Here is a 72,089-nt window from a genome sequence, read left to right as displayed (position 1 = left end):
CTCTAACGGAGAGATAGGTGGGCTGTCTCTCCTGGTCTAACTGTGGGAAGAGACTGGGGTGACAATGTAGATAAGGTCTGATAACCCTGTACATCATCGTGGGAGGCTGGGCTCTGTTACACATTGGTGACAATGGCTGCACTGTAAATTAGGTCTGAGGTGAGGCGGAGGGAGGTGTAAGACCCAGATGTGCCTTGGTCTTCAGCTAGTGATTTCAGTTGTGGGACGACTTGGGCAGCGTGCCGACAGGAGGGAGCTGCCCTGTCTCGTTTGTTCCGACATCTAAGGTTGTCGCTGTCTGTGGTCACGGCGTGGTCAGGAGCCCAAGCTGTGATCTTCTCGCTGGAGATCTGTACCCCGCCCGCCCATTCCTGGTACCAGTTTGGACAGCTGTGCCTTCCTGCTCTGGGGGTGCTGCAGACCTGGGCCCCGCTGCCCAGCCCCATGTAGGCAGGAGCCAAGGGTGGACACCACCCTCCCAGGCATCTCCTCCTCTTCCCCCTCCTGGCCTGTTTTGTGCACCGAGCCCGACGGTTCTGGAACCAGACCTGTAAAACAACAAGCGATCATTCAGCTGGCTGCCGAGTTGTGCACGTAATGTGACTGATGTATTGAGCATCTGCCCTATCCCCACATGATGGGAGTGAATGACATGGACAGAGCTGCAGGGGAGGGCTGCAACACTGGATGCTTTACCTCTGTGTGGACAGATTGGGTCAGATGTGATAACTGCCTGCACTCACTGTTTCCAGATCCCCTTGTATGTCAGCTCAGCTGGTAAAACAATCAGATCCACCTGAAGGCACCAGGTGACATTACAACACTGCCAGGAAGAGACTAGTGCCATTGCTTACAACTCTTACGGAAGCAAGGCAGCAATGAATTGAAAAGCAGTAGAAAGCAAACTGAGAAGACGGAAATCAAAAGGGGGCAGGCCTAGGGAATGGAGAAGAGATGGCGAAGGTGATTAGACCCTAACAGCTTTGTGTCTGAATGCATTGAGCATTTGGCTCCTTTTTTTTTAAAAAAGGGATCAGAGTGTTGATTACTGTACTAAGGTCTCACTATAGTACACTCATGAGACCACAACTACAGAAGGATTCTGGTCTTGCTAATTCAAAAAAGATATTATAGAACATAGAATAGAACAGCACAGTACAGGCCCTTCGGCCCACAATGTTGTGCCGACCCTTAAACCCTGCCTCCCATATAACCCCCCACCTTAAATTCCTCCATATACCTGTCTAGTAGTCTCTTAAACTTCACTAGTGTATCTGCCTCCACCACTGACTCAGGCAGTGCATTCCACACACCAACTACTCTCTGAGTAAAGAAACTTTCCTCTAATATCCTCCTTGAACTTCCCACCCCTTACCTTAAAGCCATGTCCTCTTGTACTGAACAGTGGTGCCCTGGGGAAGAGGCACTGGCTGTCCACTCTATCTATTCCTCTTAATATCTTGTATACCTCTATCATGTCTCCTCTCATCCTCCTCCTCTTCAAAGAGTAAAGCCCTAGCTCCCTTAATCTCTGATCATAATCCATACTCTCTAAACCAGGCAGCATTCTGGTAAATCTCCTCTGTACCCTTTCCAATGCTTCCACATCCTTCCTATAGTGAGGTGACCAGAACTGGACACAGTACCCCAAGTGTGGCCTAACCAGAGTTTTATAGAGCTGCATCATTACCTTGCAACTCTTAAACTCTATCCCTCGACTTATGAAAGCTAACACCCCATAAGCTTTCTTAACTACCCTATCTACCTGTGAGGCAACTTTCAGGCATCTGTGGACATGTACCCCCAGATCCCTCTGCTCCTCCACACTACCAAGTATCCTGCCACTTACTTTGTACTCTGCCTTGGAGTCTATCCTTCCAAAGTGTACCACCTCACACTTCTCCAGGTTGAACTCCATCTGCCACTTCTCAGCCCACTTCTGCATCCTATCAATGTCTCTCTGCAATCTTCGACAATCCTCTACACTATCTACAACACCACCAACGTTTGTGTCATCTGCAAACTTGCCAACCCACCCTTCTACCCCCACATCCAGGTCGTTAATAAAAATCATGAAAAGTAGAGGTCCCAGAACAGATCCTTTTGGGACACCACTAGTCACAATCCTCCAATCTGAATGTACTCCCTCCACCACCACCCTCTGCCTTCTGCAGGCAAGCCAATTCTGAATCCACCTGGCCAAACTTCCCTGGATCCCATGCCTTCTGACTTTTTGAATAAGCCTACCATGTGGAACCTTGTCAAATGCCTTACTAAAATCCATGTAGATCACATCCACTGCACTACCCTCATCTATATGCCTGGTCACCTCCTCAAAGAACTCTATCAGGCTTGTTAGACACGATCTGCCCTTCACAAAGCCATGCTGACTGTCCCTGATCAGACCATGATTCTCTAAATGCCTATAGATCCTATCTCTAAGAATCTTTTCCAACAGCTTTCCCACCACAGACGTAAGGCTCACTGGTCTATAATTACCCGGACTAGCCCTACTACCTTTTTTGAACAAGGGGACAACATTCACCTCCCTCCAATCCTCCAGTACCATTCCCGTGGACAACGAGGACATAAAGATCCTAGCCAGAGGCTCAGCAATCTCTTCCCTCGCCTGGTGGAGCAGCCTGGGGAATATTCTTTCATACTTCTGTAGATGTGGTTCTGATAGTCACCAGGATGACCTGAGGTATGGAGGGACTATTCTAGGAGGAGGGGTAAACAAGTTGGGACTTTCCTCACAGGGATTTAGAAGAATGAGAGGTCATCTTACTGAAACAGATAAGGTTCTCAGTAAGAGACGGTAAATGTTAAAAATGCCTTTCCTGTCATGAGGCAGTCAGGAACCAGAGGGCATGGGTGCAGAATAAAGGGGTTCTGTTCTAAGCAGCTCACCCGAGTCCTTTGTCCTGGGCCAGTCTTTCACAGCTCCAGCTGTAGCCCATCCTTGCAGATCCTTCCTCTTCCTCTCCCAGAGATGAGGTCTGTGGAGCTTCTCCCGGTGTTTCTGGGTTTTTACAGGATGGGGTTGCCAGCCTCATGGCCAGCCCTCCTGCTTTCGCAGCTGGGCTTGGGACTGGCCATGGCAGAGTTAGCGTATCAGGGCGCTTCGAGGAATTTTTCTGAGGACTGACAGTGTGGGACATGTTACCACAGAGAGCTGTGGGCCAGAGTCCTTGTGTATATTTAAGACTGAGATGGACTCCAATCAGTGAACAGATCGAGGGTTGCTCAGAGAGAGCAGGGACTAAATGTCAGACCAGCTATGGAGCAGTCTCAGGACAGGCTGACTGGTTTTCCCTGTTTCTACACCCCGTGGTGTGATGGACCAAGAAATAACTAGAAAAATGGAGGTTCGGAGGTAGCAATGGTTCAGTGGGAGAGTGAGGAGGCATTTCTTGCCACACACACAACAGTATTTAACAGAAGTCAACTGCTCACACATTCAACAAGATCACAGCTGAACATTTTTCTCAGTATCACCTCGCATGGCACCCCCACACTCTCAGTTCCATGTAAAAATGTATTAGTTTCTGCCTTGAATATTCTCAGTCAAGTAATCCCCTGAGAATCCCAAAGATTCACTGCCTCTGGCAGAGACATTTCTGATTTCAGTCCAACTTGGCCAACTACTTCTTCCGACACTCTGCCCCGGTTCTAGGCTCCTTGGGGGAATTATCCTTGCACCACCCACCCCTTTACTTGTACTTTTTAATGAGCTCACCTCTGACTTAAATCCTTGACAGCAGATCCTTACCCTCCATCTCCCCCATGTGACCTGCCTGCTATCCCTGTATGTCATCTGAATCTTCACTGTACTCCCTCTACAACAAGCTCATCTTTTTGTAAGATCGTTCGTTCATTATGTGCTGTGCCATATGTTGTAGACGATCATGGTCTTTGACCATGATTGTTCTTGGCAAATTTTTCTGCAGAAGTGGTTTGCCATTGCCTTCTTCTGAACAGTGCCTTTACAAGACGGGTGACCCCAGCCGTTATCAATACTCTGCAGAGATTGTCTGCCTGGTGTCAGTGGTCACGTAACCAGGACTTGTGATATGCACCGGCTGCTCATACGACCATCCACCACCTGCTCCCATGGCCTCATGAGACCCTGATCAGTGGGGGGGGGGGCACGGGCAGCTAAGCAGGTGCTACACCTTGCCAAAGGATGACCTGCAGGTTAGCAGAGGTAAAGAACACCTCAAACTTCCTTTGGTACAGACACATCTCCACCCTGCCATCCATTCTGTAAGATAAGGTGACCAAGTTGTACACAGTAGTCCATGTGCAGTTTCACTGGCCCCTGTACAACTGCAGCATGAGACCTTTCACATTTTCTTTCACCTTCCTGACCTTGTACTGAACCTGCATCAATTTTCAGGGTTTTTGTCCCTTTGAAAATCCCTTGCTGTTTAAGGAAATACCTTGAGATGAAACCTCTTGCCTCTTGTTCCCACCCGCCACCCCTCAGCACGTCCACCTCAACTTCAAGCCTCTTCACAACATTCTCTCGGGTTTTGTGTCATTAGCAAGTCTAATGTTACCTTTGTTTTAGGTGATGACTAGCTGGCCCCAGTGCTAATCACCATGGTCCCTGACCAAATACACCCTGAGAATGATGCATTGAGACTCACTCCTTGTGTTCTGTTGACTAACCAGTTCTCAGATCAGCTCAGCTTGTTTACTGGCTACGTTCTTAAAGATCAGCACATATGATCAAACATGATTTCTGTTTGTGTATTACATTGACTCTGCTCAACTCAGTTAATCTTTGATCACACAGTCCTTGCAATGGATTTCAGCATTTTACCAGCATATGATGTCGGGCAAATTGGGCAGCAGTTCCCCATTCTCCTTCTCTCACACTGTGGCTCTCATTTGCTCTCTAACAATGCACAGGAACATTTCCAGAATCAATTATCGTGGAAGGTGTTCAGTAGTCACAACCTGGTCACCTCTTCACGACTCCCTTCTTGGGGTTTACCAGGATCCATGCTCCTTACCTGCTCTGGGAGGGTTTCTTTGAGTATGGGACCAGAACTGTTTTGCCACCAACCCTTTCTGTTTACTGGCATCTAGACCAGGTAGGTAATTGTGGTGTGTACATCAGATACTGAGTGACTATTGCCTGTTTTATACACCTGCCGTTCCTCCATGGATAATTGAGAGAAGAACAATAATGTGGCCAGGAATGAAGACACAGCCCCAACCCCACGCACAGAAACAAGCACAGGGAAATTGTTTGACTCTGAAAAACATGCATGGCGCCCGGGACAGCCCTCACTGTGCGTGGTACCAGTTTGCAATGCCAGAGCCTACAGTCATATGGCAGAGAAAGGGGCATTTCAGCCCAACTCATCCATGCCCACTGAGTTAGTGGCATCTGCCCATGTTTGGCTCATAGACTTCTGAACTTCTGCTGTTCATAGACTTGTATGGATGAATTTTAAACATTACTGATGTGCTCACATCAATCATTATTCCTGGTAGCTTGTTCCTAACACATGCCACCCTCTGCTTGAAGAAGCTGCCTGTAACGTACCTTTTATATCTCTCAACTCTGATCTTAAACATGTGGGCATGTGGCCAAGTGGTTAAGGCATTGGACTAGCGATCTGAAGGTTGTGAGTTTGATCCCCAGCCGAGGCAGCGTGTTGTGTCCTTGAGCAAGGCACTTAACCGCACATTGCTCTGCGACGACACTGGTGCCAAGCTGTATCGGCCCTCGCCCTTCCCTTGGACAACATCAGTGTCGTGGAGAGGGGACACTTGCAGCATTGGGCAACTGTCAGTCTTCCATACAACCTTGCCCAGACCGGGGAATTATAGACCGGTTAGCCTAACATTGGTGGTGGGGAAACTGCTAGAGTCAGTTATCAAAGATGTGATAACAGCACATTTGGAAAGCGGTGAAATCATCGGACAAAGTCAGCATGGATTTGTGAAAGGAAAATCATGTCTGATGAATCTCATAGAATTTTTTGAGGATGTAACTAGTAGAGTGGATAGGGGAGAACCAGTGGATGTGGTATATTTGGATTTTCAAAAGGCTTTTGACAAGGTCCCACACAGGAGATTAGTGTGCAAACTTAAAGCACACGGTATTGGGGGTATGGTATTGATGTGGATAGAGAATTGGTTAGCAGACAGGAAGCAAAGAGTGGGAATAAACGGGACCTTTTCAGAATGGCAGGCAGTGACTAGTGGGGTACCGCAAGGCTCAGTGCTGGGACCCCAGTTGTTTACATTATATATTAATGACTTGGATGAGGGAATTAAATGCAGCATCTCCAAGTTTGCGGATGACACGAAGCTGGGCGGCAGTGCTAGCTGTGAGGAGGATGCTAAGAGGATGCAGGGTGACTTGGATAGGTTAGGTGAGTGGGCAAATTCATGGCAGATGCAATTTAATGTGGATAAATGTGAAGTTATCCACTTTGGTGTCAAAAACAGGAAAACAGATTATTATCTGAATGGTGGCCGATTAGGAAAAGGGGAGGTGCAACGAGACCTGGGTGTCATTATACACCAGTCATTGAAAGTGGGCATGCAGGTACAGCAGGCAGTGAAAAAAGCGAATGGTATGCTGGCACTTATAGCGAGAGGATTCGAGTACAGGAGCAGGGAGGTACTACTGCAGTTGTACAAGGCCTTGGTGAGACCACACCTGGAGTATTGTGTGCAGTTTTGGTTGCCTAATCTGAGGAAAGACATCCTTGCCAGATTGATTCCTGGGATGGCAGGACTTTCATATGATGAAAGACTGGATCAACTAGGCTTATACTCGTTGGAATTTAGAAGATTGAGGGGGGATCTGATTGAAACGTATAAAATCCTAAAGGGATTGGACAAGCTAGATGCAGGAAGATTGTTCCCGATGTTGGGGAAGTTCAGAACGAGGGGTCACAGTTTGAGGATAAAGGGGAAGCCTTTTAGGACCGAGATTAGGAAAAACTTCTTCACACAGAGAGTGGTGAATCTGTGGAATTCTCTGCCACAGGAAACAGTTGAGGCCAGTTCATTGGCTATATTTAAGAGGGAGTTAGATATGGCCCTTGTGGCTAAAGGGATCAGGGGGTATGGAGGGAAGGCAGGTACAGGGTTCTGAGTTGGATGATCAGCCATGATCATACTGAATGGCGGTGCAGGCTCGAAGGGCCGAATGGCCTACTCCTGCACCTATTTTCTATGTTTCTACAACCTTGACCAGGCCTGTGCCCTGGAGAGTAAAGACTTTCCAGGCGCAGATCCATATTCTCACAAGACTAACAGATCTTAAACCTATACCCTCCTTTTTAGGACCCCCCTCTCCCTAGGAAAAAGAGTGTGTACTTTCATCCTGATCTTGGGTCACTCCTCAGTCTCCTACACTGCAGGGAATAAAGTCCTAGTCTACTCAACCTCTCCTTGTAACTCAGGCACCCAGTTACTGTCAACATCCTGGTAAGCCTTTCCAGCACTCTTCCTAGTTTAATAATATCTTTTCTATAACAGGGTGACAAAACTCCAAGTGTGGTCTCACCAATTCCTTTGTATATCATATACCTTTTCCAAATGCAGGTAATGGGACTGTCTGGATAGGTAACCATGGTCAGCATGGACCGGTCAGGCTAGAAGGCCTGTGTCAATGCCATATAGCTATGATTTCAGTTATAAATGACTAGACCCTCAGTTCGTGAATCTGTCCCCTCGTTTGTGAGTCACCTAATGACTCCTGTCGGACCTCTCCCACCACCCCCGCCCAAGCGAGGTTACGCAGGCAATCTCACTGCCTTTGCTGACTGTACTCACCTGGATTTTGGCCTCGGGCAGCCCGATGGTCTCAGCCAACCTTTCCCTCACACTGATGCCCGGGTAGGGAGTCTCCGCAAATGCCTCCTCCAGCTCCCCCAGCTGCCACTGGCTAAAAATGGTCCTCTTCCTCCTGCGTTGGCCATCACCCACAAGCACTGGCCCTATTGTCTGCGGCAAACACGGGGTCGAGGGCCTGGTATCTGGGGCGGGTAAGGAAGTGGAGGGGGAGGGAGGGTTGGGGGAAAAGGGGGGAGTGAGAGGTGGAGAGAATTGGAAAGACAGAGAGGGAGATATGGCGTCAAAGTGAACCGCCAGCCTGACCTGCCCCATCCAGACCCCTCTCCAGCACTCCTCCACCCCAGCCAACATCCTTTCGCACTCAGACCCCTCACCTCTTTCCCCGAATCCAAGACCCGCCCCCGTCCTCACCTCCAGGTGCTTCCCTGCCCCGTCCGTCCATCGGACGCCGTGGGTTGGCTTTAGTCTCGGAGAGTCCCGAGTGTTCGTTCGCTTCCCAATCCACTTCCCAGCGGCTGTCGCTCCATCCGGATCGGGAGGGGGGTCGCTAGACAGATTCACACCTTCCTCGGACACAGCAAGCAATCCGGGACAGGACTCAAAACTCCACTCGGTGGGGGGGTGGGGGGGTGGGGGGGGTGGAGAGACAGAGTGACACACTGACACACAGAGTGACAGATGCACAGACAGACACACACACACACACACAGTCCGTGACGCCACCGGCAGACCTGGAGGTATAGAGTCACCGCCGGGACGGTGCACGGGTGTGGGGGGAAGCAGTGTTCAGTGGGGTGGACACAGCCGGCCAGCCCCGTTACACTTTATCAGGATACAGGATAGGAGAGAGCGTGTGGTTCTGTGACCGCGACGGCATTTACTCCACAGAACAGGCTGTGCGTGTGTAAGATTACAGAATGATAAAGCCGTTGGGAAACAATTCGGCCCACAAGGTCCTCCTACCGACTTTTTACAGTAACTTATAGGTTCCACCGGCACTTTGTTCATCTCATTTTACTCCAATTCACTCCGCCCCGCAACCCCACCCCCCGAACCTGCCCCGACCACACGACTGTAATGTGTTACCAGTATTCCTTCGGGCCATTGTTCATTGTGTTTTGTGGAACTGCACATACACCCGCCGTTTTATATACCTGTACTTGCCCATATTTCACTAAGTCTATGATGGCTTACAGACTCAGTATCCATAAGACCATAAGACAAAGGAGCAGAAGTCGGCTATTCGGCCCATCGAGTCTGCTCCGCCATTTAAATCATGAGCTAATCCATTCTCCCATTTAGTCCCACTCCCCCGCCTTCTCACCATAACCTTTGATGCCCTGGCTACTCAGATATCTATCAATCTCTGCCTTAAATACGCCCAATGACTTGGCCTCCACTGCCGCCCGTGGCAACAAATTCCACAGATTCACCACCCTCTGGCTAAAAATTTCTTCGCAACTCTTGTTCTGAATGGGCGCCCTTCAATCTTTAAGTCATGCCTTCTCGTACTAGACTCCCCCATCATGGGAAACAACTTTGCCACATCCACTCTGTCCATGCCTTTCAACATTTGAAATGTTACTATGAGATCTCCCCTCATTGTTCTAAACTCCAAGGAATACAGTCCAAGAGTGGTCAAACTTTCCTCATATGTTAACCCTCTCATTCCCAGAATCATTCTAGTGAATCTTCTCTGTACCCTCTCCAAAGTCAGCACATCCTTTCTTACATAAGGAGACCAAAACCGCCCACAATACTCCAAGTGAGGTCTCACCAGCGCCTTATAGAGCCTCAACATCACATCCCTGCTCCTATACTCTATTCCTCTAGAAATGAATGCCAACATTGCATTTGTCTTCTTCACCACTGACTCAACCTGGAGGTTAACCTTAAGGGTATCCTGCACGAGGACTCCCCAGCTCGTTGCATCTCAGAACTTTGAATTCTTTCCTCATTTAAATAATCATCTGCCCATTTATTTCTTCTACCAAAGTGCATAACCATACACTTTCCAACATTGTATTTCATTTGCCACTTCTTTGCCCATTCTTCCAATCTATCCAAGTCTCTCTGCAGACTCTCTGTTTCCTCAGCACTACTGGCCCCTCCACCTATCTCCGTATCATCAGCAAACTTAGCCACAAAGCCATCTATTCCATAATCCAAATCGTTGATGTACAACGTAAAAAGAAGACCCCTGTGGAACACCCTCCCCTCTAACCTATTTTCTCCAATACCCTTTCCTCACCCACACACTGGGACGATTTACAGCGACTGATGGATATGAGAGGAAACTGCAGCAGCCGTGGGTAACATGCCCGGTTCAGTTCACAGGGAGAACATGCAAACTCCACTCAGGCAGCACCAGAGGCCAGGATCGAACCAGGGTCACTGATCGATCAAGTCTGCATTCAACTGCCTTTTTCTACTGGAGGAAACTCGCTCTCATCCCGGTAATCAATCTCATAAATGTCTGCATCTCCCCATTGTTTTCCTCCTCCTTCCTATAGTCAGGTGTGCAGAACAGAACAAGACGCTGCTGATGAGGCTGGGCCGGTGTTTTAGATAGACGGACAGACACTTTATTGATCCTAAAGGAAATTACGGGGTCACAGTAGCATTACAAGTGCACAAATATATAAAATATTAGAAGTAAGAAAGAATAAAAAATAAGTTACCTCAAACAGTCTAATAGGAGGAGTCATCCTTCCCCGGTTATAAATTGACTGATAAAGCCTAATGGGGAGGGTGAGAAACATCGTCTAGAATTGCTAGGATTTTCCATAGGGTTCTTTGTTCTACTACAATCTCCAGAGTGTCCAGTAGCAGAGTCAGCCTTTCTAATCAGTTTATTGAGCTTGTTGGCATCACCCATGTCGATCTCATTGCCCCAGCACACCACCACATAGTAATTATACTGGTGACTACAGACTGGTAGAACATGTGAAGGAGAGGCATGCATACTCCAAAGAACCTCAGTCTCCTCAGGAAGTAGAGTTGACTCTGTGTTGGTGCTTCTCAACACTGTCATCCAGGTGCACCCCTAGGTACTTGTAGGTCCTCACCACATCCACATCCTCACCCTCAAGAGTAACAGGGAGCAGTGCAGGCTTAGTCTTAGTTAACATGGTTTCTAAGTCTGAAGATGTCAGTATATTGCATGAAGGTTGTTTTTCTAAGATTAGGATGTAGAATTCAACTGTGGAATTGGCAAGGAGCCGGTGATGGAATTTTACATGGACATTTTACACGGAAATGCGAGTGGTTGCATTTCAGTCAGTTAAACCAGGGGAGGGCATACACAGTCAGAGACACCTAGACGTGCAGATACCTGGTTCCCTGGAAGTGCCAACACAGGTGGACAGATGGTGTTCGGCACATTTGTTTTCATTGTGCAGGGCAATGAGTACAGGAGCTGGGAAATCGTGTTGGGCTGTACATGCAGAGTGCAAGTCTGTGGTGAGAACGCACATGAAGTATGTCGGTGAGAGAACATGTGTAGTACAAGTCTGTGGTTTAACTACACGTGGAATACAAGTCAGTGGTCATTTTCTGCACAAGGCAGTGACATTCTAAATGTTCCAGTCCTCTGGAACCACCCCACACCAACTGAGCATTTAATGACTGTGCACAGCATCCTGTGATTTCCTTCCACACCTTCTCAAAACCTCAAAGGTCCTGGGAACTTTCCAAAACCATGCTGTCAATATTTGAACACACTCAGTGTCTCTGCCATCTCTTCGTACACTATTACATCAGGAACTCCCTCTTCCCTGATGAACAGCCATAATCTCTTCATTAACTGTGCTCTCAGGATCTTTGTGCAAGCCCTGAATTCTGCCCTGAATGAGCCCACTTCCCCATGCTCTATTTGTTACTACTTACACATGTGCAGAGCACACTCCTGGGTTCCCATTTGTTGGGACAGATCTTCCTGTTTTCTGTTAAATTCCCCCATTTTAGTTTTCACTTCCTCTCTGGTGCCTTTGTTTTCACTGGTGTACACAGCACAACACTTGCCTGCAGAGACCTTTTCCCTTTCATCATTCAGAGATCTCTGTATTTGTTAGTTCTCACTGGCTCCCGTGAAATCTATTCAACTCTCCCTTCATCATCTCATCTCTAAAGGCAGCCACTGCTCTGCTAACATAGGTTCCAAACCACCTGGACCAGATCCACATTCAGACATTAAAATTAGCCTCTTCCATCAATTAAATACATCTACGTAACTTGTTTTCCGCTTCCACAGAAAAACCTGAATCTTATGTTAAGATCACTATTTCCTAAATGTTCCCTTACAAAAACATTATGCCTTGACTTACCTGATTTCCTGGGTCCAGATGCAGCAATATTTCCTTCCTCAGTGAACCAGAAGCCCATTATTGGAGGAAACCCTGAACCTATCATGTTGGTGGCCATGACAACACATTCAGCAGGGAGCTGCTCCTTGCTCTAACTCCATTCCTTCTGTGACATCTTCTCCCCAAAATGTTAATCACACCACTTCCCCTCCATCCCTACACTTCTTGAATATTTCTGTGTGCAACAATAGTTTTTAGCTATTTCTGTTATGGTCCCTTCTGTCACCAGCCAACATGTCAGCAATTCACCACAACTCATGTACAGTGAACTAAATGTATTATTTTCACTCTCCCTCACCCCAGTAAAGACCTTACCCTGGCCTAACCTGCTGAGAATGGTCTTCCCCACTTCTTTTTAACTTTTATATTAGGCTTGCAGGCTGAGCCTACATTTATCACCTGTCTCTGGTTGCCCCGGAGAAGGTGGTTTTCAGATTCCTTCTTAAACCGCTGCAGTCCTTAAGGTGTGAGCACAATCACTGTGCTGTTAGGGAGGAAGTTCCAGGATTTTAACCCAGTAACGATGAGGGTGTGGCGATATATTAACAATAAAACCAATAAATATTCCCAAGCCGGGACAGTGTGTGGCTTGGAGGGAACTACCGGAAGGAGGGGGGGTGGTGAACTTCATGCTGTTGCTGCCCTTGTCCTTACACCCAGTAGATATGGTGGGTTCGGAAAGTGCTGTCTGAAGAATTTTGGTGAGTTGCTGCAGTGCATCCTGTAGACAGCACAAAACCTGACTACTGTGTGTCGGTGGGGGAGTGAGTGAATGAATAGGTGTAGATGGGGTGGTCATCAAGGGAACCACTGTGTCCTGGGGGTGTGGGATTTCGTGTGTGTGCACTCATCCAGGCAGCTGGAGTGTTCAGTCGCACTGCTGGCTGGAGCCACGTAGACAGTGGACAAGCTCTGGGAGTTAACCTGAGATTCACACCTTCTGACCTGCTCCTGGAGCCACACTGTGTGTAGGTGGTGACTCCAGTTCAGTTTGTGGTCAGTATGAACTACCAGGCCATTGTGACAGTCAAGAACACCGTGTTGTGGAGTGTCTGTAAGGCATAGGAGCAGAATTAGGCCATTCCGAATCCCACTCAACTCCATACACCTGCCTTCTCACCATACCCTTTGATGCCCTGACCAATCAGGAAACAATCAACTTCTGCCTTAAATATACGCACGGAGTTGGCCTCCGCCGCAGTCTGTGGCAGAGCATTCCTCAGATTTACTACTCTCTGGCTAAAAAAATGCTTCCTTAACTCTGTTCTAAAAGCCCCTGAATTTTGAGGCTGTGCCCTCTAGTTCTGGATACCCCCACCATAGGAAACATCCTCTCCACATCCACCCTATCTAGTCCTTTCAACTTTCAGTAGGTTTTAATGACATTTTCCCACATTATTTTAAATTCCAGTGAGTACAGCCCCAAAGCTGCCACTTTTTTGCCCATTCTTCCAATTTGTCTAAGTCTTGGTTCCTCAGCACTACCTACCCCTCCAACTATCAGCATATTATAACCAGATAACAATTACAGCATGGAAACAGGCCATCTCGGCCCTTCTAGTCCGTGCCGAACTCTTACTCTCACCTAGTCCCACCGACCCGCACTCAGCCCATGACCCTCCATTCCTTTCCTGTCCATATATCTATCCAATTTAACTTCAAACAACAACATTGAACCTGCCTCAACCACTTCTGCTGGAAGCTCATTCCACACAGCCACCACTCTCTGAGTAAAGAAGTTCCCCTTCATGTTACCCCTAAACTTTTGCCCTTTAACTCTCAACTCATGTCCTCTTGTTTGAATCTCCCCCACTCTCAATGGAAAAAGCTGATCCATGTCAACTCTATCTATCCCCCTCATAATTTTAAATACCTCTATCAAGTCCCCCCTCAACCTTCTACGCTCCAAAGAATAAAGACCCAACTTGTTCAACCTTTCTCTGTAACTTAGGAGATGAAACCCAGACAACATTTTAGTAAACCTTCTCTGTACTCTCTCAATTTTATTGACATCTTTCCTATGATTCGGTGACCAGAACTGTACACGATACTCCAAATTTGGCTTTACCAATGCCTTATACAATTTCAACATTACATCCCAATTCCTATACTCAATGCTCTGATTTATAAAGGCCAGCATACCAAAAGCTTTCTTCACCACCCTATCCACATGAGATTCCACCTTCAGGGAACTATCTGCAAACTTTGCCAAAACCCATCAATTTCATTATCTAAATCATTGACAAACAATGAGAAAAGTAGCGGTTCCAATACTGACCCCCTGAGGAAAACCAGTAGTCACTGGTAGCCAACCAGAAAAGGTCCCTTTTATTCCCACTCGCTGCCTCCTGCCTGTCAGCCATTCCTCTATCCACGCCAGTATCTTTTCTGTAACGCCATAGGATTTTATCTTGTTAAGCAGCCTCATATGTGGCAACTCATCAAATGCTTTCTGAAAATCAAAGTAAGTGACATCCACTGCCTCTCCTTTGTCCACCCTGCTTGTTACTTCCTTGAAGAACTCCAACAGATTTGTCAGGCAAGATTTCCTTTGACAGAAACCATGCTGACTTTGATTTATTTTATCATTAGTTTCCAAGTACCTCGAAACCTCATCCTTAATAATAGACCCCCAACAATTTCCCAACCACTGAGGTCAGGCTAACTATCCTACAATTTCCTTTCTTTTGCCTTCCTCTTTTCTTAAAGAGAAGAGTATCATTTGCAATCTTCCAGTACTCCGGGACCTTGCCAGTCTTAAGTGATTCTTCAAAGATCATGACCAATGCAGCTTAAATCTCTTCAGCAACCTCTCTCAGGACTCTGAGATATATTCCATCTGGCCCAGGTGACTTACCCACCTTAAGACCTTTGAGCTTGCTTAGTACTTTTTCCTTTGCAATAGCAATGGCACTCACTCCTGCTCCCTGACACTCACGGGCTTCTGGCATTCTGCTAGTGTCTTCCATAGTGAAGACAGATGCAAAGTACCCATTAAGTTCACCTGCCTCTTCTTTGTCCCCCATTACTACCTCACTAGCATCATTTTTCAGTGCTCTGATATAAACTCTCACCTCCCTTTTACTCATTATATAACTGAAAAAACTTTTGGTATCCTGCTTTATTTTATTGGCTAGTCTGCCCTCGTATTTGATCTTTTCCCTTTTGTTGTATTTTAAAAACTTCCCAAACATCCAACTTCTCTCTCACTTTTGCTACCTTATATGCCCTTTTCTTGGCTTTTTCGTAGTCTTTAATTTCCCTTGTCAGCCACGATTGCCTTCCCTGCCATTTGAGAACTACCACTTCCGTGGGCCACATCTATCCTGCGCCTTGTGAACTATTCCCAGACACTTTTTAGCCATCTCTGCTCTGCCATCATTCCTGTCAGTATCCTCTCCAATTCACCTGGGCAAGCTCCTCTCTCATGCCCTTTATTCCATTGCAATACAGATACTTGTGATTTATGCTTCTCCCTCTCAAATTGCAGTATGAATTCAATCATATTATGATCGTTCCTCAGGGTTCCTTTACGCTAAGCTCCCTAATAAGATCTGGGTTATTAAATAATACCCGATCCAAGACAGCCTTTCCTCAAGTAGGCTCCAACGCAAACTGCTCTAAAAAGCCATCTTGTAGGCATTTAACAGGTTCCCTCTCTTGCGATCCAACACCAACCTGATTTTCCCAATCCCCTTGCATATTGAAGTCCTCCATTACAATTGTGACATTACCCTTATTACATGCCCTTTCCAGCTCCCTTTGCAATCTCAACCCCACATCTTGGCTACTATTTGGAGGCTTATATACGATTCCCATAATGTTTTTTTTTACCTTTGCAATTTCTTAACTCCACCCACAAAGATTCAACATTCCCTGACCCGATGTCACCTCTTTCTAAGGATGCAACTCCATCTCTTACCAACACCACCGCCTCTGCCTTCCCACCTGTCCTTTCAACACCAGAATCAATCAGGTTTATTATCACCAGCATGCGTCGTGAAATTTGTTAACTTAGCAGCAGTAGTTCAATGCAAAACATAATATAGAAGAAAAAAATAAAATAATAAGTAAATCAGTATACGTATATTGAATAGATGAAAAATCATGCAAAAAGACAGAAATAATATATATTTAAAAAGTGAGGTAGTGTTCACAGGTTCAATGTCCATTTAGGAATCGGATGGCAGAGGGGAAGAGGCTGTTCCTGAATCACTGAGTTTGTGCCTTCAGGCTTCTGTACCTCCTACCTGATGGTAACAGTGAGAGAAGAGCATGCCTTGGGTGCTGGAGGCCCTTAATAGTGGACTTCATCTTTCTGAAACACCACTCCTTGAAGATGTCCTGGGCTAGTACCCAAGATGGAGCTGACTAAATTTACAATCCTCTGCAGCTTCTTTCGATCCTGTGCAGTAGCACACCTCCACCCCACATGCCAGATGGTGATGCAGCCTGTCAGAATGCTCTCCACAGTACATCTATAGAAGTTTCTGAGTGTTTTTGCTGACATACCAAATCTCTTCAAACTCCTGATGAAGTAGAATCACTGTCTTGCCTTCTTTATAACTGCAGCGATATGTTGGGACCAGGTTAGATCCTCAGAGATCTTGACACCCCAGGAACTTGAAACTGCTCACTCTCTCCACTTCTGATCCCTCTGTAAGGATTGTTATGTGTTCCTTCATCTTACCCTTCCGGAAGTCCACAATGAGCTCTTTTGTCTTATTGATGTTGAGTGCCAGGTTGTTGCTGCGATACCACTCCACTAGTTAGCTTATCTCGCTCCTGTACACCCTCGTCACCATCTGAGATTCTACCAATAATGGTTGTATTATCAGCAAATTTATAGATGGTATTTGAGCTATGCCTAGCCACACAGTCATAGGTATAGAGAGAGTAGGGCAGTGGGCTAAGCACACACCCCTGAGGTGCACCAGTGTTGATTGTCAGCGAGGAGGATATGTTATCACCAATCCACACAGATTGTGGTCTTCTGGTTAGGAAGTCGAGGATCCAATTGCAGAGGGGGGTACAGAGACCCAGGTTCTGTAAGTTCTGAATCAGGATTGTGGGAATGATAATACTAAATGCTGAGCTATAGTCGATGAACAGCATCCTGACATAGGTGTTTGTATTGTCCAGGTGGTCTAAAGCCGTGTGAAGAACCATTGAGATTGTGTCTGTCGGTAACCTATTGTAGCGATAGGTAAGTTGCAATATGTCCAGGTCCTTGCTGAGGCAGGAGTTCAGTCGTCATGACCAACCTCTCAAAGCATTTCATCACTGTAGATGTGAGGTGCTATTGGGCGATATTCGTTAAGGCAGCCCGCATTATTCTTCTTAGGCACTGGTATGATTGTTGTCTTTTTGAAACAAATGGTACCTTCTGCCCTTAGCAGTGAGAGGTTGAAAATGTCCTCGAATACTCCCACTAGTTGGTTGGCACAGGTTTTCAGAGCCTTACCAGGTACTCCATCCGGACCTTCTACCTTGTTCACTCTCTTTAAAGACAGCCTAACATCGGCCTCTGAGACACAGGTCACTGGGTCATCAGGTGTAGCAGGGATCTTCACAGCAGTATTAATATTCTCCCTTTCAAAGCAGGCATAGAAGGTGTTGAGTTCATCTGGTAGTGAAGCATCGCTGCCATTCATGCTATTGGGTTTCACTTTGTAGGAAGTAATGTCTTGCAGACCCTGCCAGAGTTGTCATACATCTGATGTCACCTCCAACCTCATTCAAAATTGACTCTTCGACCTTGAATTAGCCCTCCGCAAATCATACCTGGTTTTCTGGTACAGGCCTGGGTCACCAGACTTGAATGCCACAGATCTAGCCTTCAGCAGACGATGTACCTCCTGGTTCATCCATGACTTTTGGTTTGGGAATGCAGAGTCTTTGTAGGAATACACTCATCCACACAGGTTTTAATGAAGTCGGTTACAACTGCAGCATACTCATCCAGGTTTGAAGATGAATCCCTGAATAAAGTCCAGTCCACCGATTCAAAGCAGTCCTGTAGGTGCTCCTGTGCTTCCCTTGTCCACACCTTCTTGCTCCTCACTGCTGGTGCTGCAGTTTTCAGTCTCTGCCTATACTCAGGGAGTAGAAGTACAGCCAGGTGATCAGACTTCCTGAAGTAAGGGCGTGGAATAGAACGGTAGGCATTCTTGATGGTGGTGTAACAGTGTGTTGTTTCCTCTGGTATTGCAAGTGATCTGTTGATGGTAATTGCTTAGTGATTGTTTTCAGACTGGCCTGGTTAAAATCCCCCAAAACGATGGTGAAAGCATTAGGGTGCACTGTTTATCCTTTGATGTAAAGCTGCCAACTATGATCCTCTTTCAGCCACGACTCAGTGATACCCACAATGTCATACCCACCAATTTCTAATTGCGCCACGAGTCAGAGGGTGAGGGCTGGATTTTCCGTTGTTGAGTGGCAAACAATGTTGGCTGTAGATTACCCTGACGAATAAATGAGGTGTCATTCCTCTGCTTTGCGTTGAGCTTACCCTAGTGGTTGAGGCTGAGTATGGGTCGGTGTGAGAACGGGAAGCAGATAGAGCTCAGGATGGCCACTGAGAGCAGTCTGCAGGAGTTGTCTACACCTCAACTACAGGAGATGTCCACACCTCACTCAGTCACCGAGAGACCTAACAGGTGGGACAGATTCAGGTGCAGCTGCTGCAATCTGGTCTAATCTTTCAGGGCTGACGTGCCCTTGTCTATATTGGTGAGACTAAGCACAGACCAGGAGTCCCATGCACAGCGAGAGATAGGTCACCTAGCTGAGTGATGTTGTAACACCCTCTCACTCAACATCAGCAAAACTAAAGAGCTGAATGTTAACTTAGGAAGGGAAAGGAGATAGAGCATGTGCCAGTCTGCATTGGGTGTTGGCAATGGAGAGAGCAGCTTTAAACCCCTGGGATTTAACATATCAGATGACTGCTCCTGGACCCAATACATGGATGCAATCAAAAGAAAGGCACAATGGCATCTTTATTTTTTTTAGGAGGTTCAGTTTGTCACCAAACTCTCTGACAATTCTGCAGATGTACTGTTGAAAATATTTTGACTGGTTGCATCATGGTCTCTTGTGGCAAGGTGTTTGTCTCCGACTCCAGAGATAGATCATCTATTGACATCTTTTACAAACACTTAATTCTCAGTTGCCTTGACTACATCTTTTCCCACCATCACTTGCAAGGATGCTATTCTCTTCTCTCAGTTCCCCCATTCTACCACTCATTTTTCAGAAAACTCCTCTACTGCATCTCCTCCATTTCCCATCTGCCCTCACCTCCCAACATAACAGGGGCAGGGCACTCCTCGTCCTCACCTTCCTTACGGGTGACACAGTGGTATAGCAGTCGGTGTAACACTAAACAGCACCAGTGAATAGGGTTCAATCCCTACTGCTGTATGTATGGAGTTTCTACGTTCTCCCTGTGACTGCATGGGTTTCCTCTGGGTGCTCTGGTTTCCTCCCACAGTCCAAAGACGTTCCAGTTAGGGTTAGTAAGTTGTGGGCCTGTTATGTTGACACCAGAAGTGTGGCAACACTTGCAGACTACCCAGCACAATCCTTGGACTGTGACACAATGACACATTTCATGGTATGTTTCAATGTCCTTATGACAAAAACAACTAATCTCTATCCTTGTCACCCTGTAAGCCTCCACATCCGACATGTCATTCTCCACAACTTTGCCAACTCCAACGAGACCCCACCGCCAAGCACATCTTCCCCTCCCCTCCCTTCTTTCCACAAGGATTGCGCACTCCGTGACTCCCTTATCCACTCATCCCTCCCCACATTCTCCCTCCTAGCACTTACCACTGCAAGAAGGACAAATGCTACAACTGCCCCTACACCTCCTTCCTCACCACCATTCAGCGCTCCAAAAAGTCCTTCCAAGCGATGTGACACCTCACCTGCAAGTCTGTCAGGGTCATCTATAGTATCTGATGCTCCAGATGCGGACTCCTCTACATCAGTAAGACTCAACGCAGACTGGGGTGGAGGCCACTTCATTGAGCATCTTCGCTCTGTCTGAACAGCAGCCAAGATCTCCCGACGGCCACTCATTTCAATTTCACTTCTCACCTGCCAGAGTCAGATGAGTGGAACAGCACCTCGTGTTCTGCTTTGGTAGTCTCCAACCTGACAGCATCAACATTGATTTCTTTGCCTTCCAGTAAGCACTCCCCTCTGTTCCCCCACTCTAGTTCCACTTATCTCCATAGTCCTCATCCCTCCTTATTCCCCTCACTCACTGTCATTACCTGCCCAACACTCACACATTCCTTCCTCTTGTTCCCCAAATGCTTTGTTTTTCATGGTGCACTCTTCTTTACTACTGTTAAGCCCTTTGCCTCCTCCGCATGTCACCACTCACTTTCTTACATCATCCCCACTCAGCCTTTCCCCATGTAACTATCTCCACCCGCACCCCGCCACCCGGATTCACCTATCAGCTACCAGCTTCTCCTCTCCCTCAGCACAAAGCCTTTTATTCTGGCATCTGCCCTCTTCCTTTCCAGTCCTGATGAAGGGGATCAGCCCAAAACATCAACTGTTCATTTCCCTCTACACGTGCTGTCTGACCTGCTGAGTTCCTCCAGCACTTTGTGTCCGCTGCAGCAATTTGAATGCACAGGAACGCAATAATCTGCAGAGAGTAGTGGGCTCTGCCCAACGAATCAAACACATCCCTCCGCACCATCAATCTTATCTACAGGAGACACTGCCTCAAGAAGGCAATGTCCATCATCAAAGATTCCCCCCATCTGGTCCATGCCACCTTCCCACAGATACTATCAGGTCAGAGATACACAAGTCTATAGTCCCACACCACCAGCGTCAGGAACAGCTACTTCCCTTGAACCGACTGGCACAACCCTAATCACTACCTCACAGTAGGACCGGTCTGATCACTTTGCAGTAAAATGAACTTGTTATTGTTCTAATTGTGTTTGTTTTTTTTTAATGAATGCTGCTTATCTGATGCTCTGTGCCTGTGATACTGCTGCAAGCAAGTTTTCATTGCACTGTGCACAATAAACCAAGCTCAGGATTCTCCTCTGCGCTCTCTCCAAAACAGCTACATCCTTCCTACAGTACGGAGACCAGAACTGCACACAGTACTCCAAGTGTAGCATAACCAGCATTTTGTCAAAGCGCAATATACAGTCTCAATCCTAATCAAGTAGAAGAGAAAATCTGCAGATGCTGGAAATCCAGTGAAGGGTCCTGACGAAGGGTCTCGGCCCAAAACGTTGACAGTTTACTCTTTTCCACAGATGCTGCCGGGCCTGCTGAATTTCTCAGCATTGTGTGCGTGTTGTCTCAATCCTTATATTCTATGGCTTGACCGTGAAGGCCAACACCATCAACCTATCCACCCATGTTGCCACGTCCAGGAACCATGGAACTGAAGACAAGGTCACTGTTCACCACCATTCGTAGGTGCCCTACATTAATTATGCAAGTCCTGCCCATATATAACTTCCCAAAATGGATCACCTTGCACTTAAGGAATAAATTCAATCTCCAAACACTCCATCTGTAATGGAGGCACAATCGTATAATGCTTTACAGTGCCAGCGATCAGGGTTCAATTCCCGCTGTTGTATGAAAGGAGTTTGTACGTTCTCCCTGTGATAGCATGGTTCTCCTCCCGGTGTTCCGGTTTCCCCTCATATTCCAAAGATGTATGGTTAGGGTCAGTAAGTTGTGGGCTTGCTACGTTGGCACTAGGGGCATGGTGACACTTGTGGGCTGACCCCAGCACACCCTCTCTCTGTGTTGGCCATTTACACAAACAGTGTATTTCACTGTACTTTTTTATGTATATGTGACAAATAAAGCTAACCTTTAATCAATCCGTCTCCAGTCAGTGAAGAACACACATTGCAACTGCACTTCATTAGCATTTTGAGGAGATTTTTATTTTAACCTTTCCATCTGATCCACATTCTGCTGCGGCCTTGGACAACGTTCCTCAGAATCCACAGCACAGACTTACTGATCACACCTCCTACATTCAAATCCATGCTATTATCATACACCACAAATAAAATATACCAACACTAAAGGGTGTGGAACACTACTGGTCACAGAGTTCAGCAGACAATCATGGACAGCGCCCTGCCTCCTATGGACACATCCACAAAATGAACATTCACATATAGAGGGCTCTCTCCTGCCACTGCTGGGACTTGCCACCCCTGCTCGCCGCTTGACCTGCTGCAGATGATGAATGCGCAGTCAGTTTTCAGGCCTGCTTCCAGCCCAGTGCTGGGCTTCACTGGATCCACTCCTGAGGCAGGAGGCGAGAATCTGCCCCGTCAGAGAGGCCCCGTAGATAGGACATCATCTCCGTCAGCTCCATCACCATCTCGTGTTCAGGGCCGTAGTGTGTAGTCAGGAGGGGTACTGCCTCCTCGATCACACCCAATGCCTCCTCCACCAACTGGCTGCAGTACAAAGAGGGGAGAGGAGGTCAGGCCAGCTGAGCACAGACAGACAGACTGCTCAGAGAACATTTCACACCCCACTCAGGACTGTCCTTACCTGTTGAAGAGGATCTGGGCCAGTTTGAAGAGTTGGTGGGCCAGTTCCATACTCTGGGAGCCATATTGTAGCCTCACAGCCAGCCCGCTTTCTTTCAGGTGCTGGGCGGCAGCCTGCCAATCACCTGCGGGCATGGAGACCAGGAATTAAATTGGACCTTTCAATCTTCTGAATGAAGGTTCACCAGAGCAGAGCACCCTGCCCACCGACAACACGTGGACAATGCCACACACCCCTCAGCTTCTCCTTTCACATCAAATCACAGCATCCTGCCAAATCCCCCAGGATGTGACTAAGCACGCTGATGAAAGTAGGGCAGTAGATGTAGTGCATATGGATTTCAGCAAGGCATTTGATAAGATACCCCATGCAAGGCTTATTGAGAAAATAAGGAGGCATGGGATCCAAGGGGACATTGCTTTGCGGATCCAGAACTGGCTTGCCCACAGAAGGCAAAGAGTGGCTGTAGATGGGTCATATTCTGCATGGAGGCCGGTGACCAGTGGTGTGCCTCAGGGATCTGTTCTGGGACCCCTACTCTTTGTGATTTTTATAAATGACCTGGATGAGGAACTGGAGGGTTGGGTTAGTAAATTTGCTGATGATGACACAAAGGTTGGGGGTGTTGTAGATAGTGTGGAGGGCTGTCAAGGGTTACAGTGGGACATTGATAGGATGCAAAACTGGGCTGAAAAATGGCAGTTGGAGTTCAACCCAGATAAGTGTGAGATGGTTCATTTTGGTAGGTCAAATATGATGGCAGAATATAGTATTAATGATAAGACTCTTGGCAGTGTGGAAGATCAGAGGGATCTTGGGGTCCGAGTCCATAGGACACTCAAAGCTGCTACGCAGGTTGACTCTGTGGTTAAGAAGGCATACGGTGCATTGGCCTTCATCAATTGTGGGTTTGAGTTTAGGGCCCGAGAGGTAATGTTACAGCTATATAGGACCCTGGTCAGACCCCACTCGGAGTACTGTGCTCAGTTCTGGTCACCTCACTACAGGAAGGATGCGGAAACCATAGAAAGGGTGCAGAGAAGATTTACAAGGATGTTGCCTGGATTGGGGAGCATGCGTTATGAGAATAGGTTGAGTGACGGAGGATGAGAGGTGACCTGACAAAGGTGTACAAGATGATGAGAGGAATTGATCATGTGGATAGTCAGAGGCTTTTTCCCAGGGCTGAAATGTCTAACACGAGAGGGCACAGTTTTAAGGTGCTTGGAAATAGGTACAGAGGAGATTGTCGGGGTAAGTTTTTTTTACGCAGAGTGGTGAGTGCGTGGAATGGACTGCCGGCGACGGTGGTGGAGTAGATGTAGTGTATATGGATAGGGTCTTTTAAGAGACTTCTGGATGGGTACATGGAGCTTAGAAAAATAGAGGGCTATGGGTAACCCTGGATAAATTCTATGGTAAGGACACGTTTGGCACAGCTTTGTGGGCCGAAGGGCCTGTATTGTGCTGTAGGTTTGCTATGTTTCTATCCCTGACAATGGCCCCTTATCCCCTCCCACCAATTTGCCATCTCACCTCACTCTCTCCCCTCCCCTTCCTACACACTCTTCCAACCCTGCCCCTGTGATCACTTCCTTGCCCTCCACTCCCACCCTTGTCCCCCCCTTCGACACTTCACCCCCAGCTGGCCCAACACTCGGAGAGGTGCCTACCTTGAGAGGCGTACACCTGAGCCAGGGAATCCTCAATCTCTCCGCACAGACTGTGCCGGTCGGACAGTAGCCTCCTAGCATCAACCCGACACTGCTGGAGCAGTGGGAGCGCCGTCTCTGAGGAGAATGACACCATTAACCCACTCCGGCCCAGAAAAGCACCTTCAATTCCATCCTGGCTGAGAACAGGACTGTCAACCACACTGCACAGACAACCCCGCCTGCAGCATGACTCCACCCCTCCAATCTATCCCACCCTTCAATATAATCACCAGACACATTCTCACCCTGCCACCTGCACCCCAACCCAGCCACTCATCCACAGCTCTCTATCAAAAACAGTTCCAAAGAACTACGGTATCTCTCCCTGCAAGCATCAAGGAATTACAGTCATTATTTTCCACTTTCAAGGAACTTTTCCTGTAACTAGGGAATTTTAGAAAATTAAAAGCAATGTAGAAAGCTAGGATCAAACAAAGCACATGAAGAGTATAAAGAAGCCAGAACAGAACTAAAGAGGAGAACTCAGAAAGCTGGGAGGAGCCATGAATAGTCCTTGGCAGTTAGGATTAAGGTGTATCCAAGGCATTCTATATAGACATCAAGCGCAAGAGGATAGCTAGGGTAAGGGTAAGACCACACAAGGATAAAGGGAGGAATATTTGCTTGGATGTGGAGAATGTGAGTGAGGTACTTAATGAATATTTTGCTTTGGTATTTACCAAAGAAAAGATTATGGAGGACCTGGAGATCAGTGCTGAATGTATATATAAATTAGGGCATTCAGAGGTAAAGGAAGAAGTGTTGGGCTTCCTAATGAGAATTAAGGTGGATAAATCCCTAGGGCCTGATGGGATTTACCCCAGGTTATTTAAGGAGACAAGAGTCATTATCTTTGTGTCCTCTCTAGCCATAAGCGAGGTCCTAGAGGACTGGCAAATAGCTAATACTGTACCTTTACTTAAGAAGGGAACAAGGAAAATTCCTGGGATCTATAGACTGCTGAGTCTCACATCAGTTGTAGGAAAATTGCTGGATAAAATTCTTAGGGATAGGATATCTGAGCATTTGGAAACCCATGGGCTAATTAGGGAGAGTCAGCATGGTTTTGTGCGGGGTAGGTTGTGCCTTAGCAACTTGAATGAGTTATTTGACAATGTGAGGAGGGTAGAGCAGTGGATGTTGTCTATGTGGATTTTAGTAAGGCATTTGACAAAATGCCTCATGGGATGCTAATCCAGAAGACTAAGGTGCACGGGGTCTGCGGTGAATTGGTTGTTTGGATTCAGAACTGGCTTGCGTAGAGAAGACAGAGGGTAGTGGTTGAAGGGACTTATTCAAACTGGAGGTCTGTAATTAGCGTGTAATCAGAGGGATCTATCCTGGGAGCTCCGATGTTTGGAATTTTTTATAAATGACCTGCATGAAAATGTAGATGGGTGGGTTTGTCAATTCGCGGATGACACCAAGATTGGTAAAGTTGTGGATAGTGTAGAAGATTGGTAAAGAATACAGCTCGATATAGATCAGTTGCAGATATGGGCAGAGAAATGGCAAATGGAGTTTAAGCCAGATAAATGTGAGATGTTACGCTTCAGTAGAATAAATGCAAGAACCTTAACAGTGTTGCGGAGCAGAGGGATCTTGGAATCCAAGTTCGTAGTTCCTTATAAGTTGCTATGCAGGTCAATAAGGTGTTAAGAAGGCTTATGGAATGCTTGCCTTTATTAGTTGAGGCAGTAAGTTCAAAAGTCAGTTTATGTTTCAACTTATAAAACTCTGGTTAGGCCACATCTGGAGTATTGTGTACAGTACTGGTTGCCACACTGTCGGAAGGGTGTTTAGGTTTTGGAAGAGGTTTACAAGGATGCTGCCTGGTTTCGAAGGCATGTGCTATCACGAGAGGCTGAATAAACTTGTGTTGTTTTCTCTGGAGCATCGGAGGCTTAGGGAGGTTTACAAATTCATGAGGTAGAGATAGAGTGGACAGAAGGTATCCGTTTCCCAGGGTTGAAATGTCTAATATCAGTGGGCATGCATTGAAGGTCGGAGGGAGTAGGGAGTAGGGGGATGTGAGGGGGTTAGTTTTCTACTCAGAGAGTTGTGGATGCTTAGAATGTGCTGCCTAGTATGGTGGTAAAGGCAAATACATTAGAGGCCTTTAAGAGAAGTTTGGATAAGGAGAATGGAGGGATAGGGACATGGTTCAAGTAGGAGCAATTAGTGGTTGGTGTTTTTGATTTGCTTTTTAGCTGGTTCAGCACAACATTTTGGGCTGAATAGCCTGTTCCTGTGTTGCACTGTTTCATGTTCCATGCAACTAATAAAGGATAGTAAATGTTGTAGCAACACACACAAAAGTTGCTGGTGAACACAGCAGGCCAGGTAGCATCTCCAGGAAGAGGTACAGTCGACGTTTCGGGCCAAGACCCTTCGTCTGAAATGATACGAGAAGACAGGAGGGGGAGGGATGGAGCCAAGAGCTGGACAGTTGATTGGCAAAAGGGATACGAGGCTGGAGATGGGAGAGGATCATGGGATGGGAGGCCTAGGGAGAAAGAAAGGGGGGGTGAAGCCCAGAGGATGGGCAAGGAGTATAGTGAGAGGGACAGAGGGAGAAAAAAAAGAGAGAAAATAAATAAGGGATGGGGTACAAAGGGGAGGCAGGGCATTAATGGAAGTTAGAGAAGTCAATGTTCATGCCATGTGTAGCACTTGTTCCGCTTACAAGGATAAGTGCCAGGAGGGAGATCAGTGGGGAGGGATGGAGGGGACGAATGGACAAGGGAGTTGCATGGGAAGCGATCCCTGCGGAAAACGGGGGGGGGGGGGGGAGAGGGAAAAATGTGCTTAGTGGTGGGATCCCGTTGGAGGTGGCGGAAGTTACGGAGAATAATATGTTGGACCCGGAGGCTGGTGGGGTGGTAGGTGAGGACCAGGGGAACCCTATTCCTAGTGGGGTGGCGGGAGGATGGAGTGAGTGCAGATGTGCGTGAAATGGGGGAGATGCATTTGAGAGCAGAGTTGATGGTGGAGGAAAGGAAGCCCCTTTCTTTAAAAAAGGAGGACGTCTCCTTTGTCCTGGAATGAAAAGCCTCATCCTGAGAGCAGATGCGGCGGAGACAGAGGAATTGCGAGAAGAGGATGGCATTTTTGCAAGAGACAGGGTGGGAAGAGGAATAGTCCAGGTAGCTGTGAGAGTCCGTAGGCTTATAGTAGACATCAGTAGAAAAGCTGTCTCCAGAGATAGACAGAAAGATCAAGAAAGGGGAGGGACTCCCTTGTCCATTCATTTCCACCCCCCCCCTCCCCACATCCCTTCCCACCGATCTCCCTCCTGGCACTTATCCTTGTAAGGGGAACAAGTGCTACACATGCCCTTACACTTCCTCCCTTACCACCATTCAGGGCCCCAGACAGTCCTTCTGGGTGAGGCGACACTTCAACTGTGAGTCGGCTGGGGTGATATACTAAGTCCGGTGCTCCCGATGCGGCCTTCTATATATTGGCGTGACCTGACGCAGGCTGGGAGACCATTTCACTGAACACCAACGCTCTGTCCACCAGAGAAAGCAGGATCTCCCAGTAGCCACACATTTTAATTCCACGTCCCACATGTCTATCCACGGCCTCCTCTACTGTCAAGATGAAGCCACACTCAGGTTGGAGGAACACCACCTTATATTCCATCTGGGTAGCCTCCAATCTGATGGCATGAACATTGACTTCTCTAACTTCTGTTAATGCCCAACCTCCCCCTTCGTACCCCATCCCTTATTTATTTATTTTTCTCCCCCCTGTCCCTCTCACTATACTCCTTGCCCATCCTCTGGGTTCCTCCCCTTTTCTTTCTCCCTAGGCCTCCTGCCCCATGATCCTCTCCCTTCTCCAGCAATGTATCCCTTTTGCCAATCAACTTTTCAGCTCTTGGCTCCATCCCTCCCCCTCCCACTTTCAAATCTCTTACTAGCTCTTCTTTCAGTTAGTCCTGACGAAGGGTCTCGGCCCGAAATGTCGACTGTACCTCTTCCTATAGGTGCTGCCTGGCCGGCTGCATTCCACCAGCAATTTTTCTGTGTGTTGCTTGAATTTCCAGCATCTGCAGATTTTCTCATGTTTGCGTTAGTAAATGTTGTGCCTTTATTTTGAAAGGGTGGCAAAGAAAGAGTTGGGAACCATATTTCAGTAAGCCTAACATCTGTGGTAGGTAAGTTGCTGGAGAGGATTCCAACTCAGAATTTCTGAGGGGTCAGTGTACAAGCATTTGGAAAGATGGATTGATTAGGGGTGTTCAGCATGGCATTGTGTGCGGGAAGAACATAGATTTGATAGATTTTTTGATGATAGATTCTGACTCCGAGATGGTCAATGAGGGCAGAGCGATACACATGGTCAAAGGGGTAAGGGCTTTGACGTGTCAATCTGCTATCGAAGGTAGATCACTTTATACTTTATTGTTGCCAAACAATTGATACTAGAACGTACAATCATCACAGTGATATTTGATTCTGCGCCTCCCGCTCCCTGGATTACAAATTGATAGTAAATATTAAAAATTTAAATTATAAATCATAAATAGAAAATAGAAAAATGGAAAGTAAGGTAGTGCAAAAAAAACCGAGAGGCAGGTCCAGATATTTGGAGGATACAGCCCAGATCCGGGTCCGGATCCGCTCAGCAGTCTTATCACAGTTGGAAAGAAGCTGTTCCCAAATCTGGCCGTACGAGTCTTCAAGCTCCTGAGCCTTCTCCCGGAGGGAAGAGGGACAAAAGGTGTGTTGGCTGGGTGGGTCGTGTCCTTGATTATCCTGGCAGCACTGCTCCGACAGCGTGCGGTGTAAAGTGAGTCCAAGGACGGAAGATTGGTTTGTGTGATGTGCTGCGCTGTGTTCACGATCTTCTGCAGCTTCTTTCGGTCTTGGACAGGACAACTTCCATACCAGGTTGTGATGCACCCTAGAACTTCCATGCCAGGTTGTGATGGGACCTAGGAAGAACTGGCTGATTGAATACAAAATTGGTTTGATGGTAGAAAGAAGACAGTGATGGTGGAAGTTTATTTCTTGGACTGGAGGCCTGTGACTAGTTGATTGTTATCTACATCAATGATTTGGATGAGAATGTTGAAGGCACCGTTACTAAGTTTACAGATAACACTGCAGGAGGTGATATTGTAAACAATGAAGGTGTCAGGATTTACAGGGGGATCTTGATCAGCTGAGTAATAATAACAACTTTATTTATAGAGCACTTTTCATATAGAGAATGTAGTTCAAAGTGCATTACAGTGGGATAACGTGCAAACATAAAAACAAAAGACAGGAAATTATTAGCTAACAGCAAGATTAAATAAAGAAGTTTTGAGTTGTCATTTAAAAGTGTCAAATGAGTCTGTATCCCTTATAGCTTTAGGTTATGAGTTCCACAGTTTAGAAGTGTATCTCAAAATGCTGACCTGCCAATTATCTTTTGAGTGAGATTGTTTAAGTTTAAGAGACTGGTGGAAGTAGACCTAAATGTTCGAGCAGGATTATAAAATAAAAGTGATCTTTAGTGAAAACAATTTTTTGACATACCCCAGACCCAGACCATTAAGTGCTTTAAAACAAGTAAGATAACTTCAAAATCAATCCTAAAAAATACAGAAAACCTGATGAAGTGGGCTGCGGAATGGCAAATGGAGTATAATTCAAATAAATGATAAGTGTTGTATTTTGCAGAGTCAGACCAAGATAGGACTTCAACAGTGAACGGTGTGGTCCCTGGGAGTGCTGTGCAACAGAGGGGCCTTGGATTTCAGCCACATGGTTCCCTGAAAATGATGTTCAGGGGGAAATGGTGGTTAAGAAGGCGTCTGGTATGCTTGTCTCCATCAGTCACAAGTTGGAATATTACAGTATGTTTCAGTTGTACAAGATGTTGATGACGTTGTATTTGGAATACTTTGTTCAGGTTTGGTTACCCTGCTACAGGGAAGTTGCATTACGCTGGTTTCATATTTCTGGTCAGTTCTGAATCAAACTATTTCTCTTCAGTAACCCGAGTCACATTTTCACCCAGCTACCAATATTTGCCACTGTGCCCTGATTAATCTTATCAGTCAGACACATCAAGTGCCGGACTGAGCAGTGAGTGCCAGACCAAACTGTGTACCGAGCAACGCACTGTGTGGCATACCTGGCTGTGCACTGATCAGCTCGCTGGCTCCTCGCACCCTTCCCGTCAGCTCAGCCAGCTGCTGACAGAGGTCTTGCCTGGCCTCAGACTGACCACAGGTGTCGGCTGAACATTTGTACTGAGCACCTTCCACCCTCTGTGGAGAGAACAGACTGACCATGAGTGCTGACAGATGTGTAGTGGGCAGTAGGCTCTCCCCTCCATACTGTGGCTTTCCCATCCAACGAGAGCCCAGCTCAATCTGCCACAGCTTGTGTGGAGTTTACACACTCTCTGACTGTGTGCTTCGATGCCTCCCATAGACATATTGGAAGGAAAGCACACAGTTGTAAATCACTGAAGGGATTTTGCGTGAATTGGAGGGGATTAACAGTATGGGTGTGAGAGAGTGGAACAATTGGAATTGTTCTGAGAGCTGGTGTTTGTTCAACAGGCAAAATCACAGACATACAAAAAGAGGCCCTTCAGCCCACTGAGTGCATACACAACCATGGGGTCCATTTGTGCTGGCCTCACCTGCCTGCACCCTGTCCCAGGGCCGAATCAGAGCTGATCAGTGGACAGGGTTATGTTCCTGAGCCGGATCTGGGCAGGGTCAGAGCTGATCAGTGGACAGGGTTATGTTCCTGAGCCGGATCTGGGTAGGGTCAGAGCTGATCAGTGGACAGGGTTATGTTCCTGAGCCGGATCCGGGCAGGGTCAGAGCTGATCAGTGGACAGGGTTATGTTCCTGAGCCGGAATTGTGCAGGGTCAGAGCTGATCAGTGGACAGGGTTATGTTCCTGAGCTGGATCTGTGCAGGGTCAGAGCTGATCAGTGGACAAGGTTCTGTTCCTGAGCTGGATTTGGGCAGGGTCAGAGCTAATCAGTGGACAGGGTTATGTTCCTGAGCTGGATTTAAGCAGGGGCAGAGCTGATCAGTAGACTGAGACAGATTGGCTGATCTCTTGAAGGTATCGTCAATACTCACAGTTAGAACAGAGCCGCAATGTTGGCAGAGGAATGGTGCTGTCAGCGACGTGCCTCCTTCCGCCTCCTCCCGAACACAGGCACCGCAGTGACACTGGAACACGTACTGAGACATCAGGGCTTGCCGTCGCTCCTTCAGTGCCAGCCTGCGCCAGTGTGGGCCTGTATACACATACACGTACACGTACCGGGTCAGGGGGAGACAAGTAAGGTCGCAGAGTGAGAGTGGAGTCTGTGAAGGAGGGGAGTGAGGGACAGGCAAGGGGAAGAGCGAGGAGTACTTGGGTAATAAACTGAAGGCTGTGCCAGGCTTAGGGACACGTGGGTATTGGGATAATGGGAAAATGGCAAACAAGGAGAAGGGGAGAAAGGGAAGGAGGGACTGAGGGGGGAGATCAGGTTACCATAGCAGTGCAGCACCTCCTGGCCGGCAGGGATGTGCTGGGAGGCTCGGAAGATGATGCTGGTGCCGTGGAAGGAGATGCTGGTATTGGGGTCACATGAGTGGTTGAATAGACTGGCCCTGGCGTAGAGAGCTGTGGCAATCCGGACCTGGCGTGTCTCCACCACCCGTTCACACCCCATTCCTGTAGGCGGAGATATGGCTGAGAACTGGCCAGTACATGGAGATTAGATTAGATTATTAGATTATGAGGACACTCAGTCCTCGTTTATTGTCATTTAGAAATGCATGCATTAAAAAATGATACAATGTTCCTCCAGAATGATAGCACAAGAAAACACAGGACAAACCAAGGCTAAAACTGACAAAACCACATAATTAGAACATATAGTTACAACAGTGCAAAGCAATATGGTAATTTGATAAAGAGCAGACCATGGGCACGGTAAAAAAAAGTCTCAAAGTCCCGATAGACTCATCATCTCACGCAGGCGGCAGAAGGGAGAAACTCTCCCTACCATGAACCACCACGCGCCGCCAACTTGCCGATGCCGCACCATTGGGAGTACCCGACCGCAGCAGACTCTGAGTCCGTCCGAAAACTTCGAGCTTCTGACACAGCCTCTCCGAGCATTATCCTCTGCCAAGCGCTTCGACCCCACCCTGGCCGCCGAGCCACAGGCAAAGCCGAGGACTCTGGGGCCTTCTCCTCCGGAGATTCTGGACCACACAGTAGCAGTGGCAACAAAGCAGGCATTTCAGAGGTTTCACCAGATGTTCCTCCGTGCTCTCACGTCTGTCTCCATCAAATCAGGATTGTGCACGGCAGTAGCAGTGTGCAGTAGAGCACCGTACCAGCACACAGAGTGCAGTACAGCCACCACTGTGCGGAGAGCGTCTAACATCTGCATCATACGTACGTGGGCCAGAACAGATGGAGTGCATTGCACCAGCTACTGTATGCAGTCACTGAGGTAGGATTCAGGGAGAACCATCTCCTCTGTGGAGTGGGACCTTTGACCCAGGGGGTGGAGAAGATCAACACTCCATCTCCTGCTCTCCCAACAACAAATCAACCCTGTCCTCTCCCATTTCCCCCTCATCTCCCAGCACTCCCCTTTTCCCTGCTTTCTTCCATCTTCACATCCCACACCTTACCCCTGCACTCTCTCACCTCACCACCCCTGCCCCCCACCATCCCACTCCCTCTCCATATCCCCCACAGCACTGACCAGTGTCGGTAACTGCAGTGATGGCCTGTCCGTTACACTCCAGCTGCAGCATGTGGCGCAGGACAGCCACGCCCAGCGTCTTCAGGCTCCGTGCACCATCCTCTCCCTCAGCCGTTGCCACGATCCCTAGTCTCGCTCCGCAACCGTTCTCTCTCACCGCCTGGCACAGGGCAGCGGCTGATAGTGCGCAGAGGAACCGGTGTTCAGGGGGACGGGCCCTGCTGTGGGTCAGCAGGCTGTGAATTGTCTGGTAAGGAGTGGCCTTCTGTGGCTCCCTGCCCCACTCCTGGCCTGGAATGTCCACCGCCTGCAATCTCTCCACCTCGGCCAGGCCAGCGGTGAGCACAGTGCGCAGGGCGAGGTGGGCGAAGGAGCCCAAGGTGAGCAGGAGCCCTGTGAGGGGGCAATCAAGCCAATGGTAGAGGTGCCAGGCCTGTTGGCGGCACGACTTGCTACAGTAAGAGCTGAAGCTGCACTGCGGGCACGGAAGGGGCAGGTCTGTGGGTCGCAGGCACAGGTGGCAGTACAGGTCCTGGGTGGAAGGCTGACTGCCAGAAACCACCACTGTCGCGAAGGCCTCTTCCTGCAGGACCACCTCCCCGGCCTGCAGGTCTCGAGCCGCGATATAGTGACGGCCCTGAGTCGTGTCCCATTGCAGTGACACGGAAGGGGGTGCATTCGGCTCCACTTCCCCTGAGAGAGGGGTCTGTGCCCCAGGAACACGTGGTCCCTCCTTATACTGGTCTAGCCGCCGGAGACAGGCAGCCCGGCGGCCCCACACCTTGTACTGCAGCTCCGAGGGGTAACCATGCTGCTCGGCTCGGTCAATCTCCTCCAGGCATTCCTGCAGGGTGGGGAGAGCATCAGGGGGTTAGTGACGGCAGGTAGGAGTGGGTGGGAGAGAGGGTGGGGAGGTTAGTGACGGCACGCAGGAGGGGGTGGGAGACAAAGGGTGCTGGGGTTAGTGACTGCAGGCAGGATGGGGTGGGAGAGAGGGTGGGGAGGTTAGTGACGGCAGGCAGGAGGGGGTGGGAGAGAGGGTGGGGAGGTTAGTGACGGCACGCAGGAGGGGGTGGGAGACAAAGGGTGCTGGGGTTAGTGACTGCAGGCAGGATGGGGTGGGAGAGAGGGTGGGGAGGTTAGTGACGGCAGGCAGGAGGGGGTGGGAGAGAGGGTGGGGAGGTTAGTGACTGCAGGCAGGAGGGGGTGGGAGAGAGGGTCTGGGAGTTAATGACCTCACAGGAGGGGCTTGGAGAGATAGGGTGGTGAAGGTTGGGAGAGAGGAGAGCAAGAGGGGTGGGGGAGAAGAGAGTGAGAGGGTGGGGGTGAGGAGTGCGAGAGGGTAAAGGGAGAGGATGGTGAGGGGTGGGGGAAAAGAGAGTCAGACGGGTTGGGGAGAGGGGTAGTGGGAGGGGAGGGAGAGGGGTGGTATTGGGGACTGCTGCTTTTTACGATGTATGTTAATCATTTGGACTACAGAATTAATGGATTTGTGGCTAAATTTGCCGATGATACAAAGATAGGTGGAGGAGCGGGTAGTGTTGAGGAAACAAAGCCTGCAGAGGTACTTAGATAGTTTAGGGAATGGGCAAAGAAGTGAGAAATGAAATACAATGTTGGAAAATGTATGGTCATGCACTTTGGTGGAAGAAATAAACGGGCAGACTATTATTTAGATCAGCGGTCCCCAACCACTGGGCCGTGAGGAAACGATATGAGTCAGCTGCACCTTTCCTCATCCCCTGTCACGCACTGTTGAACTTGAACACAGGGTTGCCAACTGTCCCATATTTGCCGGGACATCCCGTATATTGGGCTAAATTGGTTTGTCCCATACAGGACCACCCTTGTCCCATATTTCCCCCGCTAAGGTAGAGCGTTCCTATGAAATTGATCGTGCTGAAATGCCGTAAAGCGCAGAAGCATTAATATGGGAAAAATTTTTAAGCATTCCCAGACCCAAAAAATAACCTACCAAATCATGCCAAATAACACATAAAACCAAAAATAACACTAACATATAGTAAAAGCAAGAATGATATGATAAATACACAGCCTTTACAAATTAGAAATAATGTGTGTGCAGTATAGTCGGGAAGATGAAGCCAAAACCGATTTGTGAAAAAAATTGGCACGTATGCGCATGCGGACACAGGTGCCCGCGCAAGGCTTCATGGTCATGGTAGTCTTTCTCGGGGTAAACACAAGTGTCCTGGGATTTGACTGCTACTTTTGTCCCTTATTTGGGAGTGAGAAAGTTGGCAACCCTAACTGTAAAAGACACGTTGAGGTGAGTTTAACCCTACTTGAACCCCGCCCCCCCGGGTTGGCCGTTCTGCAAGAATATTGTCAATATTCAACCAGTCCGCGGTGCAAAAAAGGTTGGGGACCCCTGATTTAGATGGGGAGAAAATTCAAAATGCAGAGATACAAAGGGACTTAGGAGTCCTTGTGCAGGGTACCCTAAAGGTTAGCCTCCAAGCTGAGTCGGTTGTGAAGAAGGTGAATGCAACGTTGTCATTCATTTCTAGAGGTATAGAATATAAGAGCAGGGATGTGATGTTGAGGCTCTATAAAGCACTCGTGAGACTATACTTGGAGTATTGTGTGCAGTTTTGGGCTCCTTATTTTAGAAAGGATATACTGACATTAGAGAGGGTTCAGAGAAGATTCACAAGAACAATTCCAGGAATGAAAGGGTTATACTATGAGGAACGTCTGGCTGTATTCCCAGGAGTTCAGGAGAATGAGGGGGGGAATCTCATAGAAACATACCGAATGTTAAAAGGCCTGAACAGATTAGATATGGCAAAGTTATTCCCATGGTAGAGGATTCTAGGACAAGAGGGCACAACTTCAGGATTGAAGGACATCCTTTTAGAACTGGGATGTGGATAAATTACTTTAGTCAGAGGGTGGTAAATCTGTGGAACTCGTTGCCACGAGTGGCTGTGGAGGCCAAGTCATTGGGTGCATTTAAGGCAGAGATAGATAGGTTCTTGATTAGTCAGGGCATCAAAGGGTATGGGGAGAAAGCAGTGGAGTGGGGATGACTGGAAGAATTTGATCAGCCCATGACTGAATGGCGAAGCAGACTCAATGGGCCGAATGGCCTACTTCTGCTCCAATATCTTATGGTCTTATAGTGGGAGGGGAGGGTAAGAGGGGTGGGGGAAGAAGAGTGTTAAATGCGGGGGTGAAGAGGGTCTGAAGGGTAGGGAAGAGGAGGATGAGAGTGGTGCAGGGAGAGGAGGGTGAAAGGAATTGGGGATAGGTGGGTGAGAAGGGTAGGTGAGAGGAGGAGGAAATGGGTGAGGGTGGGGATGGGATTGGGGGCAGGAGTGTGTGAGGGGTGGGGAAGAAGAGGGTAGAGGGTTGGGGGAGAGGAGTGTGTGAGGGGTGGGGAGAGAAGGGCGAGGGGGTGGGGAGAGAAGGGTGAGAGAAGAGTGTAGCACCGGTTAGTGAACTGCATGCCGGGAGATTGGGGATGAGAAGAGGGCACAGGTTCTTGCTCCAAGGGGTGGGGGCTGTGTGTGAGGAGGGGAGTAGAGTGGGGCAGGGTGGGAGGGAAGTTGTAGGGGATTGTCACTCACCTGGTAGCGCTGCAGGTGGAAGAGAGCAGCCGACCGGTTGGCATAGAGGAGGGCAGCCTCGAGGCAGTTGGCAGTGCAGTGTCTGAGACCCTGATGACAGAGAGACCATCAGACTCCTTCCCCACCCCCTGACTAAAATGATACACTGATAGGAAGGTTGGGGGAGCCTGGAGCTAGTGGCATGCACTCAGGGTCAGAGGTCCCATTCTTGAAAGCAGTGCAGATCTCTCATTGTTCTGACCAGCCCTTTATCTTTCTACTACTGGTATGAAACCTCGTATGATGTTGGGTGCTACGTCTCTCACCACTCAGTAGTGAGTGAGACACTGGAGGGAATTCTGAGGGACAAGAGGTATCCACAGGATGGCAAGGGCTGATGAGGGATAGGAAACAGCACAGTCCACTGCCTGACTAAGTGCCTCAAACTGCCCATCTCCATCAACACTCTGGAAGTTATTCAGGCACCTACCATGCAGAAGGATTCACCTAGTAGTTCACTGACCCGCCACTCATCATTAATAATCCCTCTCAGTCTCCCACACTTCAGAGAAAGCAATGCAAGTTTGTTCAACTTTGCTTTAAGGCTGATACTCTCTAATCCAAGGACCATCATGATCAGTCTCTTCCAAACGGCACACACCCGACCTGTAAAGGGTGACCAAAACTGCACAGACTACTCCACATGCAGCCCAGCCGGTGTTATACAGCTGCAATGTGACTTCCTGACCTTTATACTCAATGCCCTGACCGCTGAAGGCCAACATGCCATGCTCCTTCTTTACAGCGCTATCTTACTGGCTGCTCAGGAAGCTATGGACTTGAACCTCAATATCCCGTCTGTACATCAATGCTCCATGGATCCTGCCAGTCACTAGATGTTTTACAGTTGTCCTCCCAAAGTGCAACACCTCACACTTCCTGTATTTAATCCTCACCCCAGTACCTTCAACTGTCCCATAACCTGCTGACAGCCTTCAACCTTTCCTGGGTGGGGGAGTGTAAAATTGGAGAATGTGTTTAAGGTGAGAGGGCAGAGATTTGAAGAGATATGGGCCCAACATGAGAAAATGGGAAAGCAGGGAGAGGCACCTTGTCAGCAGTGACTTATCGGGCCGAAGGATCTGTTTCCCTCCAGTACCTGGGAGTACAGAGCTAGTGCCTGGAGGTAGTCCCTTGCCTTGAAGCGCTCATTGCCACGACACTTGAAGTCCTGCGCTGTTTTGACATCTTTCTGTGCCTGCCACTGAGCAGACAGAGCATTCAGAGCAGCCACATCTTCGTCCCTGGGTGAGGCAAGTAGCTGGTTACTGCCTGACACATACCCTAGATCACTGAACTGCACACACAACGCCCCCACCCCCAAGCAAATCCATCATTCCTGACATGTACCCCACCCGGGGGCCTGTGAATCCCCTATTACAGAGCTATCACCCCAGGGGCCTCTGAATCCCACATTCCAGACATACCCCGTCCCCAGGGCCCCTTGAATCCCCCATTCCAGAATATTTCTCCCACAGGGGCCCCTGAACCCCCCCCCCCATTCTAGTCATATCCCCCGGGGCCACGTGAATCCCCCATTCCAGGCCTATCCCCCCCTACCCCCAGGGCCCCGTGAACCCCCCCATTCTCGTCATATCCCCCCGGGGCCCGTGAATCCCCCATTCCGGACAATGGGACGGGAGAAGGAGCCGAAGGGTTGCTGTGATGCCCCCGGGGTGATGGCAGCGAGACGGGGTAAGGAGCCGGGCAGGTTTTGGGTTGGGGAGTGGATGGACAGGGGACGAGGGTGCTGTGCTTTGGCTTCACACTCACACAAGCCACCGGCGGCCGAAGTCGAAGACGCGGCCAGGATCGGTAACGGAGCCGAAGCGCCGGCGCTCGGAGTCCGGGGTCGCCCGCCAGCGGTCACCACAGACCCGCCGCCACTCAGCAACAGCACCCGCCATCGCAGCCGGAAATGCGTCACTCCACTGGCCGTGATGGACATTCAGGAAGCCAATCAGGGAACAGACAGCGCAAACTGGTCCTGCCCATTGCTCCAGTGGTAACTCGTTGCCAATAGGGCTGCAGCTTGATCTGTCCCCGGGTAAACCGTGTCCATCTGTCCCCCATTCACCCCATCTTTACTTCATCTGTCCCCCAATCACCCCATCTCTATCACCCTGTCGCCCATTCACCCCATCTTTACTTCATCTGTCCCCCAATCACCCCATCGCTATCACCCTGTCCCCCATTCACCCCATCTTTACTTCATCTGTCCCCCAATCACCCCATCTCTATCACCCTGTCCCCCATTCACCCCATCTTTACTTCATCTGTCCCCCAATCACCCCATCTCTATCACCCTGTCCTCCATTCACCCCATCTTTACTTCATCTGTCCCCCATTCACCCCATCTTTACTTCATCTGTCCCCCAATCACCCCATCTCTATCACCCTGTCCCCCATTCACCCCATCTTTACTTCATCTGTCCCCCAATCACCCCATCTCTATCACCCTGTCCTCCATTCACCCCATCTTTACTTCATCTGTCCCCCATTCACCCCATCTTTACTTCATCTGTCTCCCTATCACCCCATCTCTATCACCCTGTCCCCCATTCACCACATCTTTACTTCATCTGTCCCCCAATCACCCCATCGCTATCACCCTGTCCTCCATTCACCCCATCTTTACTTCATCTGTCCCCCATTCACCCCATCTTTACTTCATCTGTCCCCCAATCACCCCATCTCTATCACCCTGTCCCAATTCACCCATCTCTGTCACCATGTCCCCCAATCACCCATCTCTATCACCATGTACCTCATTCACCCCATCTCTATCTATCACCATATTCCCCATTCACCCATCTCTATCACCATGCCCCCATTCACCCCATCTTTACTTCACCTGTCCCCATTCACCCCATCTCTATCACCATGTCCCCCATTCACCCCATCTTTACTTCATCTGTCCCCCAATCACCCCATCTCTATCACCCTGTCCCCCATTCACCCCATCGTTACTTCATCTCTCCCCATTCACCCCATCCTTACTTCATCTGTCTCCCTATCACCCCATCTCTATCACCCTCTCCCCATTCACCCCATCTTTACTTCATCTGTCCCCCAATCACCCCATCTCGATCTATCACCATGCACCCCATTCACCCATCTCTATCACCATGTTCCCCATTCACCCATCTCTATCACCATGTCCCCAATCACCCCATATCTATCACAATGTCCCCCATTCACCCCATCTCTATCACCATGTCCCCCATTCACTCCATCGCTATCACCATGTACCCCAATCACCCCATCTCTATCACCCTGTGCCCCAATCACCCCATCTTTACTTCATCTGTCCCTCAATCACCGCATCTCTATCACCAGGTCCACCATTCACCCCATCTCTATCTATCACCATGTTCCCCATTCACCCATCTCTATCACCGTCCCCCAATCACCCCATCTCTAACTATCACCATGTCCTCCATTCACCCATCTCTATCACCATGTCCCCCATTCATCCCATCTCTATCACCATATTCCCCATTCACCCCATCTCTATCACCATATTCCCCATTCACCCCATCTCTATCACCATGTCCCCTAATCACCCATCTCTATCACCATGTCTCCCAATCACCCATCTGTCACCATGTCCCCATTCACCCCATCTCTATCACCATGTCTCCCAATCACCCATCTATCACCATGTCCCCATTCACCCCATTTTAGTCACCATGTCCCCATTCACCCCATCTCTATCACGATGTCCCCCAGTCACCCTATCTCTATCACCATATCCCCCATTGACCCCATCTCTATCACCATGTCCCCATTCACCCCATCTCTATCACCATGTCCCCCATTCACCCCATCTCTATCACCATGTCCCCCAGTCACCCATCTCTATCACCATGTCCCCATTCACCCCATCTCTATCACCATGTCCCCAATCACCCCATCTCTATCACCATGTCCCCCATTAATCCCACCTCTATCACCATGTCCCCCAATCAACCTTCTATCACCATGTCCCCATTCACCTCATCTCTGTCACCATGTCCCCCAATCACCCCATCTCTATCACCCTGTCCCCCATTCACCCCATCTCTATCACCATGTCCCCCATTCACCCCATCGCTATCACCATGTCCCAATTCACCCCATCGCTATCACCATGTCCCCATTCACCCCATCGCTATCACCTTGTCCCCAATCACCCCATCTCTATCACCATGTCCCCATTCACCCCATCTCTATCACCATGTCCCCCATTCAACCCATCGCTATCACCATGTCCCCATTTACCCCATCTCTTTCACCATGTCCCCCAATCACCCCATCTCTATCACCATGTCCCCATTCACCCCATCTCTGTCACCATGTCCCCCATTCACCCCATCTCTATCACCATGTCCCCATTCACCCCATCTTTACATCATCTGTCCCCAATCACCCATCTCTATCACCATGTTCCCCATTCACCCCATCACTATCACCATGTCCCCATTCACCCCATCTCTATCACCATGTCCCCCATTCACCCCATCTCTATCACCATGTTCCCCATTCACCCATCTCTATCACCATGTCCCCCATTCACCACATCTCTATCACCATGTCCCCCATTCACCCCATCGCTATCACCATGTCACCATTCACCCCATCTCTATCACCATGTCCCCCAATCACCCCATCTTTACTTCATCTGTCCCCCAATCACCCCATCTCTATCACCATGTCCCCCAATCACCCCATCTCTATCACCATGTCCCAATCACCAGATCTCTAACTATCACCATGTCCCCCATTTACCCCATCTCTATCACCATGTCCCCATTCACCCCATCATTAATTCATCTGTCCCCATTCACCCCATCTCTAACACCATGTCCCCATTCATGCCATCATTACTTCATCTGTCCCCATTCACCCCATCTCTATCACCATGTCCCCCATACACCCTATCTCTGTCACCATGTCCCCCAATCACCCCATCTCTATCACCATGTCCCCATTCACCCCATCATTACTTCATCTGTCCCCGTTCACTCCATCTCTATCACCATGTCCCCCATTCACCCTATCTCTGTCACCATGTCCCCCAATCAACCCATCTCTATCACCACATCCCCATTCACCCCATTTCTGTCACCATGTCACCCATTCACCCAATCTCTATCATGTCCCCCAATCACCCCATTTCTATGACCATGTACCCCATTCACCCCATCTCTATCTATCACTATGTTCCCCATTCACTCATCTCTATCACCCTGTCCCCCATTCACCCCATCTCTATCACCTTGTCCCCCATCACCCCATCTCTATCACCATGTCACCCAATCACCCCATCTTTATAACCATGTCCCCCATTCACCCCATCTCTATCTATCACCATGCCCCCCATTCACCCCATCTCTGTATATCACCATGTTCCCCATTCACCTATCTCTATCATCAAGTCCCCCAGTCACCCCATCTCTATCACCATGTCCCCATTCATCCCATCTCTATCACCATGTTCCCCAATCACCCCATCTTTACTTCATCTGTCCCCCAATCACCCCATCTCTATCACCATGTCCCCCAATCACCCCAACTCTATCACCATGTACCCAATTCACCCCATCTCTTATCTATCAAAATGTTTCCCATACACCCATCTCTATCACCATGTCCCTCATTCACCCCATCGCTATCACCATGTGATTATTCACCCCATCTCTATCACCATATCCCCCAATCACCCCATCTCTATCACCATGTCCCCCAGTCACCCCATCTCTATCACCATGTCCCCCCATCTCTATCACCATGTCCCCCATTCACCCTATCTCTGTCACCATGTCCCCCAATCACCCCATCTCTATCACCATGTCCCCCATTCACCTCATCTCTATCACCATGTCCCCCAATCACTCATCTCTATCACCATGTCCCCCAATCACCCCATCTTTACTTCATCTGTCCCCCAATCACCCCATCTCTATCACCATGTCCACCAATCACCCCATCTCTATCACCATGTCCCAATTCACCCCATCTCTATCTATCGCCATGTTCCCCATTCACCCATCTCTATCACCAAGTCCCCCATTCACCCCATCGCTATCACCATGTCCCCCATTCACCCCATCTCTATCACCATATTCCCCATTCACCCCACCTCTATCACCATGTCCCCATTCACCCCATCTCTATCACCATGTCCCCCAATCACCCATCTCTATCATCATGTCCCCCAATCACCCATCTCTATCACCATGTCCCAATCACCCCATCTCTAACTATCACCATGTCCCCCATTCACCCCATCTCTATCACTATGTCCCCATTCACACCCATCATTACTTCATCTGTCCCCATTCACCCCATCAACTATCACCATGTCCCCCAATCACCCCTCATTACTTCATCTGTCCCCCATTCACCCCATCTCTATCACCATGTCCCCCATTCACCCCTATCTCTGTCACCATGTCCCCCAATCACCCCATCTCTAACACCATGTCCCCATTCACCCCATCATTACTTCATCTGTCCCCAATCACCCCATCTCTATCACCATGTCCCCCATTCACCCCATCTCTGTCACCATGTCCCCCCAATCACCCCATCACTATCACCACATCCCCATTCACCCCATCTCTGACACCATGTCCCGCATTCACCCCATCTCTAACTTCACCATGTCCCCCATTCACCCATCTCTATCACCCATGTCCCCATCACCCCATCATTACTTCATCTTCCCCATTCACCCATCTCTATCACCATGTCCCCATTCACCCCATCATTACTTCATCTGTCCCCATTCACCCCATCTCTATCACCATGTCCCCCCATTCACCCTATCTCTGTCACCATGATCCCCCAATCACCCCCATCTCTATCACCATGTCCCAATCACCCCATCTCTATCTATCAACATGTTCCCCATTCACCCATCTCTATCACCGTCCCCCATTCACCCCATCTCTATCACCATGACCCCCATCACCCCATCTCTATCACCAATGTCACCCAATCACCCCATCTCTATCACCATGTACCCCCATTCACCCCATCTCTATCACCATGTTCCCCATTCACCCCCATCGCTATCACCATGTCCACATTCACCACATCGCTATCACCATGTCCCCCCAATCACCCCATCGCTATCACCATGTCCCCAATCACCCTATCTCTATCACCATGTCCCCATTCACCTCATCTCTGTCACCATGTCCCCCATTCACACCATCTCTATCACTATGTCCCAATTCACCCCATCTCTGTCACCATGTCCCCCCAATCACCCCATCTCTATCACCATGTCCCCAATCACCCCATCTCTGTCACCATGTTCCCCATTCACCCCATCTCTATCACCATGTCCCCCATCCACCTCATCTCTATCAACATGTTCCCCATTCACCCCATCACTATCACCATGTCCCCATTCACCCCATCTCTATCACCATGTCCCCCCAATCACCCCATCTCTATCATGTCCCCCAATCACCCCAACTCTATCACCATGTACCCCAATTCACCCCATCTCTATCTATCAAAATGTTTCCCATTCAACCATCTCTATCACCATGTCCCCCATTCACCCCATCTCTATCACCATGTCCCCCATTCACCCCATCGCTATCACCATGTCATTATTCACCCCATCTCTATGACCATGTCCCCATCTCTATCACCATGTCCCCCAATCACCCATCTCTATCACCATGTCCCCCATTCACCCCATCTCTATCACCATGTCCCCCAGTCACCCCATCTCTATCACCATGTGCCCCATTCACCCCATCTCTATCACTATGTCCCCAATCACCCCATCTCTATCACCCATCTCCCCCCATCTCTATCACCATGTCCCCCATTCACCCCATCTCTATCACCATGTCCCCAATCACCCCATCTTTACTTCATCTGTCCCCCAAACACCCCATCTCTATCACCATGTCCCCCCAATCACCCCATCTCTATCACCGTCCCAATTCACCCCATCTCTATCTATCACCATGTTCCCCATTCAGCCATCTCTATCACCATGTCCCCCATTCACCCCATCTCTATCACCATGTCCCCATTCACCACATCTCTATTACTATGTCCCACAATCACCCCATCGCTATCACTATGTCCCCCATTCACCCCATCTCTATCACCATGTCCCCCATTCACCCCATCTCTATGTATCAGCATGTTTCCCATTCACCCATCTCTATCACCATGTCCCCAATCACCCCATATCTATCACAATGTCCCCCATTCACCCCATCTCGATCACCATGTCCCCAATCACACCATCTCTATCACCATGTCCCCCATTCACTCCATCGCTAACACCATGTCCCCCAATCACACCATCTCTATCACCATATCCCCATTCACCTCATCTCTGTCACCATGTCCCCCATTCACCCCATCTCTATTACCAGGTCCCCACTCACCTCATCTCTGTCACCATGTCCCCCAATCACCCTATCTCTATCACCATGTCCCCCATTCACCCCATCTCTATCACTATGTCCCCAATCACCCCATCTCTATCACCATCTCCCCCATCTCTATCACCATCTCCCCCATTCACCCCATCTCTATCACCATGTCCCCAATCACCCCATCTTTACTTCATCTGTCCCCCAAACACCCCATCTCTATCACCATGTCCCCCAATCACCCCATCTCTATCACCATGTCCCAATTCACCCCATCTCCATCTATGACCATGTTCCCCATTCAGCCATCTCTATCACCATGTCCCCCATTCACCCCATCTCTATCACCATGTCCCCATTCACCACATCTCTATCACCATGTCCCCCAGTCACCGCATCTCTATCACCATGTCCCCCATTCACCCCATCTCTATTACTATGTCCCCCAATCACCCCATCGCTATCACTATGTCCCCCATTCACCCCATCTCTATCACCATGTCCCCCATTCACCCCATCTCTATGTATCACCATGTTTCCCATTCACCCATCTCTATCACCATGTCCCCAATCATCCCATATCTATCACAATGTCCCCCATTCACCCCATCTCGATCACCATGTCCCCAATCACACCATCTCTATCACCATGTCCCCCATTCACTCCATCGCTATCACCATGTCCCCCAATCACACCATCTCTATCACCATGTCCCCATTCACCTCATCTCTGTCACCATGTCCCCCATTCCCCCCATCTCTATTACCAGGTCCCCACTCACCTCATCTCTGTCACCATGTCCCCCAATCACCCCATCTCTATCACAATGTCCCCAATTACCCCATCTCTGTCACCATGTTCCCCATTCACCCCATCTCTATCTCCATGTCCCCCATTCATCCCATCTCTATCAACATGTTCCCCATTCACCCCATCACTATCACCATGTCCTCATTCACCCCATCTCTATCACCATGTCCCCCAATCACCCCATCTCGATCACCATGTCCCCATTCACCCCATCTCTGTCACCATGTCCCCCATTCACCACATCTCTATCAACATGTCCCCCAATCACCCATCTCTATCACCATGTCCCCCATTCACCTCATCGCTATCACCATATCCCCATTCACCCTATCTCTATCACCATGTCCCCATTCACCTCATCTCTGTCACCTTGTCCCCCATTCACCCCACCTCTATCACCATGTCCCCATTCACCCCATCTCTATCACCATGTCCCCAATCACCCCATCTCTGTCACCATGTTCCCCATTTACCCCATCTCTATCACCATGTCCCCCATTCACCTCATCTCTATCAACATGTTCCCCATTCACCCCATCACTATCACCATGTCCCCATTCACGCCATCTCTATCACCATGTCCCCCAATCACCCCATCTCTATCATGTCCCCCAATCACCCCAACTCTATCACCATGTACCCAATTCACCCCATCTCCATCTATCAAAATGTTTCCCATTGACCCATCTCTATCACCATGTCCCCCATTCACCCCATCTCTATCACCATGTCCCCCATTCACCCCATCGCTATCACCATGTCATTATTCACCCCATCTCTATGACCATGTCCCCCATCTCTATCACCATTAACCCCAATCACCCCATCTCTATCACCATGTCCCCCAGTCACCCCATCTCTATCACCATGTCCCCCATTCACCCCATCTCTATCACTATGTCCCCAATCACCCCATCTCTATCACCATCTCCCCCATCTCAATCACCATGTCCCCCATTCACCACATCTCTATCACCATGTCCCCAATCACCCCATCTTTACTTCATCTGTCCCCCAAACACCCCATCTCTATCACCATGTCCCCCAATCACCCCATCTCTATCACCAGGTCCCCACTCACCTCATCTCTGTCACCATGTCTCCCAATCACCCTATCTCTATCACAATGTCCCCAATTACCCCATCTCTGTCACCATGTTCCCCATTCACCCCATCTCTATCTCCATGTCCCCCATTCATCCCGTCTCTATCAACATGTTCCCCATTCACCCCATCATTATCACCATGTCCTCATTCACCCCATCTCTATCACCATGTCCCCCAATCACCCCATCTCTATCACCATGTCCCCATTCACCCCATCTCTGTCACCATGTCCCCCATTCACCCCATCTCTATCAACATGTCCCCCAATCACCCATCTCTATCACCATGTCCCCCATTCACCTCATCGCTATCACCATATCCCCATTCACCCCATCTCTGTCACCATGTCCCCATTCACCCCATCTCTATCATGTCCCCCAATCACCCCAACTCTATCACCATGTACCCAATTCACCCCATCTCTATCTATCAAATGTTTCCCATATACCCATCTCTATCACCATGTCCCCCATTCACCCCATCGCTATCACCATGTCATTATTCACCCCATCTCTATAATCATGTCCCACATCTCTATCACCATGTCCCCCATCTCTATCACCATGTCCCCCATTCACCCTATCTCTGTCACCATGTCCCCCAATCACCCCATCTCTATCACCATGTCCCCCATTCACCTCATCTCTATCACCATGTCCCCCAATCACCCCATCTCTATCACCATGTCCCCCAATCACTCATCTCTATCACCATGTCCCGCACTCACCCCATCTTTACTTCATCTGTCCCCCAATCACCCCATCTCTATCACCATGTCCACCAATCACCCCATCTCTATCACCGTCCCAATTCACCCCATCTCTATCTATCACCATGTACCCCATTCACCCATCTCTATCTATCACCTTGTACCCCAATCACCCATCTCTATCTATCACCATGTCCCCCATTCACCCCATCGCTATCACCATGTCCCCTATTCACCCCATCTCTATCAGCATATTCCCCATTCACCCCATCTCTATCACCATGTCCCCATTCACCCCATCTCTATCACCATGTCCCCCAATCACCCATCTCTATCATCATGTCCCCCAATCACCCATCTCTATCACCATGTCCCCATCCACCCCATCTCTATCACCATGTCCCCCAATCACCCCATCTCTATCACCATGTCCCAATCACCCCATCTCTAACTATCACCATGTCCCCCATTCACCCCATCTCTATCACCATGTCCCCATTCACCCCATCATTACTTCATCTGTCCCCATTCACCCCATCTCTATCACCATGTCCCCATTCACCCCATCATTACTTCATCTGTCCCCATTCACCCCATCTCTATCACCATGTCCCCGATTCACCCTTTCTCTGTCACCATGTCCCCCAATCACCCCATCTCTATCACCATGTCCCCCATTCACCCCATCTCTGTTAGCATGTCCCCCAATCACCCCATCTCTATCACCACATCCCCATTCAAACCATCTCTATCACCATGACCCCCATCACCCCATCTCTATCACCATGTCACCCAATCACCCCATCTCTATCAGCATGTCCCCCATTCACCCCATCTCTATCACCATGTTCCTCCATTCACCCCATCGCTATCACCATGTCCACATTCACCCCATCTCTATCACCATGTCCCCCAATCACCCCATCGCTATCACCATGTCCCCATTCACCCCATCTCTATCACCATGTCCCCAATCACCCCATTTCTATCACCATGTCCCCATTCACCTCATCTCTGTCACCATGTCCCCCATTCACCCCATCTCTATCACCATGTCCCCATTCACCCCATCTCTGTCACCATGTCCCCCAATCACCCCATCTCTATCACCATGTCCCCATTCACCCCATCTCTGTCACCATGTCCCCCAATCACCCCATCTCTATCACCATGTCCCCATTCACCCCATCTCTGCCACCATGTCCCCCAATCACCCCATCTCTATCACCTTGTCCCCCATTCACCCCATCTCTATCAACAAGTTCCCCATTCACCCCATCACTATCACCATGTCCCCATTCACCCCATCTCTATCACCATGTCCCCCAATCACCCCATCTCTTTCACCATGTCCCCATTGACCCTATCTCTGTCACCATGTCTCCCATTCAGCCCATCCTTATCAACATGTCCCCCAATGACCCATCTCTATCACCATGTCCCCCATTCACCTCATCGCTATCACCATGTCCCCATTCACTCCATCTCTATCACCATGTCCCCCAATCACCCCATCTCTATAACCACATCCCCATTCAACCATCTCTGTCACCATGTCCCCATTCACCCCATCTCTATCTCCATGTCCCCCATTCATCCCATCTCTGTCAACATGTTCCCCATTCACCCCATCACTATCACCATGTCCTCATTCACCCCATCTCTATCACCATGTCCCCCAATCACCCCATCTCGATCACCATGTCCCCATTCACCCCATCTCTGTCACCATGTCCCCCATTCACCACATCTCTATCAACATGTCCCCCAATCACCCATCTCTATCACCATGTCCCCCATTCACCTCATCGCTATCACCATATCCCCATTCACCCCATTTCTGTCACCATGTCCCCATTCACCCCATCTCTATCATGTCCCCCAATCACCCCAACTCTATCACCATGTACCCAATTCACCCCATCTCTATCTATCAAAATGTTTCCCATATACCCATCTCTATCACCATGTCCCCCATTCACCCCATCGCTATCACCATGTCATTATTCACCCCATCTCTATCACCATGTCCTACATCTCTATCACCATGTCCCCCATCTCTATCACCATGTCCCCCATTCACCCTATCTATGTCACCATGTCCCCCAATCACCCCATCTCTGTCACCATGTCCCCCATTCACCCCATCTCTATCACCATGTCCCCCAATCACCCATCTCTATCATCATGTCCCCCAATCACCCATCTCTATCACCATGTCCCCATCCACCCCATCTCTATCACCATGTCCCCCAATCATCCCATCTCTATCACCATGTCCCAATCACCCCATCTCTAACTATCACCATGTCCCCCATTCACCCCATCTCTATCACCATGTCCCCATTCACCCCATCATTACTTCATCTGTCCCCATTCACCCCATCTCTATCACCATGTCCCCATTCACCCCATCATTACTTCATCTGTCCCCATTCACCCCATCTCTATCACCATGTCCCCCATTCACCCTATCTCTGTCACCATGTCCCCCAATCACCCCATCTCTATCACCATGTCCCCATTCACCCTATCTCTGTCACCATGTCCCCCAATCACCCCATCTCTATCACCATGTCCCCCAATCACCCCATCTCTATCACCATGTCCCCATTCACCCCATCTCTATCACCATGTCCCCCAATCACCCCATCTCTATCACCATGTCCCAATTCACCCCATCTCTATCTATCACCATGTCCCCCATTCACCACATCTCTATCACCATGTCCCCCAATCACCCCATCTCTATCACCATGTACCCCATTCACCCATCTCTATCTATCACCATGTTCCCCATTCACCCATCTCTATCACCATGTCCCCCATTCACCCCATCGCTATCACCATGTCCCCCATTCACCCCATCTCTATCACCATATTCCCCATTCACCCCATCTCTATCACCATGTCCCCATTCACCCCATCTCTATCACCATGTCCCCCAATCACCCATCTCTATCATCATGTCCCCAATCACACATCTCTATCACCATGTCCCCATCCACCCCATCTCTATCACCAGGTCCCAATCACTCCATCTCTAACTATCACCATGTCCCCCATTCACCCCATCTCTATCACCATGTCCTCATTCACCCCATCATTACTTCATCTGTCCCCATTCACCCCATCTCTATCACCATGTCCCCATTCACCCCATCATTACTTCATCTGTCCCCATTCACCCCATCTCTATCACCATGTCCCCCATTCACCCTATCTCTGTCACCATGTCCCCCAATCACCCCATCTCTATCACCATGTCCCCATTCACCCCATCTCTATCACCATGTTCCCAATCACCCTATCTCTATCACCATGTCCCCATTCACCTCATCTCTGTCACCTTGTCCCCCATTCACCCCATCTCTATCACCATGTCCCCATTCACCCCATCTCTATCACCATGTCCCCAATCACCCCATCTCTATCACCATGTCCCCAATCACCCCATCTCTGTCACCATGTTCCCCATTCACCCCATCTCTATCACCATGTCCCCCATTCACCTCATCTCTATCAACATGTTCCCCATTCACCCCATCACTATCACCATGTCCCCATTCACGCCATCTCTATCACCATGTCCCCCAATCACCCCATCTCTATCATGTCCCCCAATCACCCCAACTCTATCACCATGTACCCAATTCACCCCATCTCCATCTATCAAAATGTTTCCCATTGACCCATCTCTATCACCATGTCCCCCATTCACCCCATCTCTATCACCATGTCCCCCATTCACCCCATCGCTATCACCATGTCATTATTCACCCCATCTCTATGACCATGTCCCCCATCTCTATCACCATTAACCCCAATCACCCCATCTCTATCACCATGTCCCCCAGTCACCCCATCTCTATCACCATGTCCCCCATTCACCCCATCTCTATCACTATGTCCCCAATCACCCCATCTCTATCACCATCTCCCCCATCTCAATCACAATGTCCCCCATTCACCACATCTCTATCACCATGTCCCCAATCACCCCATCTTTACTTCATCTGTCCCCCAAACACCCCATCTCTATCACCATGTCCCCCAATCACCCCATCTCTATCACCAGGTCCCCACTCACCTCATCTCTGTCACCATGTCTCCCAATCACCCTATCTCTATCAAAATGTCCCCAATTACCCCATCTCTGTCACCATGTTCCCCATTCACCCCATCTCTATCTCCATGTCCCCCATTCATCCCGTCTCTATCAACATGTTCCCCATTCACCCCATCATTATCACCATGTCCTCATTCACCCCATCTCTATCACCATGTCCCCCAATCACCCCATCTCTATCACCATGTCCCCATTCACCCCATCTCTGTCACCATGTCCCCCATTCACCCCATCTCTATCAACATGTCCCCCAATCACCCATCTCTATCACCATGTCCCCCATTCACCTCATCGCTATCACCATATCCCCATTCACCCCATCTCTGTCACCATGTCCCCATTCACCCCATCTCTATCATGTCCCCCAATCACCCCAACTCTATCACCATGTACCCAATTCACCCCATCTCTATCTATCAAAATGTTTCCCATATACCCATCTCTATCACCATGTCCCCCATTCACCCCATCGCTATCACCATGTCATTATTCACCCCATCTCTATAATCATGTCCCACATCTCTATCACCATGTCCCCCATCTCTATCACCATGTCCCCCATTCACCCTATCTCTGTCACCATGTCCCCCAATCACCCCATCTCTATCACCATGTCCCCCATTCACCTCATCTCTATCACCATGTCCCCCAATCACCCCATCTCTATCACCATGTCCCCCAATCACTCATCTCTATCACCATGTCCCGCACTCACCCCATCTTTACTTCATCTGTCCCCCAATCACCCCATCTCTATCACCATGTCCACCAATCACCCCATCTCTATCACCATGTCCCCCAAACACCCATCTCTATCACCATGTCCCCCAATCACCCCATCTCTGTCACCGTCCCAATTCACCCCATCTCTATCTATCACCATGTACCCCATTCACCCATCTCTATCTATCACCATGTCCCCCATTCACCCCATCGCTATCACCATGTCCCCTATTCACCCCATCTCTATCACCATATTCCCCATTCACCCCATCTCTATCACCATGTCCCCATTCACCCCATCTCTATCACCATGTCCCCCAATCACCCATCTCTATCATCATGTCCCCAATCACCCATCTCTATCACCATGTCCCCATCCACCCCATCTCTATCACCATGTCCCCCAATCACCCCATCTCTATAACCACATCCCCATTCAACCATCTCTGTCACCATGTCCCCATTCACCCCATCTCTATCTCCATGTCCCCCATTCATCCCATCTCTATCAACATGTTCCCCATTCACCCCATCACTATCACCATGTCCTCATTCACCCCATCTCTATCACCATGTCCCCCAATCACCCCATCTCGATCACCATGTCCCCATTCACCCCATCTCTGTCACCATGTCCCCCATTCACCACATCTCTATCAACATGTCCCCCAATCACCCATCTCTATCACCATGTCCCCCATTCACCTCATCGCTATCACCATATCCCCATTCACCCCATTTCTGTCACCATGTCCCCATTCACCCCATCTCTATCATGTCCCCCAATCACCCCAACTCTATCACCATGTACCCAATTCAACCCATCTCTATCTATCAAAATGTTTCCCATATACCCATCTCTATCACCATGTCCCCCATTCACCCCATCGCTATCACCATGTCATTATTCACCCCATCTCTATCACCATGTCCTACATCTCTATCACCATGTCCCCCATCTTTATCACCATGTCCCCCATTCACCCTATCTATGTCACCATGTCCCCCAATCACCCCATCTCTGTCACCATGTCCCCCATTCACCCCATCTCTATCACCATGTTCCCCAATCACCCATCTCTATCATCATGTCCCCCAATCACCCATCTCTATCACCATGTCCCCATCCACCCCATCTCTATCACCATGTCCCCCAATCACCCCATCTCTATCACCATGTCCCAATCACCCCATCTCTAACTATCACCATGTCCCCCATTCACCCCATCTCTATCACCATGTCCCCATTCACCCCATCATTACTTCATCTGTCCCCATTCACCCCATCTCTATCACCATGTCCCCATTCACCCCATCATTACTTCATCTGTCCCCATTCACCCCATCTCTATCACCATGTCCCCCATTCACCCTATCTCTGTCACCATGTCCCCCAATCACCCCATCTCTATCACCATGTCCCAATTCACCCCATCTCTATCTATCACCATGTACCTCATTCACCCATCTCTATCTATCACCATGTTCCCCATTCACCCATCTCTATCACCATGTCCCCCATTCACCCCATCGCTATCACCATGTCCCCCATTCACCCCATCTCTATCACCATATTCCCCATTCACCCCATCTCTATCACCATGTCCCCATTCACCCCATCTCTATCACCATGTCCCCCAATCACCCATCTCTATCATCATGTCCCCAATCACACATCTCTATCACCATGTCCCCATCCACCCCATCTCTATCACCAGGTCCCAATCACTCCATCTCTAACTATCACCATGTCCCCCATTCACCCCATCTCTATCACCATGTCCTCATTCACCCCATCATTACTTCATCTGTCCCCATTCACCCCATCTCTATCACCATGTCCCCATTCACCCCATCATTACTTCATCTGTCCCCATTCACCCCATCTCTATCACCATGTCCCCCATTCACCCTATCTCTGTCACCATGTCCCCCAATCACCCCATCTCTATCACCATGTCCCCATTCACCCCATCTCTATCACCATGTCCCCAATCACCCTATCTCTATCACCATGTCCCCATTCACCTCATCTCTGTCACCTTGTCCCCCATTCACCCCATCTCTATCACCATGTCCCCATTCACCCCATCTCTATCACCATGTCCCCAATCACCCCATCTCTATCACCATGTCCCCAATCACCCCATCTCTGTCACCATGTTCCCCATTCACCCCATCTCTATCACCATGTCCCCCATTCACCTCATCTCTATCAACATGTTCCCCATTCACCCCATCACTATCACCATGTCCCCATTCACGCCATCTCTATCACCATGTCCCCCAATCACCCCATCTCTATCATGTCCCCCAATCACCCCAACTCTATCACCATGTACCCAATTCACCCCATCCCCATCTATCAAAATGTTTCCCATTGACCCATCTCTATCACCATGTCCCCCATTCACCCCATCTCTATCACCATGTCCCCCATTCACCCCATCGCTATCACCATGTCATTATTCACCCCATCTCTATGACCATGTCCCCCATCTCTATCACCATTAACCCCAATCACCCCATCTCTATCACCATGTCCCCCAGTCACCCCATCTCTATCACCATGTTCCCCATTCACCCCATCTCTATCACTATGTCCCCAATCACCCCATCTCTATCACCATCTCCCCCATCTCAATCACAATGTCCCCCATTCACCACATCTCTATCACCATGTCCCCAATCACCCCATCTTTACTTCATCTGTCCCCCAAACACCCCATCTCTATCACCATGTCCCCCAATCACCCCATCTCTATCACCAGGTCCCCACTCACCTCATCTCTGTCACCATGTCTCCCAATCACCCTATCTCTATCAAAATGTCCCCAATTACCCCATCTCTGTCACCATGTTCCCCATTCACCCCATCTCTATCTCCATGTCCCCCATTCATCCCGTCTCTATCAACATGTTCCCCATTCACCCCATCATTATCACCATGTCCTCATTCACCCCATCTCTATCACCATGTCCCCCAATCACCCCATCTCTATCACCATGTCCCCATTCACCCCATCTCTGTCACCATGTCCCCCATTCACCCCATCTCTATCAACATGTCCCCCAATCACCCATCTCTATCACCATGTCCCCCATTCACCTCATCGCTATCACCATATCCCCATTCACCCCATCTCTGTCACCATGTCCCCATTCACCCCATCTCTATCATGTCCCCCAATCACCCCAACTCTATCACCATGTACCCAATTCACCCCATCTCTATCTATCAAAATGTTTCCCATATACCCATCTCTATCACCATGTCCCCCATTCACCCCATCGCTATCACCATGTCATTATTCACCCCATCTCTATAATCATGTCCCACATCTCTATCACCATGTCCCCCATCTCTATCACCATGTCCCCCATTCACCCTATCTCTGTCACCATGTCCCCCAATCACCCCATCTCTATCACCATGTCCCCCATTCACCTCATCTCTATCACCATGTCCCCCAATCACCCCATCTCTATCACCATGTCCCCCAATCACTCATCTCTATCACCATGTCCCGCACTCACCCCATCTTTACTTCATCTGTCCCCCAATCACCCCATCTCTATCACCATGTCCACCAATCACCCCATCTCTATCACCGTCCCAATTCACCCCATCTCTATCTATCACCATGTACCCCATTCACCCCATCTCTATCACCATGTCCCAATTCACCCCATCTCTATCTATCACCATGTACCCCATTCACCCATCTCTATCTATCACCATGTCCCCCATTCACCCCATCGCTATCACCATGTCCCCTATTCACCCCATCTCTATCACCATATTCCCCATTCACCCCATCTCTATCACCATGTCCCCATTCACCCCATCTCTATCACCATGTCCCCCAATCACCCATCTCTATCATCATGTCCCCCAATCACCCATCTCTATCACCATGTCCCCATCCACCCCATCTCTATCACCATGTCCCCCAATCACCCCATCTCTATCACCATGTCCCAATCACCCCATCTCTAACTATCACCATGTCCCCCATTCACCCCATCTCTATCACCATGTCCCCATTCACCCCATCATTACTTCATCTGTCCCCATTCACCCCATCTCTATCACCATGTCCCCATTCACCCCATCATTACTTCATCTGTCCCCATTCACCCCATCTCTATCACCATGTCCCCCATTCACCCTATCTCTGTCACCATGTCCCCCAATCACCCCATCTCTATCACCATGTCCCCATTCACCCCATCTCTGTCACCATGTCCCCCATTCACCCCATCTCTATCAACATGTCCCCCAATCACCCATCTCTATCACCATGTCCCCCATTCACCTCATCGCTATCACCATATCCCCATTCACCCCATCTCTGTCACCATGTCCCCATTCACCCCATCTCTATCTATCAAAATGTTTCCCATATACCCATCTCTATCACCATGTCCCCCATTCACCCCATCGCTATCACCATGTCATTATTCACCCCATCTCTATAATCATGTCCCACATCTCTATCACCATGTCCCCCATCTCTATCACCATGTCCCCCATTCACCCTATCTCTGTCACCATGTCCCTAATCACCCCATCTCTATCACCATGTCCCCCATTCACCTCATCTCTATCACCATGTCCCCCAATCACCCATCTCTATCACCATGTCCCCCAATCACTCATCTCTATCACCATGTCCCGCACTCACCCCATCTTTACTTCATCTGTCCCCCAATCACCCCATCTCTATCACCATGTCCACCAATCACCCCATCTCTATCACCATGTCCCAATTCACCCCATCTCTATCTATCACCATGTACCCCATTCACCCATCTCTATCTATCACCATGTCCCCCATTCACCCCATCGCTATCACCATGTCCCCTATTCACCCCATCTCTATCACCATATTCCCCATTCACCCCATCTCTATCACCATGTCCCCATTCACCCCATCTCTATCACCATGTCCCCCAATCACCCATCTCTATCATCATGTCCCCCAATCACCCATCTCTATCACCATGTCCCCATCCACCCCATCTCTATCACCATGTCCCCCAATCACCCCATCTCTATCACCATGTCCCAATCACCCCATCTCTAACTATCACCATGTCCCCCATTCACCCCATCTCTATCACCATGTCCCCATTCACCCCATCATTACTTCATCTGTCCCCATTCACCCCATCTCTATCACCATGTCCCCATTCACCCCATCATTACTTCATCTGTCCCCATTCACCCCATCTCTATCACCATGTCCCCCATTCACCCTATCTCTGTCACCATGTCCCCCAATCACCCCATCTCTATCACCATGTCCCCATTCACCCCATCATGACTTCATCTGTCCCCATTCACCCCATCTCTATCACCATGTCCCCGATTCACCCTTTCTCTGTCACCATGTCCCCCAATCACCCCATCTCTATCACCATGTCCCCCATTCACCCCATCTCTGTTAGCATGTCCCCCAATCACCCCATCTCTATCACCACATCCCCATTCAAACCATCTCTATCACCATGACCCCCATCACCCCATCTCTATCACCATGTCACCCAATCACCCCATCTCTATCACCATGTCCCCCATTCACCCCATCTCTATCACCATGTTCCTCCATTCACCCCATCGCTATCACCATGTCCACATTCACCCCATCTCTATCACCATGTCCCCCAATCACCCCATCGCTATCACCATGTCCCCATTCACCCCATCTCTATCACCATGTCCCCAATCACCCCATTTCTATCACCATGTCCCCATTCACCTCATCTCTGTCACCATGTCCCCCATTCACCCCATCTCTATCACCATGTCCCCATTCACCCCATCTCTGTCACCATGTCCCCCAATCACCCCATCTCTATCACCATGTCCCCATTCACCCCATCTCTGTCACCATGTCCCCCAATCACCCCATCTCTATCACCATGTCCCCATTCACCCCATCTCTGCCACCATGTCCCCCAATCACCCCATCTCTATCACCTTGTCCCCCATTCACCCCATCTCTATCAACATGTTCCCCATTCACCCCATCACTATCACCATGTCCCCATTCACCCCATCTCTATCACCATGTCCCCCAATCACCCCATCTCTTTCACCATGTCCCCATTGACCCTATCTCTGTCACCATGTCTCCCATTCAGCCCATCCTTATCAACATGTCCCCCAATGACCCATCTCTATCACCATGTCCCCCATTCACCTCATCGCTATCACCATGTCCCCATTCACTCCATCTCTATCACCATGTCCCCCAATCACCCCATCTCTATAACCACATCCCCATTCAACCATCTCTGTCACCATGTCCCCATTCACCCCATCTCTATCATGTCCCCCAATCACCCCAACTCTATCACCATGTACCCAATTCACCCCATCTCTATCTATCAAAATGTTTCCCATTCACCCATCTCTATCACCATCTCCACCATTCACCCCATCTCTATCACCATGACCCCCATCTCTATCACCATGTCCCCCAATCACCCCATCTCTATCACCATGTCACCAGTCACCCCATCTCTATCACCATGTCCCCCATTCACCCCATGTCTATCACTATGTCCCCAGTCACCCCATCTCTATCACCATTTCCCCCATCTCTATCACCATGTCCCCCATTCACCCCATCTCTATCACCATGACCCCAATCACCCCATCTTTACTTCATCTGTCCCCCAAACACCCCATCTCTATCACCATGTCCCCTAATCACCCCATCTCTATCACCATGTCCCAATTCACCCCATCTCTATCACTATGTCCCCAATCACCCCATCTCTATCACCATCTCCCCCATCTCTATCACCATGTCCCCCATTCACCCCATCTCTATCACCATGTCCCCAATCACCCCATCTTTACTTCTTCTGTCCCCCAAACACCCCATCTCTATCACCATGTCCCCCAATCACCCCATCTCTATCACCATGTCCCAATTCACCCCATCTCTATCACCATGTTCCCCATTCAGCCGTCTCTATCACCATGTCCCCCATTCACCCCATCTCTATCACCATGTCCTCATTCACCACATCTCTATCACCATGTCTCCCAGTCACCCCATCTCTATCACCATGTCCCCCATTCACCCCATCTCTATCACTATGTCTCCCAATCACCCCATCTCTATCACCATTTCCCCCATTCACCCCATCTCTATCTATCACCATGTTTCCCATTCACCCATCTCTATCACCATGTCCCCAATCACCCCATATCTATCACAATGTCCCTCATTCACCCAATCTCGATCACCATGTCCCCAGTCACCCCATCTCTATCACCATGTCCCCCATTCACTCCATCGCTATCACCATGTCCCCCAATCACACCATCTCTATCACCATGGCCCCCATTCACCCCATCTCTATCACCATGTCACCCAATCACCTCATCTCTATCACCATGTCCCCACTCACCCCATCTCTGTCACCATGTCCCCCAATCACCCCATCTCTATCACCATGTCCCCAATCACCCCATCTCTGTCACCATGTTCCCCATTGACCTCATCTCTATCTCCATGTCCCCCATTCACCCCATCTCTATCAACATGTTCCCCATTCACCCTATCACTATCACCATGTCCTCATTCACCCCATCTCTATCACCATGTCCCCCATTCACCCTATCTCTGTCACCATGTCCCCCAATCACCCCATCTCTATCACCATGTCCCCCATTCTCCCCATCTCTGTCACCATGTCCCCCAATCACCCCATCTCTATCACCACATCCCCATTCACCCCATCTCTGTCACCATGTCACCCATTCACCCCATCTCTATCATGTCCCCCAATCACCCCATTTCTATCACCATGTACCCCATTCACCCCATCCTTATCACCATGTACCCCATTCACCCCATCCTTATCACCATGTACCCCATTCACCCCATCCTTATCACCATGTTCCCCATTCACCCATCTCTATCAGCATGTCCCCTTTCACTCCATCGCTATCACCATGTCACCCAATCACCCCATCTCTATCACCCTGTCCCACAATCACCCCATCTTTACTTCATCTGTCCCTCAATCACCCCATCTCTATCACCATGTCCCCAATTCACCCCATCTCTATCACCGTCCCCCAATCACCCCATCTCTAACTATAACCATGTCCCCATTCACCCCATCTCTATCACCATGTCCCCCAATCACCCATCTCTATCATCATGTCCCCAATCACCCATCTCTATCACCATGTCCCCTTCACCCATCTCTATCACCATGTCCCCAATCACCCAACTATCATCATGGCCCCATTCACCCCATCTCTATCACCATGTCCCCCAATCACCCATCTCTATCATCATGTCCCCAATCACCCATCTCTATCACCATGTCCCCATTCACCCCATCTCTATCACCATGTCCCCCATTCACCCCATCCTTATCACCATGTTCCCCATTCACCCATCTCTATCCCCATGTCCCCCATTCACCCCATCTCTATCACCATATTCCCCATTCATCCCATCACTATCACCATGTTCCCATTCACCCAATCTCTATCACCATGTCCCCCAATCACCCCATCGCTATCACCATGTCCCCATTCACCCCATCTCTATCAGCATGTCCCCAATCACCCCATTTCTATCACCATGTTCCCATTCACCTCATCTCTGTCACCATGTCCCGCATTCACCCCATCTCTATCACCTTGTCCCCATTCACCCCATCTCTGCCACCATGTCCCCCAATCACCCCATCTCTATCACCTTGTCCCCCATTCACCCCATCTCTATCAACATGTTCCCCATTGACCCCATCACTATCACCATGTCCCCATTCACCCCATCTCTATCACCATGTCCCCCAATCACCCCATCTCTTTCACCATGTCCCCATTGACCCCATCTCTGTCACCATGTCTCCCATTCAGCCCATCCCTATCAAAATGTCCCCCAATGACCCACCTCTATCACCATGTCTCCCAATCACCCTTCTATCACCATGTCCCCATTCACCCCATTTCTGCCACCATGTCCCCCAATCACCCCATCTCTATTACCATGTCCCCCATTCACCCCATCGCTATCATCATGTCCCCATTCTCCGCATCGCTATCACCATGTCCCCATTCACCCCATCTCTGTCACCATGTTCCCCAATCACCCCATCTCTATCAGCATGTCCCCCATTCACCCCATCTCTATCATCATGTTCCCCATTCACCCCATCGCTATCACCATGTCCCCATTCACCCCATCTCTATAACCATGTCCCCCAATCACCCCATCTCTATCATCATGTCCCCATTCACCCTATCTCTGTCAGCATGTCCCCCATTCACCCCATCTCTATCAACATGTCCCCCAATCACCCATCTCTATCACCATGACCCCATTAACCCCATCTCTATCACCATTCCCCAATCCCCCCATCTCTATCACCATGTCCCCATTCACCCCATCTCTGTCACCATGTCCCCCATTCACCCCATCTCTATCACCATGTCCCCATTCACCCCATCTCTGTCACGATGTCCCCCAATCACCCCATCTCTATCACCATGTACCCCCTTCACTCCATCTCTGTCCCCATGTCCCCATTCACCCCATCTCTGTCACCATGTCCCCCAATCACCCCATCTCTATCACCATGTCCCCCAATCACCCCATCTCTGTCACCATGTTCCCCATTCACCCCATCTCTATCACCATGTCCCACATTCACCCCATCTCTATCAACATGTTCCCCATTCACCCCATCACTATCACCATGTCCCCATTCACCCCATCTCTATCACCATGTCCCCCAGTCACCCCATCTCTATCACCATGTCCCCCATTCACCCCATCTCTATCACTATGTCCCCCAATGACCCCATCGCTATCACTATGTCCCCCTTTCTCCCCATCTCTATCACCATGTCCCCCAATCCCCCCATCTCTATCACCATGTCCCCATTCACCCCATCTCTATTTCCATGTCCCCCATTCATCCCGTCTCTATCAACATGTTCCCCATTCACCCCATCACTATCACCATGCCCTCATTCACCCCATCTCTATCACCATGTCCCCCAATCACCCCATCTCTATCACCATGTCCCCATTCACCCCATCTCTGTAACCATGTCCCCCATTCACCCCATCTCTATCAACATGTCCCCCAATCACCCATCTCTATCACCATGTCCCCCATTCACCTCATCGCTATCACCATATCCCCATTCACCCCATCTCTGTCACCATGTCCCCATTCACCCCATCTCTATCATGTCCCCCAATCACCCCAACTCTATCACCATGTACCCAATTCACCCCATCTCTATCGATCAAAATGTTTCCCATATACCCATCTCTATCACCATGTCCCCCATTCACCCCATCGCTATCACCATGTCATTATTCACCCCATCTCTATAATCATGTCCCACATCTCTATCACCATGTCCCCCATCTCTATCACCATGTCCCCCATTCACCCTATCTCTGTCACCATGTCCCCCAATCACCCCATCTCTATCACCATGTCCCCCATTCACCTCATCTCTATCACCATGTCCCCCAATCACCCCATCTCTATCACCATGTCCCCCAATCACTCATCTCTATCACCATGTCCCGCACTCACCCCATCTTTACTTCATCTGTCCCCCAATCACCCCATCTCTATCACCATGTCCACCAATCACCCCATCTCTATCACCATGTCCCCATCCACCCCATCTCTATCACCATGTCCCCATTCACCACATCATTACTTCATCTGTCCCCATTCACCCCATCTCTATCACCATGTCCCCCAAACACCCCATCTCTATCACCATGTCCCCCAATCACCCCATCTCTATCACCATGTCCCAATTCACCCCATCTCTATCACCATGTTCCCCATTCAGCCGTCTCTATCACCATGTCCCCCATTCACCCCATCTCTATCACCATGTCCTCATTCACCACATCTCTATCACCATGTCTCCCAGTCACCCCATCTCTATCACCATGTCCCCCATTCACCCCATCTCTATCACTATGTCCCCCAATCACCCCATCTCTATCACCATGTCCCCCATTCACCCCATCTCTATCTATCACCATGTTTCCCATTCACCCATCTCTATCACCATGTCCCCAATCACCCCATATCTATCACAATGTCCCCCATTCACCCCATCTCGATCACCATGTCCCCAATCACCCCATCTCTATCACCATGTCCCCCATTCACTCCATCGCTATCACCATGTCCCCCAGTCACACCATCTCTATCAACATGGCCCCATTCACCCCATCTCTATCACCATGTCCCCCATCACACCATCTCTATCACCATGTCACCCAATCACCTCATCTCTATCACCATGTCCCCACTCACCCCATCTCTGTCACCATGTCCCCCAATCACCCCATCTCTATCACCATGTCCCCAATCACCCCATCTCTGTCACCATGTCCCCCATTCACCTCATCTCTATCTCCATGTCCCCCATTCACACCATCTCTATCAACATGTCCCCCATTCACCCTATCTCTGTCACCATGTCCCCCAATCACCCCATCTCTATCACCATGTCCCCCATTCTCCCCATCTCTGTCACCATGTCCCCCAATCACCCCATCTCTATCACCATGTCCCCCATTCACCCTATCTCTGTCACCATGTCCCCCAATCACCCCATCTCTATCACCATGTCCCCCAATCACCCATCTCTGTCACCATGTCCCCCAATCACCCCATCTCTATCACCATGTCCCCCATTCTCCCCATCTCTGTCACCATGTCCCCCAATCACCCCATCTCTATCACCACATCCCCATTCACCCCATCTCTGTCACCATGTCACCCAATCACCCCATCTCCATCATGTACCCCATTCACCCCATCCTTATCACCATGTTCCCCATTCACCCATCTCTATCAGCATGTCCCCTTTCACTCCATCGCTATCACCATGTCCCCCAATCACCCCATCTCTATCACCCTGTCCCACAATCACCCCATCTTTACTTCATCTGTCCCTCAATCACCCCATCTCTATCATCATGGCCCCATTCACCCCATCTCTGTCACCATGTCCCCCAATCACCCCATCTCTATCACCATGTCGCCCATTTACCCCATCACTATCACCATGTCCCCATTCACCCCATCTCTATTCCCATGTCCCCCAATCACCCATCTCTATCATCATGTCCCCCAATCACTCATCTCTATTACCATGTCCCCATTCACCCCATCTCTATCACCATGTCCCCATTCACCCCATCTCTATCACCATGTCCCCCATTCACCCCATCGCTATCACCATGTCCCCATTCACCCCATCTCTATCACCATGTCCCCATTCACCCCATCTCTATCACCGTGTTCCCCAAACACCCATCTCTATCACCATGTCCCCATTCACCCCATCTCTGTCACCATGTCCCCCAATCAACCCATCTCTATTACCATGTCCCCATTCACCCCATCTCTATCACCATGTCCCCATTCACCCCATCGCTATCACCATGACCCCATTCACTCCATCTCTATCACCATGTCGCCATTCACCCCATCTCTATCACCATGTCCCCCATTCACGCCATCTCTATCACCATGTCCCCATTCACCCCATCTCTATCACCATGTCCCCAATCACCCTTCTATCACCATGTCCCCATTCACCCCATTTCTGTCACCATGTCCCCCAATCACCCCATCTCTATTACCATGTCCCCCATTCACCCCATCGCTATCACCATGTCCCCATTCACCCCATCTCTGTCACCATGTTCCCCAATCACCCCATCTCTATCACCATGTCCCCCATTCACCCCATCTCTATCATCATGTTCCCCATTCACCCCATCGCTATCACCATGTCCCCATTCACCCCATCTCTATAACCATGTCCCCCAATCACCCCATCTCTATCATCATGTCCCCATTCACCCTATCTCTGTCAGCATGTCCCCCATTCACCCCATCTCTATCAACATGTCCCCCAATCACCCATCTCTATCACCATGACCCCATTAACCCCATCTCTATCACCATTCCCCAATCACCCCATCTCTATCACCATATCCCCATTCACCCCATCTCTGTCACCATGTCCCCCCTTCACTCCATCTCTGTCCTCATGTCCCCATTCACCCCATCTCTGTCACCATGTCCCCCAATCACCCCATCTCTATCACCATGTCCCCATTCACCCCATCTCTGTCACCATGTCCCCCAATCACCCCATCTCTATCACCATGTCCCCAATCACCCCATCTCTGTCACCATGTTCCCCATTCACCCCATCTCTATCACCATGTCCCACATTCACCCCATCTCTATCAACATGTTCCCCATTCACCCCATCACTATCACCATGTCCCCATTCACCCCATCTCTATCAACATGTTCCCCATTCACCCTATCACTATCACCATGTCCTCATTCACCCCATCTCTATCACCATGTCCCCCATTCACCCTATCTCTGTCACCATGTCCCCCAATCACCCCATCTCTATCACCAGGTCCCCCATTCACCTCATCTCTATCACCATGTCCCCACTCACCCCATCTCTGTCACCACGTCCCCCAATCACCCCATCTCTGTCACCATGTCACCCATTCACCCCATCTCTATCATGTCCCCCAATCACCCCATTTCTATCACCATGTACCCCATTCACCCCATCCTTATCACCATGTTCCCCATTCACCCATCTCTATCAGCATGTCCCCTTTCACTCCATCGCTATCACCATGTCCCCCAATCACCCCATCTCTATCATCCTGTCCCACAATCACCCCATCTTTACTTCATCTGTCCCTCAATCACCCCATCTCTATCACCATGTCCCCAATTCACCCCATCTCTATCACCGACCCCAATCACCCCATCTCTAACTATCACCATGTCCCCATTCACCCCATCTCTATCACCATGTCCCCCAATCACCCATCTCTATCATCATGTCCCCAATCACCCATCTCTATCACCATGTCCCCTTCACCCATCTCTATCACCATGTCCCCAATCACCCAAATATCATCATGGCCCCATTCACCCCATCTCTGTCACCATGTCCCCCAATCACCCATCTCTATCATCATGTCCCCAATCACCCATCTCTATCACCATGTCCCCTTCACCCATCTCTATCACCATGTCCCCAATCACCCAACTATCATCATGGCCCCATTCACCCCATCTCTGTCACCATGTCCCCCAATCACCCCATCTCTATCACCATGTCGCCCATTTACCCCATCACTATCACCATGTCCCCATTCACCCCATCTCTATTCCCATGTCCCCCAATCACCCATCTCTATCATCATGTCCCCCAATCACCCATCTCTATCACCATGTCCCCATTCACCCCATCTCTATCACCATGTCCCCATTCACCCCATCTCTATCACCATGTCCCCCATTCACCCCATCGCTATCACCATGTCCCCATTCACCCCATCTCTATCACCATGTCCCCATTCACCCCATCTCTATCACCGTGTTCCCCAAACACCCATCTCTATCACCATGTCCCCATTCACCCCATCTCTGTCACCATGTCCCCCAATCACCCCATCTCAATTACCATGTCTCCTATTCACCCCATCTCTATCACCATGTCCGCATTCACCCCATCGCTTTCACCATGTCCCCATTCACTCCATCTCTATCACCATGTCGCCATTCACCCCATCTCTATCACCATGTCCCCCATTCACGCCATCTCTATCACCATATACCCCATTCATCCCACCTCTATCACCATGTCCCCCAATCACCCTTCTATCACCATGTCCCCATTCACCCCATTTCTGTCACCATGTCCCCCAATCACCCCATCTCTATTACCATGTCCCCCATTCACCCCATCGCTATCATCATGTCCCCATTCACCGCATCGCTATCACCATGTCCCCATTCACCCCATCTCTGTCACCATGTTCCCCAATCACCCCATCTCTATCACCATGTCCCCCATTCACCCCATCTCTATCATCATGTTCCCCATTCACCCCATCGCTATCACCATGTCCCCATTCACCCCATCTCTATAACCATGTCCCCCAATCACCCCATCTCTATCATCATGTCCCCATTCACCCTATCTCTGTCAGCATGTCCCCCATTCACCCCATCTCTATCAACATGTCCCCCAATCACCCATCTCTATCACCATGACCCCATTAACCCCATCTCTATCACAATTCCCCAATCACCCCATCTCTATCACCATATCCCCATTCACCCCATCTCTGTCACCATGTCCCCCATTCACCCCATCTCTATCACCATGTCCCCATTCACCCCATCTCAGTCACGATGTCCCCCAATCACCCCATCTCTATCACCATGTCCCCCCTTCACTCCATCTCTGTCCTCATGTCCCCATTCACCCCATCTCTGTCACCACGTCCCCCAATCACCCCATCTCTATCACCATGTCCCCCAATCACCCCATCTCTGTCACCATGTTCCCCATTCACCCCATCTCTATCACCATGTCCCACATTCACCCCATCTCTATCAACATGTTCCCCATTCACCCCATCACTATCACCATGTCCCCCAGTCACCCCATCTCTATCACCATGTCCCCCATTCACCCCATCTCTATCACTATGTCCCCCAATGACCCCATCGCTATCACTATGTCCCCCTTTCACCCCATCTCTATCACCAAGTCCCCCAATCCCCCCATCTCTATCACCATGTCATTATTCACCCCATCTCTATGACCATGTCCCCCATCGCTATCACCATGTCCCCCAATCACCCCATCTCTATCACCATGTCCCCATTCACCCCATCTCTGTCACCATGTCCCCCATTCACCCCATCTCTATCAACATGTCCCCCAATCACCCATCTCTATCACCATGTCCCCCATTCACCTCATCGCTATCACCATATCCCCATTCACCCCATCTCTGTCACCATGTCCCCATTCACCCCATCTCTATCATGTCCCCCAATCACCCCAACTCTATCACCATGTACCCAATTCACCCCATCTCTATCTATCAAAATGTTTCCCATTCACCCATCTCTATCACCATGTCCCCCATTCACCCCATCTCTATCACCATGTCATTATTCACCCCATCTCTATAATCATGTCCCACATCTCTATCACCATGTCCCCCATCTCTATCACCATGTCCCCCATTCACCCTATCTCTGTCACCATGTCCCCCAATCACCCCATCTCTATCACCATGTCCCCCATTCACCTCATCTCTATCACCATGTCCCCCAATCACCCCATCTCTATCACCATGTCCCCCAATCACTCATCTCTATCACCATGTCCCGCACTCACCCCATCTTTACTTCATCTGTCCCCCAATCACCCCATCTCTATCACCATGTCCACCAATCACCCCATCTCTATCACCGTCCCAATTCACCCCATCTCTATCTATCACCATGTACCCCATTCACCCATCTCTATCTATCACCATGTTCCCCATTCAACCATCTCTATCACCATGTCCCCCATTCACCCCATCGCTATCACCATGTCCCCCATTCACCCCATCTCTATCACCATATTCCCCATTCACCCCATCTCTATCACCATGTCCCCATTCACCCCATCTCTATCACCATGTCCCCCAATCACCCATCTCTATCATCATGTCCTCCAATCACCCATCTCTATCACCATGTCCCCATCCACCCCATCTCTATCACCATGTCCCCCAATCACCCCATCTCTATCACCATGTCCCAATCACCCCATCTCTAACTATCACCATGTCCCCCATTCACCCCATCTCTATCACCATGTCCCCATTCACCCCATCATTACTTCATCTGTCCCCATTCACCCCATCTCTATCACCATGTCCCCATTCACCCCATCATTACTTCATCTGTCCCGATTCACCCCATCTCTATCACCATGTCCCCCATTCACCCTATCTCTGTCACCATGTCCCCCAATCACCCCATCTCTATCACCATGTCCCCATTCACCCCATCATGACTTCATCTGTCCCCATTCACCCCATCTCTATCACCATGTCCCCGATTCACCCTATGTCTGTCACCATGTCCCCCAATCACCCCATCTCTATCACCATGTTCCCCATTCACCCATCTCTATCAGCATGTCCCCTTTCACTCCATCGCTATCACCATGTCCCCCAATCACCCCATCTCTATCACCCTGTCCCACAATCACCCCATCTTTACTTCATCTGTCCCTCAATCACCCCATCTCTATCACCATGTCCCCAATTCACCCCATCTCTATCTCCGTCCCCCAATCACCCCATCTCTAACTATCACCATGTCCCCATTCACCCCATCTCTATCACCATGTCCCCCAATCACCCATCTCTATCATCATGTCCCCAATCACCCATCTCTATCACCATGTCCCCTTCACCCATCTCTATCACCATGTCCCCAATCACCCAAATATCATCATGGCCCCATTCACCCCATCTCTGTCACCATGTCCCCCAATCACCCCATCTCTATCACCATGTCGCCCATTTACCCGATCACTATCACCATGTCCCCATTCACCCCATCTCTATTCCCATGTCCCCCAATCACCCATCTCCATCATCATGTCCCCCAATCACCCATCTCTATCACCATGTCCCCATTCACCCCATCTCTATCACCATGTCCCCATTCACCCCATCTCTATCACCATGTCCCCCATTCACCCCTTCGCTATCACCATGTCCCCATTCACCCCATCTCTATCACCATGTCCCCATTCACCCCATCTCTATCACCGTGTTCCCCAAACACCCATCTCTATCACCATGTCCCCATTCACCCCATCTCTGTCACCATGTCCCCCAATCACCCCATCTCTATTACCATGTCCCCCATTCACCCCATCTCTATCACCATGTCCCCATTCACCCCATCGCTATCACCATGTCCCCATTCACTCCATCGCTATCATCATGTCCCCATTCACCCCATCTCTATCACCATGTCCCCCATTCACGCCATCTCTATCACCATGTCGCCATTCACCCCATCTCTATCACCATGTCCCCCATTCACGCCATCTCTATCACCATGTACCCCATTCATCCCACCTCTATCACCATGTCCCCCAATCACCCTTCTATCACCATGTCCCCATTCACCCCATTTCTGTCACCATGTCCCCCAATCACCCCATCTCTATTACCATGTCCCCCATTCACCCCATCGCTATCATCATGTCCCCATTCACCGCATCGCTATCACCATGTCCCCATTCACCCCATCTCTGTCACCATGTTCCCCAATCACCCCATCTCTATCACCATGTCCCCCATTCACCCCATCTCTATCATCATGTTCCCCATTCACCCCATCGCTATCACCATGTCCCCATTCACCCCATCTCTATAACCATGTCCCCCAATCACCCCATCTCTATCATCATGTCCCCATTCACCCTATCTCTGTCAGCATGTCCCCCATTCACCCCATCTCTATCAACATGTCCCCCAATCACCCATCTCTATCACCATGACCCCATTAACCCCATCTCTATCACCATTCCCCAATCACCCCATCTCTATCACCATATCCCCATTCACCCCATCTCTGTCACCATGTCCCCCATTCACCCCATCTCTATCACCATGTCCCCATTCACCCCATCTCTGTCACCATGTCCCCCAATCACCCCATCTCTATCACCATGTCCCCAATCACCCCATCTCTGTCACCATGTTCCCCATTCACCCCATCTCTATCACCACGTCCCCCAATCACCCCATCGCTGTCACCATGTCACCCGTTCACCCCATCTCTATCATGTCCCCCAATCACCCCATTTCTATCACCATGTACCCAATTCACCCCATCCTTATCACCATGTTCCCCATTCACCCATCTCTATCAGCATGTCCCCTTTCACTCCATCGCTATCACCATGTCCCCCAATCACCCCATCTCTATCATCCTGTCCCACAATCACCCCATCTTTACTTCATCTGTCCCTCAATCACCCCATCTCTATCACCATGTCCCCCATTCACCCCATCGCTATCACCATGTCCCCATTCACCCCATCTCTATCACCATGTCCCCCAATTCACCCCATCTCTATCACCGACCCCAATCACCCCATCTCTAACTATCACCATGTCCCCATTCACCCCATCTCTATCACCATGTCCCCGAATCACCCATCTCTATCATCATGTCCCCAATCACCCATCTCTATCACCATGTCCCCTTCACCCATCTCTATCACCATGTCCCCAATCACCCAACTATCATCATGGCCCCATTCACCCCATCTCTGTCACCATGTCCCCCAATCACCCCATCTCTATCACCATGTCGCCCATTTACCCCATCACTATCACCATGTCCCCATTCACCCCATCTCTATTCCCATGTCCCCCAATCACCCAT

The 72,089-nt window shown here is 49.5% G+C and overlaps 2 protein-coding genes across 7 annotated transcripts; both read right to left on the bottom strand.

The window, feature by feature from the left end:
* Positions 1 to 50: 50 nt before the first annotated feature.
* On the bottom strand, positions 51 to 8,272 carry LOC140187801 (homeobox protein SEBOX-like). The gene is made up of 3 exons (XM_072243554.1): positions 8,242 to 8,272; positions 7,810 to 8,012; positions 51 to 548 (listed from the first exon to the last, which is right to left on the bottom strand). Exons 1-3 carry the CDS (start codon positions 8,270 to 8,272, stop codon positions 117 to 119), a joined length of 666 nt encoding a protein of 221 aa, XP_072099655.1. The 3' UTR covers positions 51 to 116.
* Positions 8,273 to 22,136: 13,864 nt separating this feature from the next.
* smyd4 (SET and MYND domain containing 4) lies at positions 22,137 to 38,778 on the bottom strand. 6 transcript variants are annotated; one of them, XM_072242995.1, is made up of 10 exons: positions 38,635 to 38,778; positions 37,961 to 38,105; positions 36,823 to 36,912; positions 33,230 to 34,073; positions 31,999 to 32,181; positions 31,596 to 31,756; positions 30,626 to 30,761; positions 24,449 to 24,565; positions 22,776 to 22,899; positions 22,137 to 22,678 (listed from the first exon to the last, which is right to left on the bottom strand). In XM_072242995.1, the coding sequence occupies exons 1-10, from the start codon at positions 38,766 to 38,768 to the stop codon at positions 22,507 to 22,509; spliced, it is 2,106 nt and encodes a 701-aa protein (XP_072099096.1). In that variant the 5' UTR covers positions 38,769 to 38,778; the 3' UTR covers positions 22,137 to 22,506. The 6 variants fall into 6 exon arrangements, with proteins under 6 accessions (XP_072099096.1, XP_072099099.1, XP_072099097.1 ...); XM_072242996.1 differs by lacking the exons at positions 22,137 to 22,678; positions 22,776 to 22,899; positions 24,449 to 24,565 and adding an exon at positions 28,430 to 29,435 and having other exon boundaries at positions 38,000 to 38,105; XM_072242994.1 differs by lacking the exons at positions 22,137 to 22,678; positions 22,776 to 22,899; positions 24,449 to 24,565 and adding an exon at positions 28,431 to 29,435.
* Between the last annotated feature and the right edge of the window lie 33,311 nt (positions 38,779 to 72,089).

Source organism: Mobula birostris, chromosome 25, assembly GCF_030028105.1.
Source record: "Mobula birostris isolate sMobBir1 chromosome 25, sMobBir1.hap1, whole genome shotgun sequence".
Lineage (NCBI taxonomy): Eukaryota > Metazoa > Chordata > Chondrichthyes > Myliobatiformes > Myliobatidae > Mobula > Mobula birostris.
Note: the sequence above shows the minus strand (reverse complement) of the source record. Positions and strands in the feature narration are given on the sequence as shown.

What these genes read in the sequence shown, in the direction of transcription:
- LOC140187801 (XM_072243554.1), bottom strand. Translation starts at nt 8,272, where the DNA reads ATGGACGGACGGGGCAGGGAAGCACCTGGAG. An exon ending in GGGCAGGGAAGCACCTGGAG is followed by an intron (nt 8,013 to 8,241) that starts GTGAGGACGGGG and finishes TACCCGCCCCAG; the next exon opens with ATACCAGGCCCTCGACCCCG. An exon ending in TGCCCGAGGCCAAAATCCAG is followed by an intron (nt 549 to 7,809) that starts GTGAGTACAGTC and finishes GTTGTTTTACAG; the next exon opens with GTCTGGTTCCAGAACCGTCG.
- smyd4 (XM_072242994.1), bottom strand. Translation starts at nt 38,768, where the DNA reads ATGGCGGGTGCTGTTGCTGAGTGGCGGCGGGTCTGTGGTGACCGCTGG. An exon ending in TCCACCTGCAGCGCTACCAG is followed by an intron (nt 34,074 to 36,822) that starts GTGAGTGACAAT and finishes CCCACCCTGCAG; the next exon opens with GAATGCCTGGAGGAGATTGA. An exon ending in ATTGCGGCTCTGTTCTAACT is followed by an intron (nt 30,762 to 31,595) that starts GTGAGTATTGAC and finishes TTCTCTCCACAG; the next exon opens with AGGGTGGAAGGTGCTCAGTA.